This window comes from Borostomias antarcticus (assembly GCF_949987555.1).
Source record: "Borostomias antarcticus genome assembly, chromosome: 19".
NCBI lineage: Eukaryota > Metazoa > Chordata > Actinopteri > Stomiiformes > Stomiidae > Borostomias > Borostomias antarcticus.
The window spans coordinates 1,545,651-1,617,301 of NC_140252.1; the positions used below are offsets into that span (position 1 = coordinate 1,545,651).

Below are 71,651 nucleotides of genomic sequence, written 5' to 3' on the forward strand. Positions count from 1 at the left end.
CAATCGTTCAGATCAGATGGGCAGTGCTGCATGCATGTTACAACATCATTGTTACCTTTATTAACATAACCATAGCCTACATTTATCTCTCTAACGTTAGGCTATCCATCTTACACCAGTCGGCCATTCGATAGCTGGAAGCGGTGAACGCCAACGTTGACTGAAAACACCCAAACTCAGTGTATCGTTTCATCTTCATGCTACACATCAACTCCTTTACATTGTATGTGAATAAATTCCTGTTATTCTAAAAATATCCCATTTCTGTCCATTCCTGGAAAAGGCTAATAATTGCTGTCAAATGATCACTCCAGTTTATCACCGTATCCCACTACCATTTCAGCTATGCACAGGAGGTTGTCTTGTGGTCATTTTCATTAAAAAATGATTAGCCTGATCAGTTTGTTGTATGTATTAAGCCCTTTTGAAGCCCTTTTTCCTAGCAAACAAAACATGTTCAATTATATTTAACCTGTTAAAACTAAGATGCCAGGATCAAAAAATAATTTCTCCAATTGATATATTTGACAAAAACAGGTTAATATGCAAGCCGGTTTTCATTGCTAAATCAAAGCGGGGAGAGCCGAGAGAGCCGGGAACGCGCGTCTACATTTCAGATAAATGTGAACTTTTTCGTGGACGCGCGTCGGCCAGAGAAGCTCAACTGCGCAAGTACAAAAGTCACCGGAAATAGCCAAGTGACTACAAATCTAGCCAAGATGGCGCGGTTCAATAGGCCTTCACTTTAGATTTCGAATCCTGGGGGCTTGGTTCATTCAGACGGCTGTGTCCCGGATGTTTGGGTTCATTCAGACGGCTGTGTCCCGGATGTTTGGGTTCATTCAGACGGCTGTGTCCCGGATGTTTGGGTTCATTCAGACGGCTGTGTCCCGGGCAGCAGCGGCTCTGGCCCATGGAGGTATAATATAACTGGAGACGGCATTGAAAATGGCTGCCTATTCATTTCAATGAAAGTTGCTCACCGGCGCATGAAGCCATTTGACGTAGTGGCCAAAGCCCGGTATTGCAAGTCATGTCACGGCATGCGGCCCAAGAACCTTATTTCCCATGTTAGTGGATGATGATAGATAGGGCTAGAAAAGGAAAACAAAATTTTTCTGGGTATCATTCAGCATCAGAGACCAATCTTATCAATATAAACTTTTAATTCAATGGGGTTTTGGGGTTTTTGAAGCCACCAATACCTGTATCGAGCCATTTAAACATGTGCTGTGCACGAGCCTCGGGGACGCGCTGGTCGCGCGTTCGTGAGTCCTGCGAACTCGGGAAAGCACGTGACCATAGGAAGACCCGCCCTACTCTGCCTCTGATTGGATAGGAAGTCATGTAATGACGTCGCTAACATTTGCTATGCTTTAGCAATGAAGCTTATGATCATGCTAATCAGAACGTATGTCTATGATGCAAATGATCATGACGTGGTTACTTTAGGACATCGTTGGAAAAGATCTAGAGGGTAAGTGGGTCAATGTTGAATAACTTAGCTAACATTATCTAATGTTACATTTCTTTATATTAACATCAACTATATTGATAGGCTAGGGAGCTATGCTAACGGTAGCTAATGCTAACGGCTTAGGGTTAACGTTAGTTAATGCTAACGTTACGTTCGGAGGTCTCAGATGTATTTCAATTTTAACATAATGTTGAGCATGATCAATGTGACATTGTTCATACATTGATTACAGTCTGTAATCTTGTCTGGCATTATTTAGCTATAGTGGGCTGATGCTACTATAGCATTTGCCACATTATACATCAAATTAATCAAGCATAGTGTTATTACCTGAAGGCATTATTACCATTGCAAGTAAGCATGCCATGTATATGCCATGCCTGGAAATCAAATTAATAGTGTAATTATTCCCCATCATAGCTCATTGTACACTGATATAATCATTCTCCTTGCCTTTGCTAATACTCATCTCTTTTATCAAACTTTGTGCTAGGAAAGAAATCTGGCTGTGATTCGTCGCTAGTGCTCATCCAGGCTGTTGTCATCTCCCGCCTGGACTCCTGCAACTCCCTACTTGCTGCCATCCTGCAGCGTTGGCCATCAGACTCCTGGAGAAAGCTGCTGCTGACCTGGTGTTCAACAGCCCCATGCTCTTCCACAAAACTTCCCTACTCTGTTCTCTGCACTGGCTCCCTGCGCTGTCCCATCCAGTTTAGGACTGTGGTTCAAGCCTACAGGGCAAATGAACAGCTCCCTCCGACCTCCAGGCTGTGGTCAAGCTCTGCTGCCTTGAGGTGATTGGTTCCCCAGTTGCTCCAAGCCCCCCTACGGCAGATTGTAACGGCCATGGCTTTTTTCTGTCCTGGCCTCACAGTGGTGGAATGAACTGTGCACTGATGTCAGAACAGAGCCAATAATACACACTGTTCATAGTGAGCCTAGTTATTATTGATTAACTTGGACTGTTTCCTCTCTCCTTGTCAGTCATTAAAATATGTTCAGTGTTTCACAATACTGATGTATAACATTTCATTATTTTGTCTCAGACCATTTCTGAAACAATCATCAGTGTCAGTATACATTTCCCTCCAATGTTATTGCTTGCCCATTTTTAACCATTTAACTACTAGACTGTACAAACGAATTGCACAACTATAGTATTTTCTAGGTATAGCCTACTTCTCCACTTTCTCTTAATGTTGGTATGAAATGGCAGTCAAACTATGCAATGATGTTCCACACTGTTTCCACCCAAATTCCCAACAAATGTGGCCACCACACTGTTCAGGACATTCACAGGTCTTGCTCTCAGGGATCGGTAAAAGAAAGGGACATGGTTCCTCCATAATGTGCTAAGGCTCTGCTTAGATCAAAGGCTTGGTCATCAGAAAATATCACAAAGACAGTGATCACAAAACAATTAAAAACATGTCACCAGTGTATGCCTTAACCCTAGTCAAATTTCTAGTATGTGTGAACCATATACATGGCAGTAAACAGATCTTGAGTCATACAAACTGGAGGATGCTTGACCCATACAAACTACTTTAACTCAATTTCAATAAACAACTCCAAAATATGGCAGACAGAAGAGCTGAGCAGACTTGGTAGATGACTGGATGATCTTACAGAGAACCAAGGGAAATTGACTGGTATTAATGCTAAGAGTAATGAGGGATGAGGTGCAGCTGGGCAGAGTGGAGACAGGTGGCAGGTGATGCAGGAGATGGGAAGGTGAGTAGGCAACAACCAAGCATGAACAGGAACTGGACCACTGGCTCCCCTTGACTGTCCAACCCATCCATCAGCGCCAGCAGAGTGGACACGATAGAGCCAGAGAGAGAGAGACAAATGCAACGCAAGGTTAGTTTAGTTCCAATCGCCCATGTGCAACATCAATCAAGTACGCAGCCAAGCTGAAGAACCGAGTTACATCAGAGGCGGAGCGAGGCGGTGGCTCCGTGACAGACAGGCCTCACCTGTGTATCTGGTCCTGTCTGCTGGAGCATACTGGGGCCAGCCGGTCTATCTTGTGGAAGAAGATGAAGGAGGGTCTCATTAGGTTGACCTTGGGAGAGACCAACAAACAGCCATCACAAGCTCTCAGTCAACACTGAGGATGATGGTCAGGTGTCCTGTCCAATAATTATACCCCCCTCCCCCCACCGCCACAGTTGCCCCATTGGCTAACCTGGTCAAAGAGAAGGCAGAGCTGATTATGTGTTCTGATTCACCAACCCACTTGCTAAGGCAGTCAGCTCCTTTCCTTATAGACACCTTTGTGTTTCCCTGCCTACACTCGTTAGTCTGCACCCGCGCCACTGGGGTCTTGCCTGTACTTGGGGGACTGTAGATCAGAGCACTACACATCTGTAGGTGGGGGGGGGGTTGGGGGGAGTATGTGAAAAACAGGGACTTCACAAGACAGCTCAAATTAGACAAGACAGCTTAAATACGGCTGGGTCTTCATATGTTTACTGGAGCAACGTACTGTAGTGTGGTCTCACCTAGGAGGTTCTTCTATCAGGTGATCGAACACAGAGGGGTTGCTCTGCTTCCTGTTCACTGACTGAAAAAGCAATCACAGTGGGATTTAGTGACATCATTATGCACATCAGGAATTCATTATCTCATCTAGTCAGTCAAAAAATGATTTTGTCCTCACCAATAGGTGGCGCCTCATATCACTGCATTTATCTTTTAAAACAGCAAACACTATGTGTAAATAAGGTTTTAAACTTCATCAACATCATTATAAATAATCAGCCCCTATGGCTGGATACAGGCGCAGCAGAAGTGGAGGGTGACAGTACTAGGTTTTTTAGCTGGCAGGTGCCCGTCAGGCTCAGTGAATATCTGGTTGAACTGGTTTAAACTCTGTCCTCAGTATTAGTACTGCCCATGTGCACAATTGATTCGCTAGCTTTTCATTCAGGGCTGGACTGGGACAAAAAATCGGCCCTGGCATTTTTGGCCCAGACCGGCCCACCACAATCGGCCGGCCCCAGGGCTGGGGGGGGGGTGCTGCTGCGCGATTTGTTGACGGGGGGGGGGGGGGGGGGGGTGCTGCTGCGCGATTTGTTGACGGGGGGACAGGCCATTCACTGCGGGCCTGGCCAGCTGGCTCTCTAACGGCCCACGCAAATGACACCTGAAACTAACAGAGGGAGGGGTGGGGCCTACATATGATTGGGCCAGCCCAGTGTCAGTATAGAAAATGGACCAATGGGCCGCTGTCCCTGCTCTATGGGCCGTTCGTTAGCTCTTTTTTTTTTTAGATCGGCCCACAAGTAGGTCCGGCCCACCGGGCATTTGCCCGGTACGCCACATGGCCAGTCCGGCCCTGTTTTCATTGGGATAGCTGGTGGCAGTGTTCTAGAAAGGTGGTCATGTGCGTTCCTAAGTCAGAGGACCCGGGTTTGAACCCAGTGTGGGCAAGTGTGGTGGAATCAATACACCTGTTACAATCGCAGGAATTTTATGGGAAGGAAGGGGCTTCTTTTTTCTTTCTTTTTTTAAAGGTTTTGTACCTTCAATATTAGACACTTAAGCAAACAGAAAAACACAAAACACAACTATAAAAGGCCTGGCTTGGTTTAAAGCCCACTCACCACGTCAAGGTGCAGGCCAAGAGTGGGGACACGACAATCACTAACAGACAAACCCTGACAAATACACATGTAAAGACATGTAAAGAAACACGTAAAAACATATAGACTATACATATAGGAGTAGGGAAGTTGTGTGGAAGAGCATGGGGCCGTTGAACACGGGATTAGCAGCAGCTTTCTCCAGGAGTCTGATGGCCAACGCTGCAGGATGGCAGCAAGTAGGGAGTTGCAGGAGTCCAGGCGGGAGATGACAACAGCCTGGATGAGCACTAGCGATGAATGACAGCCAGATTTCTTTCCTAGCACAAAGTTTGATAAAAGAGATGAGTATTAGCAAAGGCAAGGAGAATGATTATATCAGTGTACAATGAGCTATGATGGGGAATAATTACACTATTAATTTGATTTCCAGGCATGGCATATACATGGCATGCTTACTTGCAATGGTAATAATGCCTTCAGGTAATAACACTAACTATGCTTGATTAATTTGATGTATAATGTGGCAAATGCTATAGTAGCAGCAGCAAGCATCAGCCCACTATAGCTAAATAATGCCAGACAAGATTACAGACTGTAATCAATGTATGAACAATGTCACATTGATCATGCTCAACATTGTTAAAATTGAAATACATCTGAGACCTCCGAACGTAACGTTAGCATTAACTAACGTTAACCCTAAGCCGTTAGCATTAGCTACCGTTAGCATAGCTCCCTAGCCTATCAATATAGTTGATGTTAATATAAAGAAATGTAACATTAGATAATGTTAGCTAAGTTATTCAACATTGACCCACTTACCCTCTAGATCTTTTCCAACGATGTCCTAAAGTAACCACATGTCATGATCATTTGCATCATAGACATACGTTCTGATTAGCATGATCATAAGCTTCATTGCTAAAGCATAGCAAATGTTAGCGACGTCATTACATGACTTCCTATCCAATCAGAGGCAGAGTAGGGCGGGTCTTCCTATGGTCACGTGCTTTCCCGAGTTCGCAGGACTCACGAACGCGCGACCAGCGCGTCCCCGAGGCTCGTGCACAGCACATGTTTAAATGGCTCGATACAGGTATTGGTGGCTTCAAAAACCCCAAAACCCCATTGAATTAAAAGTTTATATTGATAAGATTGGTCTCTGATGCTGAATGATACCCAGAAAAATTTTGTTTTCCTTTTCTAGCCCTATCTATCATCATCCACTAACATGGGAAATAAGGGTTCTTGGGCCGCATGCCGTGACATGACTTGCAATACCGGGCTTGGCCTGAAAGCCCATGGTGGCTTCAATGCGCCAAGCTGATCCTGGGGGCTTGCTCTGGCCGCGTCATTTTTTTTCCCAACCAACTTCTGCCATAACCACGCCCCCGCGAGTTTTCATTGGACAACCCTAACCCTAACCCTAACCCTAACCCAATGAAAACTCGCGGGGGCGTGGTTATGGCAGAAGTTGGTTGGGAAAAAAAATCACGCGCTCTGGCCGGGCACTGTTTCTGAACAGCCACGCAATTGACGCTCTGAGCGTCACTGAACTGCTGGAAAATTTTACACAGATATTATCCTGCAAATCACTATCTTGTCAAATTTAAGAAAGATATCAATGTTAATTGTTCATTTTGTAATAGTACTCCCAGAAACACTTCTTCATTTATTTTGGCATTGCACTCATACAAAAAAACTATGGAAGGATCTAAGTAGATTTATTATTGATAATATTGACCCTGATTTCACTCTATGTCTAGAGAATGTTTTGTTTGGTTTCATTAAAGATATTGGCAGTAAAACCAAAGAATATTATATTATTAACCTAAAAGTTCTTTTAGCAAAATTTCACATTCACAAATCCAAATTTACTAACTCTAAACCCCTGTTCAAAATTCTAGAAAATGAAACCAAACAATACATAAAGCCTATTTTTCCCTCCAATAATAAGAAGGCTACGAAGACAGTGAGTTTGTTCTCCTTCTTTGATTTGTTTGTGTGAAAGGCTTGATATATGTACCCTGGCTCTTGTATTATTTTTAAATTTGTTTTATTTCATTCTTTGTATTGATTGATTGTTGCTAATTTATATTGTTTTGTACTGTACATGATTTGATTAATAAAAAATAAAAAAAATAAAAAAAAAGATTTGGCGCAACTACCGCAGCTCGTCTTTCTGGAGGCAAGTGAGTGATATTGGCAGAAGGACAGATACGTGTTACAAGTGGAGAGAGGTCCCCCTGCTGCACAAGCACATTCCCAACACGGATGGCACTGACTGGTCTTTTCTTTCACCTTGCCTCATGGCACAATCACATTCCACACTCTGATGAAATACTTGTCACATGAATGTAAATCACCTATCCTACAAATGCATACGCCTACAGATAAATGCACTGTAAACTATATCAAACATAGGCTACAGTGAAATGATCACAAAACTGACCATACATTGTGTGTGCGTCACATGCATATGATTCCCAATGACTGATAATTCAGTTGCAACTTCCACTGTCAAACATAATATTAAATAGTAATAATATAAAATAGTAACCTAAGTTACTGGTATATTTATATATTTGAGTACGATCAGATGTAGAACATTATGTTTTTGCTAGGATCATGGAGGTATTTTATATGAGTTTACCACCAACATTTACCAGTGGAGGGCTGTAGTGCTCCACATTTACAGCAAGCATGTGTCTGGCCCTGTTATTGCCCGAGCAAACAGGTTGAATGCTGTTGTTATAGCATATTAGCTAATGGCTTGGCTACCCTGCTCTTAACCCCACTTAACCTACTGAGTCTATTATCACCGTGTATTTCTGTCCCCTCATGCTGTCAACTCTCGCTGTGCAGCTCCAATGTTAGAATAGCTAACAGACCGCTGTACCAACCAATGGGTTTACACGGGTTGGCTTGAGCTAGTGAGGGAAATCACTACGGATATTGAGAGAGACAACCCGAATTTATGAGAGAGAGAGAGAGAGGGAGAGAGAGAGAGAGAGAGAGAGAGAGAGAGAGAGATTCATACATATCAATGTAGCACATCGGGCTTTACATAAAAGGAGATGGATAAAAAAAAATCATGTTAACACAGTGAGAACAGATTTAAAAGAAACAATACAATTAAAATAATTAAAAATGTAATATGATTTAAAAAAAAAAAAAAATATATATATATATATATATATATATATATATAAAACATAATACAAATTAAAGGTGCTCGATCTGTTCGATGTACTGCACTTTTTGTAAAATAAAACAAAAAACAACAACAACAAAAATCCAATATATGTATTAAATAGGTCCAGGGGAGTCATAACTATCTGTACAGAAAATATAGCCAACTGTGTAGTGCCTGTGGAGCAAATGCAGAATTTATTTATTATTTTTCTTATTTAGCGGAGAGCGCCGAATCGCCAGTAGAAGAAGACAGTCGATGCGCTGTGGATATTAGACATTTAAGTGTACAAATGTGCCTTTTATTTGAAAGGTGGGGGACTACAAACTGTAGCGACCTCTGAGAAAAGGCTTTCATCTTTCAAACGATGTGTTTACTTTGGTGAGTAACGAAACGGTTTTGTCTGTAGAGTCGGACGACCGGGCCGATGAAGCGCATTCATAGGTAAATTGCATTGAGAGTAACAGGGCGTTATCTGTAGGATATCGCCCTGGACCAGGTCTATATATAGCCTTGCTAACGTTAGCTGAACATGGCTGAGAGAAGTTATAGTCCGGGAGCAAAGACACCACAGTCTCAGGCTAAAAAAGAGTCTATTTACTTGAAAGACTAGAAAGTACATTTCCTGGAGAAAATGTGAGGTGGGCTAGCTGCTGCAGCTGTATGTAACAGCTACTGCTAGAACTACTACAGACCAGGCAATCTCCATGCACCCACCGGTGAAGACCGTGCATCTCTAGCCCACTCAGGGGCTGAGTTGTGGGGTCTGTGGCGTGGACAGTGGCATGGTGGTGAGACTCCGCCCCCTCAGGTCAGAGCTGGTCGAGGACAGTGCACCCCTCTCCGGGCCACCTACCCGCCCGCACCGGTGAAGACCATGTGTCTCTAGCCCACTCAGGGGCTGAGTTGTGGGGCCATGGCGTGGATAGTGGCGTGGGGGTGAGACTCCGCCCCCTCAGGTCAGAGCCAGTCAGGGACAATGTAGCCCTCTCCGGGCCACCTACCTGACTCAACCGGTGAAGACCGTGTGTCTCTAGCCCACTCAGGGGCTGAGTTGTGGGGCCCGTGGCGTGGATAGTGGTGTGCTGGTTAGGCCCCGCCCCCTTGGGTCACAGCTAGTCGGGGACAGTACAGTGACCTCTGGGCAATTTCAATGCATCCACCAATGAAGACTGTGGCTGCGTTCCGAATCGCATACTTCTACTTCTTACTACCAGTACCTACTACAGCTGCCCTTAGAAAGTACGTACTTTGCAAGCAGTAGGCATCCAATTGGGACATACTACCTTGTCATAACATTGCGCCTTGAAATTAGCCCACATCCGTCGCTGTCCATAACGCGACATTCGTCTACAGCTGTCAACTCGCACATGTGACGCACATTACCGCTGCGCAAAGGATTGTGGGTCAGAATAGCCAGAAAAGCCTGCTGGCGTGCATACTGCAAAATACGACCGGATGTAGTAGGTCATCCTGGTATTTTTGCCAAGGAAGGAATGGAAGGAAGGAAGGAAGGATGGAAGGAAGGGAAGGAAGGAAGGATGGAAGGATGGAAGGAAGGATGGAAGGAATGAAAGGAAGGAAAGATGGAAGGAAGGAAGGAAAGGAAGGAAGGAAGGATGGAAGGAAAGAAAGAAGGAAGGATGGAAGGACGGGAGGGAAGGAAGGATGGAAGGGAGGATGGAAGGAAGGAAGGAAGGATGGAAGGAAGAAAGGAAAGGAAGGAAAGATGGAAAGAAAGAAAGAAGGAAGGATGGAAGGACGGGAGGGAAGGAAGGATGGAAGGGAGGATGGAAGGAAGGAAGGAAGGATGGAAGGAAGAAAGTAAAGGAAGGATGGAAGGAAGAAAGGAAAGGAAGGAAGGAAGGATGGAAGGAAGGAAGGAAAGGAAGGAAAGGAAGGAAAGGAAGGAAAGGAAGGAAGGAAGGATGAAAGGAAGGAAAGAAAGAAGGAAAGAAAGAAGGAAGGAAGGATGGAAGTAAGGGAAGGAAGGAAGGATGGAAGGAAGGAAGAAAAGGAAATGAATGAAGGATCGAAGGAAAGAAAGAAAGAAGGAAGGGAAGGAAGGATGGAAGGAAGGAAGGATGGAAGGAAGGAAAGAAAGGAGGAAGGAAGGAAGGATGGAAGGAAGGAAGGAAAGAAAGAAGGAAGGAAGGAAGGATGGAAGGAAGGAAGGATGGAAGGAAGGAAGGAAGGAAAGAAAGAAGGAAGGAAGGATGGAAGGAAGGATGGAAGGAAAGAAGGATGGAAGGAAGGGATGGAAGGAAGGAACGATGGAAGGAAGGAAGGAAGGAAGGAAGGAAGGAAGGAAGGAAGGAAGGAAGGAAGGAAGGAAGGAAGGAAAGAAAGAAAGAAAGAAAGAAAGAAGGAAGGGAAGGATGGAAGGAAGGAAAGCAAGTAAAGAAAGAAAGAAAGCAAGATGGAAGGAATGGAAGGAAGGAAGGAAGGAAGGAAGGAAGGAAGGAAGGAAGGAAGGAAGGAAAGGAAGGATGGAAGGAAGGAAAGATGGAAGGAAGGAAGGAAGGAACGGAAGGAAGGAAGGATGGAAGGAAGGAAGGAAGGAAAGAAAGAAAGAAAGAAGGAAGGAAGGAAGGAAGGAAGGGAAGGAAGGAAGGAAGGAAGGATGAAGGAAGGAAGGAAGGAAGGAAGGATGGAAGGAAGGAAAGGAAGGAAGGAAGGAAGGAAGGAAGGAAGGAAGGAAGGAAGGAAGGAAGGAAGGAAAGAAAGAAAGAAAGAAAGAAAGAAAGAAAGAAAGAAAGAAAGAAAGAAAGAAAGAAAGAAAGAAGGAAGGAAGGATGGAAGTAAGGGAAGGAAGGATGGAAGGAAGGATGGAAGGAAGGAAAGGAAAGAAATGAAGGATCGAAGGTAAGGAAGAAAGAAGGAAGGGAAGGAAGGAAGGATGGATGGAAGGAAGGAAAGAAAGGAGGAAGGAATGAAAGAAAGGAGGAAGGAAGGATGGAAGGAAGGAAAAAAGGATGGAAGGAAGGAAGGGAAGGAAGGATGGAAGGAAGGAAGGAAGGAAGGAAGGAAGGAAGGAAGGAAGGATGGAAGGAAGGAAGGAAGGAAGGATGGAAGGAAGGGAAGGATGGAAGGAAGGATGGAAGAAAGGATGGAAGGAAGGAAGGAAGGAAGGAAGGAAAGAAGGAAGGATGGAAGGAAGGGAAGGATGGAAGGAAGGAAGGAAGGAAGGAAGGAAGGATGGAAGGAAGGAAGGAAGGAAAGAAAGAAGGAAGGGAAGGAAGGAAGGATGGAATGAAGGAAGGAAGGAAAGCAAGAAGGAAGGAAGGGAAGGAAGGAAGGAAGGATGGAAGGAAGGATGGAAGGGAAGGAAGGAAGGAAGGATGGAAGGAAGGAAGGAAGGAAGGAAAGAAAGAAAGAAGGAAGGAAGGATGGAAGTAAGGGAAGGAAGGAAGGATGGAAGGAAGGATGGAAGGAAGGAAAGGAAAGGAATGAAGGATCGAAGGAAAGGAAGAAAGAAGGAAGGGAAGGAAGGAAGGAAGGATGGATGGAAGGATGGATGGAAGGAAGGAAAGAAAGGAGGAAGGAATGAAAGAAAGGAGGAAGGAAGGATGGAAGGAAGGAAAGAAAGAAGGATGGAAGGAAGGGAAGGAAGGAAGGAAGGAAGGATGGATGGATGGATGGATGGATGGAAGGAAGGAAGGATGGAAGGAAGGAAGGAAGGAAAGAAAGAAAGAAAGAAAGAAAGAAAGAAGGAAGGAAGGATGGAAGGAAGGGAAGGATGGAAGGAAGGATGGAAGGAAGGAAGGAAAGAAGGAAGGATGGAAGGAAGGAAGGAAGGAAGGATGGAAGGAAGGGAAGGATGGAAGGAAGGATGGATGGAAGGAAGGAAGGAAGGAAGGAAGGAAGGAAGGAAGGAAGGAAGGAAGGAAGGAAGGAAGGAAGGAAGGAAGGATGGAAGGAAGGAAAGAAGGATGGAAGGAAGGGAAGGAAGGAAGGATGGATGGAAGGAAGGAAGGAAGGAAGGAAGGAAGGAAGGAAGGAAGGAAGGATGGAAGGAAGGAAGGAAAGAAAGAAGGAAGGAAGGATGGAAGGAAGGGAAGGATGGAAGGAAGGATGGAAGGAAGGAATGAAAGAAGGATGGAAGGAAGGGAAGGATGGATGGAAGGAAGGATGGAAGGAAGGGAAGGATGGATGGAAGGAAGGAAGGAAGGAAGGAAGGATGGAAGGAAGGAAGGAAGGAAAGAAAGAAAGAAAGAAAGAAGGAAGGAAGGAAGGAAGGAAGGAAGGATGGAAGGAAGGAAAGAAAGAAGGAAGGAAGGATGGAAGGAAGGAAAGAAAGGAGGAAGGAAGGAAGGAAGGAAGGAAAGAAAGAAGGATGGAAGGAAGGAAGGAAGGAAGGAAGGATGGAAGGAAGGAAGAAAGGAAAGGAAAGGAAAGGAAAGGAAAGGAAGGATGGAAGGAAGAAAGGAAAGGAAGGATGGGAGGAAGGAAGGAAATGAAGGAAGGAAGGATGAAAGGAAGGAAAGAAAGAAGGAAGGATGGAAGGAAGGAATGAAAGAAGGATGGAAGGAAGGGAAGGATGGATGGAAGGAAGGAAGGAAGGAAGGAAGGAAGGAAGGAAGGAAGGAAGGAAGGAAGGAAAGAAATAAAGAAAGAAAGAAGGAAGGAAGGAAGGAAGGAAAGAAAGAAAGAAGGAAGGAAGGATGGAAGGAAGGGAAGGATGGAAGGAAGGAATGGAAGGAAGGAACGATGGAAGGAAGGAAGGAAGGAAGGGAAGGAAGGAAGGAAGGAAGGAAGGAAGGAAGGAAGGAAAGAAAGAAGGAAGGGAAGGATGGAAGGAAGGAAAGCAAGGAAAGAAAGAAAGAAAGCAAGACGGAAGGAAGGAAGGAAGGAATGGAAGGAAGGAAGGATGGAAGGAAGGAAAGAAGGAAGGAAGGAAGGAAGGAAGGAAGGAAGGAAGGAAGGAAGGAAGGAAGGAAGGAAAGGAAGGAAGGAAAGGAAGGAAAGATGGAAGTAAGGAAGGAAAGGAAAGGAAGGAAGGATGGAAGGAAGGAAGGAAAGAAAGAAGGAAGGGAAGGAAGGAGGGATGGAAGGAAGGATGGAAGGAAGGAAAGGAAGGAAAGGAAGGAAGGAAGGAAGGAAGGAAGGAAGGAAGGAAGGAAGGAAGGAAGGAAGGAAGGAAGGAAAGAAAGAAAGAAGGAAGGAAGGATGGAAGTAAGGGAAGGAAGGATGGAAGGAAGGAAGGAAAGGAAAGGAATGAAGGATCGAAGGAAAGGAAGAAAGAAGGAAGGGAAGGAAGGAAGGAAGGAAGGATGGATGGAAGGAAGGGAAGGAAGGAAGGATGGATGGATGGAAGGATGGAAGGAAGGAAGAAAAGAAGGAAGGAAGGAAGGAAGGATGGAAGGAAGGAAGGGAAGGATGGAAGGAAGGAAGGAAGGAAGGAAGGATGGATGGAAGGAAGGAAGGAAGGAAGGAAGGAAGGAAAGAAGGAAGGATGGAAGGATGGAAGGATGAAAGGAAGGAAGGATGGAAGGAAGGAAGGAAGGAAGGAAGGAAGGAAGGAAGGAAGGAAGGAAGGAAGGAAAGAAGGAAGGATGGAAGGATGGAAGGATGAAAGGAAGGAAGGATGGAAGGAAGGAAGGATGGAAGGAAGGAAGGAAGAAAGAAGGAAGGGAACGAAGTATGGAAGGAAGGAAAGAAAGCAAGAAGGAAGGAAGGAAAGGAAGGATGGAAGGATCGAAGGAAGGAAGGATGGAAGGATGGAAGGAAGGAAAGAAGGAAGGAAGTAACGAAGGAAAGGAAGGAAGGAAGGAAGGAAGGAAGGATGGATGGATGGATGGATGGAAGGAAGGAAGGAAGGAAGAAATGAATATGAATGCTACCACAGTAGTCATTAAAGGGTGCCTGTACAGAGAGCATGCACGTGTCCCCAAATTCAAATCCCAACTGACACTGTGAGCATCCTCTCATTCACTTCAATGGAAAGGCATGTTGGATTCAGACAGCTCTCTCTCAAAAAGTATAAAGGTCACAGCCTAGATATTGACACCGTAGGAATCCTGAGAAAATGCTGAACATTTTAGGCTATGATATGTCTGTGTGAAGAAAGGAAGGAAGGATGGAAGGAAGGAAGGAAGGAAGGATGGAAGGAAGGAAGGAAGGAAGGATGGAAGGAAGGATGGAAGGAAGGAAGGAATGAATGGAAGGAAGGAAGGAAGGATGGAAGGAAGTAAGGAAGGAATGGAAGGAAGGAAGGAAGGAAAGAAAGAAGGAAGGAAGGGAAGGAAGGAAGGATGGAAGGAAGGAAAGGAAGGAAAGGAAGGAAAGGAAGGAAGGAAGGAAGGAAAGAAAGAAAGAAAGAAGGAAGGAAGGGAAGGAAGGATGGAAGGAAGGAAAGGAAGGAAGGAAGGAAGGATGAAAGGAAGGAAGGATGGAAGGATGAAAGGAAGGAAAGAAAGAAAGAAGGAAGGAAGGAAGGAAAGATGTACAGAGAGCATGCACGTGTCCCCAAATTCAAATCCCAACTGACACTGTGAGCATCCTCTCATTCACTTCAATGGAAAGGCATGTTGGATTCAGACAGCTCTCTCTCAAAAAGTATAAAGGTCACAGCCTAGATATTGACACCGTAGGAATCCTGAGAAAATGCTGAACATTTTAGGCTATGATATGTCTGTGTGAAGAAAGGAAGGAAGGATGGAAGGAAGGAAGGAAGGATGGAAGGAAGGAAGGAAGGATGGAAGGAAGGAAGGAAGGAATAGAAGGAAGGAAGGATGGAAGGAAGTAAGGAAGGAATGGAAGGAAGGAAGGAAAGAAGGAAGGAAGGGAAGGAAGGAAGGATGGAAGGAAGGAAAGGAAGGAAAGGAAGGAAGGAAGGAAGGAAAGAAAGAAAGAAGGAAGGAAGGGAAGGAAGGATGGAAGGAAGGAAAGGAAGGAAAGGAAGGAAAGGAAGGAAAGGAAGGAAGGATGAAAGGATGGAAGGAAGGAAAGGAAGGAAAGGAAGGAAGGATGAAAGGAAGGAAAGAAAGAAGGAAGGAAGGATGGAAGGAAGGAAGGAAGGAAGGAAGGAAGGAAGGATGAAAGGATGGAAGGATGGAAGGAAAGGAAGGAAAGGAAGGAAGGATGGAAGGAAGGATGGAAGGAAGGAAGGAAAGGACGGAAAGGAAGGAAAGGAAGGATGAAAGGAAGGAAAGAAAGAAGGAAGGAATGATGGAAGGAAGGAAGGATGGAAGGATGGAAGGATGGAAGGAAAGGAAGGAAAGGAAGGAAAGAAAGAAGGAAGGAAGGATGGAAGGAAGGATGTAAGGAAGGATGGAATGATGGAAGGAAAGGAAGGAAAGAAAGGATGGAAGGAAGGATGGAAGGAAGGAAGGAAGGAAGGAAGGAAGGAAGGAAGGAAGGAAAGGAACGAAGGAAGGATGGAAGGAAGGAAGGAAGGAAGGAAGGATGGAAGGAAGGAAGGATGGAAGGAAGGAAGGAATGGAAGGAAGGAAGGAAGGAAGGAATGGAAGGAAGGAAGGAAGGAAAGAAAGAAAGAAGGAAGGGAAGGAAGGATGGAAGGAAAGGAAGGGAGGAAGGATGAAAGGAAGGAAGGATGGAAGGAAAGAAAGGAAGGAAAGGAAGGAAGGAAGAATGAAAGGAAGGAAAGAAAGAAAGAAGGATGGAAGGAAGGAAAGAAAGGAGGAAGGATGGAAGGAAGGAAGGAAAGAAGGATGGAAGGAAGGGAAGGAAGGATGGATGGAAGGAAGGAAAGGATGGAAGGAAGGAAGAAAGGAAAGGAAAGGAAAGGAAGGAAGGATGGAAGGAAGGAAAGGAAGGAAAGGAAGGAAGGATGAAAGGAAGGAAAGAAAGAAGGAAGGATGGAAGGAAGGAAAGAAAGAAAGGAGGAAGGAAGGATGGAAGGAAAGAAAGAAGGAAGGATGGAAGGAAGGAAAGAAAGGAGGAAGGAAGGATGGAAGGAAGGAAGGAAGGAAAGCAGGATGGAAGGAAGGGAAGGAAGGATGGATGGAAGGAAGAATGGAAGGAAGGAAAGGAAGGAAAGGAAGGAAGGAAGGATGAAGGGAAGGAAAGAAAGAAGGAAGGAAGGATGGAAGGAAGGAAAGAAAGGAGGAAGGAAGGATGGAAGGAAGGAAGGAAGGAAAGAAAGAAGGATGGAAGGAAGGAAGGATGGAAGGATGGAAGGAAGAAAGGAAAGGAAGGATGGAAGGAAGAAAGGAAAGGAAGGAAGGATGGAAGGAAGGAAATGAAGGAAGGAAGGATGAAAGGAAGGAAAGAAAGAAGGAAGGATGGAAGGAAGGAAGGAAAGAAGAATGGAAGGAAGGGAAGGATGGATGGAAGGAAGGATGGAAGGAAGGAAGGAAGGAAAGAAAGAAAGAAGGAAGGATGGAAGGAAGGATGGAAGGATGGAAGGATGGAAGGATGGAAGGAAAGAAGGATGGAAGGAAGGGATGGAAGGAAGGAACGATGGAAGGAAGGAAGGGAAGGAAGGAAGGAAGGAAGGAAGGAAGGAAGGAAGGAAGGAAAGAAAGAAAGAAAGAAGGAAGGGAAGGATGGAAGGAAGGAAAGCAAGGAAAGAAAGAAAGCAAGAAGGAAGGAAGGAATGGAAGGAAGGAAGGAAGGAAGGATGGAAGAAAGGAAGGAAGGAAGGAAGGAAGGAAGGAAGGAAGGAAGGAAGGAAGGAAGGAAGGAAGGAAAGGAAGGAAAGGAAGGGAAGATGGAAGTAAGGAAGGAAAGGAAGGAAGGATGAAAGGAAGGAAAGAAAGAAGGAAGGGAAGGAAGGATGGAAGGAAGGATGGAAGGAAGGAAAGGAAGGAAAGGAAGGAAGGATGGAAGAAAGGAAGGAAAGAAAGAAAGAAGGAAGGAAGGATGGAAGTAAGGGAAGGAAGGATGGAAGGAAGGAAGGAAAAAAATGAATGAAGGATCGAAGGAAAGGAAGAAAGAAGGAAGGGAAGGAAGGATGGATGGATGGATGGAAGGAAGGAAGGGAAGGATGGAAGGATGGAAGGATGGAAGGAAGGATGGAAGAAAGGAAGGAAGGAAGGAAGGAAGGAAGGATGGAAGGAAGGGAAGGATGGAAGGAAGGAAGGAAGGAAGGAAGGAAGGAAGGAAGGAAGGAAGGAAGGAAGGAAAGGAAGGAAAGGAAGGAAAGATGGAAGTAAGGAAGGAAAGGAAGGAAGGATGAAAGGAAGGAAAGAAAGAAGGAAGGGAAGGAAGGAAAGGAAAGGAAAGGAAAGGAAAGGAAAGGAAAGGAAAGGAAAGGAAGGAAGGATGGAAGGAAGGAAGGAAAGAAAGAAAGAAAGAAAGAAGGAAGGAAGGATGGAAGTAAGGGAAGGAAGGATGGAAGGAAGGAAGGAAAGGAAAGGAATGAAGGATTGAAGGAAAGGAAGAAAGAAGGAAGGGAAGGAAGGAAGGATGGATGGAAGGAAGGAAGGAAGGGAAGGAAGGAAGGATGGATGGAAGGATGGAAGGAAGGAAGAAAAGAAGGAAGGAAGGAAGGAAGGAAGGATGGAAGGAAGGGAAGGATGGAAGGAAGGAAGGAAGGAAGGAAGGAAGGAAGGAAGGAAGGAAGGAAGGAAGGATGGATGGAAGGAAGGAAGGAAGGAAGGAAAGAAGGAAGGAAGGATGGAAGGATGGAAGGAAGAAAGGAAGGAAGGATGGAAGGAAGGAAGGAAGGATGGAAGGAAGGAAGGAAGGAAGAAAGAAAGAAGGAAGGGAAGGAAGTATGGAAGGAAAGAAAGCAAGAAGGAAGGAAGGAAAGGAAGGATGGAAGGATCGAAGGAAGGAAGGATGGAAGGATGGAAGGATGGAAGGATGGAAGGAAGGAAGGAAAGAAGGAAGGAAGTAAGGAAGGAAAGGAAGGAAGGATGGATGGATGGATGGATGGATGGATGGATGGATGGATGGATGGATGGAAGGAAGGAAGGAAGAAATGAATATGAATGCTACCACAGTAGTCATTAAAGGGTGCCTGTACAGAGAGCATGCACGTGTCCCCAAATTCAAATCCCAACTGACACTGTGAGCATCCTCTCATTCACTTCAATGGAAAGGCATGTTGGATTCAGACAGCTCTCTCTCAAAAAGTATAAAGGTCACAGCCTAGATATTGACACCGTAGGAATCCTGAGAAAATGCTGAACATTTTAGGCTATTATATGTCTGTGTAGCTTAAAAACTGTAGGCATGGCGACGAGTTAGAAAAAGGGTAAAAATGCAAAATTAGCAGCTCAAAAGGTAGAGTGTGGGCCCATATGTTTCAATGGAGAGCGCAGTTGCCAAACAAATCGTCATACAGCGAAAATTATAAGTCACATGGCTAAGATACTTACATTGTACGAATCAGCACAGTTGTGTGAAAGTTTTGATGTATAATAAGTGTGTGAGCTTTCAAAACTGTAGGAGTGCCAGCAGTTTACAAAATGTGTAAATATTTTAAAAGCAACAGCTGCCACCACAAAAACATAATGATACTGAACATTCCACCAGCAGTTTCAATGGCACAAAAATAACTATTAAAAGTTAAATTACTAAAAAACTATAAAAAATATCAAAAATCTGAATACATCCGTTAAAGAGCTAAACATCGTGAACATTTTAAAGTTTGAATGAAGTTTCTAGCACAAAGTATGTAGAAGTTATAAAGGAGACAAAAAAACAGGGAGAATAATAAAGAAAGAAAGAAAGAAATAGTGGGAATATCACAAGTTGGGCTAGCTTCTGCAAGCTAGCCCACCTAATAAATAAATAGTGGGAATATCACAAGTTGGGCTAGCTTTTGCAAGCTAGCCCACCTAATGACAATTGTAATGACAATTGTACCCACACACACACACACACGCACATTGATAACGAGAATCCTAACATTTTCAATGAGCGCCAAAAGAGCAATAACCTCCTCAATCTCTGTAGTCTGTGGATTTAGAAAGTAGACGGGTGCCCGAGTAGCATAGACGACACTTTTACTGAAACACAAAGCAGTTTTTATCTAGTCTACAAACCAAAATGTTATTGCCAATGGCAGAAAAAAATTTACCTCCAAGTAGTGGGCCACCTACATTGCCATTGTAGGCTACAGACTAACGAATGAACCAACGTAGCCTACACATGTTGATCTAAAGTCAACTATCAGAACTAGGGCCTACTAGCTATTCAGGTAGGCTAGAACATTTTAACAGTGTTACTAGAGGGGCAATACAACAAACAAACAACAAAGCAGTGACACCTGTAAAAACAAAAACAGTCCAAAACATATTCCCCAAAGACTTTTTTTTATTCATTCACTACTTTTACTCTACACTTTTTTTTTTTTTTTAAGTAATTCAAGTATTTGTCGGGAACAGCAGTCAAAATCCTTTGCTAAAACATACAAAAAATAAAAATAAAATAAATCAAAAACAGCAGTATTCAACATTGGTTTTATATTCATAACACAAATACGTTTTTTTTTCTTCATATCTGAAATTAATCTACTGTCTAGATTAGCAGGTGAACAGTTATGACCCCCATGCTCATCTTGCTCATGAGCACTTTTATAATTGCTTTCATCACATCTACTTACAAACCAAACGAGGGAAACATGAAGGATTGACATTCGATACAAACCAACATTACCCCATATATCTAATATTCAGAGAGTGCATTGGACAGATGGAGAGACCAACCCTCTAAGATTCAGCCAACTAAGCTCTCTACTAACACAATAGCAGAATTGTGAAACCAACAAAGGACAAGAATATCAATCTAAAACGGGTCATGAACTAAAAAAGAAAAAATGTAACAATTGACAAACATTAAGTTAAATAAAATCAGGACTGTCTTCTCCCACTGCACAGCATTCAAATCCACTTCCTCCCGGATCATAAACATGCACAGATATGCACATGCAGATACTGTACAATGCACATTCTGACGGGCCTCATTACCCACAGGTACATTAGCACCATCTAGTGGTAGAATGGTGCAGGTAGAAGTTCCCTCTAAACATAGCTATGAGTCAGGTTAATTTAACAATAAGGTTTGAAGGTCAAATCATTTGAACGTATTGCTGTAGCTTAAGAAAACTTCTACCTTCAGCCAGAAGGAAACAGTCATGGTCACTGTTCATGATAGAAAAAACATCTAGTGGAGAACAGACTGCTTGGCTAAGATCCACAACCCAGTTTTACGACCATCTCCCTCGTCTTCTTGGTGTTCAGGAGAAGGCCGTTCCTCTCACACCAGATCCCACAAGGTTCCTGTACTCCGCCTCCTGTCCCTTCCTCACACACGCCACAATAGCTGTGTCATCAGAGTACTTCTGGATCTGGTAGGACTCTGAGTTGTACTTGTGGTCCGATGTGTACAAGGTGAACAGGTAAGGAGCCAGCACAGTCCACTGCGGAGCACCAGTGCTACTCACCACCGTTCCAGAGACGCAGCTCCCCAACCTGACGAACTCCCACTGAGCAAAGACACGTCTAAAAGACGTCTTTTAGACGTCTTTTTTGTCTTTTTCGGACGTCCAAAGACATCCAATTAGGAGCCAGAATGAATGTTTTTTTTTTACGTTCAGATATTGGACCCGTTTTGCACGTCCACAGACGTCTTAGAGGGGTCCAAGCCAGACGTTTGAATATTGAGGGGTCCAGCAGACGTACAAATGGGGTTATGGACCGACGGACGTTATTAAGACATGAAGTGAACGTCTCCCTGACGTTGCGTGTTTGCTGGGCTGTGGTCTTCCCGTCAGGTAGGCCGTGATACGCAGGCGGGATCCACTCCCATCTGTCCAAGCTTCTCTCTGAGTAGCAGAGGCTGGATGGTGTTGAAAGCGCTCGAGAAGTCAAAGAACATAATCCTCACTTGACTCCCCGGCCCATCAAGGCAAGTAATAGCAAAATAATCAACCATCTCGATTTAGCAACGTATAGTCAAGACGACTATCATTCACAACACCTACACTACTAGCCCTAAGTCAATAGATGATTTCATATAACCACAACGCTGCTTTGATGTGTGTTTGGTTGGTATTGTTACTTTTCAAAGGTCTGGTAGTGGTGGCAGTCCATGTTTACCTGTCCAAGCGGCAGGGTGGCAGGTAAGACAACATTGACACTACTGATGATTTACAGTAGATTACATTGAAGCATTCTTAGTCAGGACAACATTCAGAATGTCACTCTGAACTGGTTCTTCCACAGTGATCACGTGCGTGTCTGTAACAGTATTGAAGGCTCCCATAATTCTTCCCAAAACTCATTAAACATTTGAGCCTGGAGACCCTGCGCACACTGAGACATTCCTCAGCCACCTGATCAGATCTGAGAGCTGAAACTTCAACACTTCAGAATGATAACTCTGGCCTTCACAGTTCTGCTGTTGGCGACATCAGTCCACTCTGTACCTCGCTGTGACGTCTCTTTGGTCAGGAACTGTGATGAAATCTACAAGACCGTCTCAAAAGCCAGTGCTGTGTTCACCATCTACCCTGCGCTTGCTCCAGTCCAGGTCTATTGTGACATGGACACAGATGGAGGAAGGTGGACCGTCATCCAGAGGAGAATGGACGGTAGCGTCAACTTCTACAGACCCTGGGAGCAGTACAAAGCTGGCTTTGGAGATGCAAATGGAGAGTACTGGCTCGGACTGGATGCCATGCACCTCCTCACCGTGAACAGATCTCACGAGCTGAGGGTGGACATGGAGGACTTTGAGGGAAACAAGGTGTCTGCTCAGTACTCCCACTTCTCTGTGGGCTCAGAGGCAGACGGCTACAAGCTGAACGTCATGGGATTCACCAACGGGGGAGCGGGAGACTCCCTCAGTTACCATAACGGACAGAAATTTAGCACCTTCGACAAAGACCAGGAGTCTTTCAGCAAGAATTGTGCAACTGTGTTTTATGGGGCCTTTTGGTATTTAAAATGCCATCTTGCTAACATCAATGGGCTGTATCTGTGGGGTCACACTGATAGATTTGGAACTGGTATAATCTGGGATACTTGGAAGGGTATGCATTACTCTCTGAAAGCCGTCAACATGAAGATCAGACTAGTGCATATACACTAGTGCCTACCTACATGGATGCTGGGTCTCCTTCCCTGCGAACCAGTGTCAAACACTTGATTATTATCACACCATCTCTGTAAGTCATTTGATTCTAGATGTTTGACACCAAGAGAGAACTCAACAAGCCATTTATTGTAAAGCCACTGGGTGACGGTGCTTTTTTTTAGAGGAAGGAATGTATTTCTCAGTGTTGTGATTCTATGAAAGCATCTAGTGACTAAGGGCTAGTACTGTAGATGTTGTGAATAATATAGAGTGGTCTTGACTAATATATTCTAATTTGATAAGTGATTTGGTGTTAACCCTGCTCTTAAGTTATGTAATATCAGTACTATCTTACTAATCATCCATTTATACCCATTATATACCAGTCTATAGGGTTAAATTGAAATGTGTAATTCCAAGGGCTGTTCTGCAGATATAATCTGATCATATATACTGCAAGTTATCAAAGGCTGATCCAACTTTATATGTACATTGATTTTCTCTCAAATAAAAATCAGTCAGCAAAGAATGCATTCTCATGCGTGATACGTTGTCAGTTTGTATTTTGTGAGATTCACAACTCATTTGCATAAGTGTATAGAATAGACATTTACATTCAACTGAACATGAGGCGTCAGTCACTCGCTGTGGAGGCACCTTGATGACAGATATGCACACGCACACACACACAGCTATTTGTATTCCTTGCACTTCTTTATATTTTAGGAAACAAATGTTCACAGTACCTAATGTCCCCCCTAAATTCGGTGGGCATATGTAGTTCATCGAGACACTAAAATGTCTCTTGGAACTATACCCAACATCCATCAGGAAGTCAGCCATTTTGCTTTTAATGTGCCATTTTGTCCTTGTTTTTACCATTTCCATGCCTCATACTTCAACGAACTCCTCCTACAGATTTCATCCGATCAACTTCATATTCGGTCAGCTTCATCTTAAGACCTTTGTGATCAAAAGTTCTCAAAAAATTTTAGTTTTCACCAAACACCTCGCACTGCCAGTGCTCGGGCCCTAATAATAATCCTTACAATTTCAATAGGGCCTCGCGCTGCTAGTGCTCGGGCCCTAACTAGTAGGCCTGCTGTATTTTACATTTGAACTATCCTGCCTCTGCACCGTCTTGTCCGTGCACCCTGTATGTTGTCCCCATCTGCACCATCGACCTAAACAAATTCCTGTGAAAACTACCATGGCAAATGAGATGATTGATTCAAATGCTGCGTTCCAGTTGCATCGGAGGTCGGAATTTCGCTGATCAGTGTTGTGAAATATGACTATACTAATGACAATTGTACCCACACAAAACACATTGATAACGAGAATCCTAACATTTTCAATGAGCGCCAAAAGAGCAATAACCTCCTCAATCTCTGTAGTCTGTGGATTTAGAAAGTAGATGGCTGCCCGAGTAGCATAGACGACACTTTTACTGAAACACAAAGCAGTTTTTATCTAGCCTACAAACCAAAATGTTATTGCCAATGGTGGAAAAAAATTAACTGTGGCGAGCGCCTCCAAGTAGTGGGCCACCTACATTGCCATTGTAGGCTACAGACTAACGAATGAACCAACGTAGCCTACACATGTTGATCTAAAGTCAACTATCAGAACTAGGGCCTACTAGCTATTCAGGTAGGCTAGAACATTTTAACAGTGTTACTAGAGGGGCAATACAACAAACAAACAACAAAGCAGTGACACCTGTAAAAACCAAAACAGTCCAAAACATATTCCCCAAAGACTTTTTTTTATTCATTCACTACTTTTACTCTACACTTTTTTTTTTTTTTTTTTTTAAGAAATTCAAGTATTTGTCGGGAACAGCAGTCAAAATCCTTTGCTAAAACATACAAAAAATAAAAATAAAATAAATCAAAAACAGCAGTATTCAACATTGGTTTTATATTCATAACACAAATACGTTTTTTTTTCTTCATATCTGAAATTAATCTACTGTCTAGATTAGCAGGTGAACAGTTATGACCCCCATGCTCATCTTGCTCATGAGCACTTTTATAATTGCTTTCATCACATCTACTTACAAACCAAACGAGGGAAACATGAAGGATTGACATTCGATACAAACCAACATTACCCCATATATCTAATATTCAGAGAGTGCATTGGACAGATGGAGAGACCAACCCTCTAAGATTCAGCCAACTAAGCTCTCTACTAACACAATAGCAGAATTGTGAAACCAACAAAGGACAAGAATATCAATCTAAAACGGGTCATGAACTAAAAAAGAAAAAATGTAACAATTGACAAACATTAAGTTAAATAAAATCAGGACTGTCTTCTCCCACTGCACAGCATTCAAATCCACTTCCTCCCGGATCATAAACATGCACAGATATGCACATGCAGATACTGTACAATGCACATTCTGACGGGCCTCATTACCCACAGGTACATTAGCACCATCTAGTGGTAGAATGGTGCAGGTAGAAGTTCCCTCTAAACATAGCTATGAGTCAGGTTAATTTAACAATAAGGTTTGAAGGTCAAATCATTTGAACGTATTGCTGTAGCTTAAGAAAACTTCTACCTTCAGCCAGAAGGAAACAGTCATGGTCACTGTTCATGATAGAAAAACCATCTAGTGGAGAACAGACTGCTTGGCTAAGATCCACAACCCAGTTTTACGACCATCTCCCTCGTCTTCTTGGTGTTCAGGAGAAGGCCGTTCCTCTCACACCAGATCCCACAAGGTTCCTGTACTCCGCCTCCTGTCCCTTCCTCACACACGCCACAATAGCTGTGTCATCAGAGTACTTCTGGATCTGGTAGGACTCTGAGTTGTACTTGTGGTCCGATGTGTACAAGGTGAACAGGTAAGGAGCCAGCACAGTCCACTGCGGAGCACCAGTGCTACTCGCCACCGTTCCAGAGACGCAGCTCCCCAACCTGACGAACTCCCACTGAGCAAAGACACGTCTAAAAGACGTCTTTTAGACGTCTTTTTTGTCTTTTTCGGACGTCCAAAGACATCCAATTAGGAGCCAGAATGAATGTTTTTTTTTAACGTTCAGATATTGGACCCGTTTTGCACGTCCACAGACGTCTTAGAGGGGTCCAAGCCAGACGTTTGAATATTGAGGGGTCCAGCAGACGTACAAATGGGGTTATGGACCGACGGACGTTATTAAGACATGAAGTGAACGTCTCCCTGACGTTGCGTGTTTGCTGGGCTGTGGTCTTCCCGTCAGGTAGGCCGTGATACGCAGGCGGGATCCACTCCCATCTGTCCAAGCTTCTCTCTGAGTAGCAGAGGCTGGATGGTGTTGAAAGCGCTCGAGAAGTCAAAGAACATAATCCTCACTTGACTCCCCGGCCCATCAAGGCAAGTAATAGCAAAATAATCAACCATCTCGATTTAGCAACGTATAGTCAAGACGACTATCATTCACAACACCTACACTACTAGCCCTAAGTCAATAGATAATTTCATATAACCACAACACTGTTTTGATGTGTGTTTGGTTGGTATTGTTACTTTTCAAAGGTCTGGTAGTGGTGGCAGTCCATGTTTACCTGTCCAAGCGGCAGGGTGGCAGGTAAGACAACATATTTCAGATGACACTACTGATGATTAACAGTAGATTCCATTGAAGCATTCTTAGTCAGGACAACATTCAGAATGTCACTCTGAACTGGTTCTTCCACAGTGATCACGTGCGTGTCTGCAACAATATTGAAGGCTCCCATAAGTCTTTATAACTCATAAAACATTTGAGCCTGGATACCCTGCGCACACTGAGACATTCCTCAGCCACCTGATCAGATCTGAGAGCTGAAACTTCAACACTTCAGAATGATAACTCTGGCCTTCACAGTTCTGCTGTTGGCGGCATCAGTCCACTCTGAACCTCGCTGTGACGTCTCTTTGGTCAGGAACTGTGATGAAATCTACAAGACCGTCTCAAAAGCCAGTGCTGTGTTCACCATCTACCCTGCGCTTGCTCCAGTCCAGGTCTACTGTGACATGGACACAGATGGAGGAAGGTGGACCGTCATCCAGAGGAGAATGGACGGTAGCGTCAACTTCTACAGACCCTGGGAGCAGTACAAAGCTGGCTTTGGAGATGCAAATGGAGAGTACTGGCTCGGACTGGATGCCATGCACCTCCTCACCGTGAACAGATCTCACGAGCTGAGGGTGGACATGGAGGACTTTGAGGGAAACAAGGTGTCTGCTCAGTACTCCCACTTCTCTGTGGGCTCAGAGGCAGACGGCTACAAGCTGAACGTCATGGGATTCACCAACGGGGGAGCGGGAGACTCCCTCAGTTACCATAACGGACAGAAATTTAGCACCTTCGACAAAGACCAGGAGTCTTTCAGCAAGAATTGTGCAACTGTGTTTTATGGGGCCTTTTGGTATTTAAAATGCCATCTTGCTAACATCAATGGGCTGTATCTGTGGGGTCACACTGATAGATTTGGAACTGGTATAATCTGGGATACTTGGAAGGGTATGCATTACTCTCTGAAAGCCGTCAACATGAAGATCAGACTAGTGCATATACACTAGTGCCTACCTACATGGATGCTGGGTCTCCTTCCCTGCGAACCAGTGTCAAACACTTGATTATTATCACACCATCTCTGTAAGTCATTTGATTCTAGATGTTTGACACCAAGAGAGAACTCAACAAGCCATTTATTGTAAAGCCACTGGGTGACGGTGCTTTTTTTTAGAGGAAGGAATGTATTTCTCAGTGTTGTGATTCTATGAAAGCATCTAGTGACTAAGGGCTAGTACTGTAGATGTTGTGAATAATATAGAGTGGTCTTGACTAATATATTCTAATTTGATAAGTGATTTGGTGTTAACCCTGCTCTTAAGTTATGTAATATCAGTACTATCTTACTAATCATCCATTTATACCCATTATATACCAGTCTATAGGGTTAAATTGAAATGTGTAATTCCAAGGGCTGTTCTGCAGATATAATCTGATCATATATACTGCAAGTTATCAAAGGCTGATCCAACTTTATATGTACATTGATTTTCTCTCAAATAAAAATCAGTCAGCAAAGAATGCATTCTCATGCGTGATACGTTGTCAGTTTGTATTTTGTGAGATTCACAACTCATTTGCATAAGTGTATAGAATAGACATTTACATTCAACTGAACATGAGGCGTCGGTCACTCGCTGTGGAGGCACCTTGATGACAGATATGCACACGCACACACACACAGCTATTTGTATTCCTTGCACTTCTTTATATTTTAGGAAACAAATGTTCACAGTACCTAATGTCCCCCCTAAATTCGGTGGGCATATGTAGTTCATCGAGACACTAAAATGTCTCTTGGAACTATACCCAACATCCATCAGGAAGTCAGCCATTTTGCTTTTAATGTGCCATTTTGTCCTTGTTTTTACCATTTCCATGCCTCATACTTCAACGAACTCCTCCTACAGATTTCATCCGATCAACTTCATATTCGGTCAGCTTCATCTTAAGACCTTTGTGATCAAAAGTTCTCAAAAAATTTTAGTTTTCACCAAACACCTCGCACTGCCAGTGCTCGGGCCCTAATAATAATCCTTACAATTTCAATAGGGCCTCGCGCTGCTAGTGCTCGGGCCCTAACTAGTAGGCCTGCTGTATTTTACATTTGAACTATCCTGCCTCTGCACCGTCTTGTCCGTGCACCCTGTATGTTGTCCCCATCTGCACCATTGACCTAAACAAATTCCTGTGAAAACTACCATGGCAAATGAGATGATTGATTCAAATGCTGCGTTCCAGTTGCATCGGAGGTCGGAATTTCGCTGATCAGTGTTGTGAAATATGACTATACTAATGACAATTGTACCCACACAAAACACATTGATAACGAGAATCCTAACATTTTCAATGAGCGCCAAAAGAGCAATAACCTCCTCAATCTCTGTAGTCTGTGGATTTAGAAAGTAGATGGCTGCCCGAGTAGCATAGACGACACTTTTACTGAAACACAAAGCAGTTTTTATCTAGCCTACAAACCAAAATGTTATTGCCAATGGCGGAAAAAAATTAACTGTGGCGAGCGCCTCCAAGTAGTGGGCCACCTACATTGCCATTGTAGGCTACAGACTAACGAATGAACCAACGTAGCCTACACATGTTGATCTAAAGTCAACTATCAGAACTAGGGCCTACTAGCTATTCAGGTAGGCTAGAACATTTTAACAGTGTTACTAGAGGGGCAATACAACAAACAAACAACAAAGCAGTGACACCTGTAAAAACCAAAACAGTCCAAAACATATTCCCCAAAGACTTTTTTTTATTCATTCACTACTTTTACTCTACACTTTTTTTTTTTCTTTTTTTTTAAGAAATTCAAGTATTTGTCGGGAACAGCAGTCAAAATCCTTTGCTAAAACATACAAAAAATAAAAATAAAATAAATCAAAAACAGCAGTATTCAACATTGGTTTTATATTCATAACACAAATACGTTTTTTTTTCTTCATATCTGAAATTAATCTACTGTCTAGATTAGCAGGTGAACAGTTATGACCCCCATGCTCATCTTGCTCATGAGCACTTTTATAATTGCTTTCATCACATCTACTTACAAACCAAACGAGGGAAACATGAAGGATTGACATTCGATACAAACCAACATTACCCCATATATCTAATATTCAGAGAGTGCATTGGACAGATGGAGAGACCAACCCTCTAAGATTCAGCCAACTAAGCTCTCTACTAACACAATAGCAGAATTGTGAAACCAACAAAGGACAAGAATATCAATCTAAAACGGGTCATGAACTAAAAAAGAAAAAATGTAACAATTGACAAACATTAAGTTAAATAAAATCAGGACTGTCTTCTCCCACTGCACAGCATTCAAATCCACTTCCTCCCGGATCATAAACATGCACAGATATGCACATGCAGATACTGTACAATGCACATTCTGACGGGCCTCATTACCCACAGGTACATTAGCACCATCTAGTGGTAGAATGGTGCAGGTAGAAGTTCCCTCTAAACATAGCTATGAGTCAGGTTAATTTAACAATAAGGTTTGAAGGTCAAATCATTTGAACGTATTGCTGTAGCTTAAGAAAACTTCTACCTTCAGCCAGAAGGAAACAGTCATGGTCACTGTTCATGATAGAAAAACCATCTAGTGGAGAACAGACTGCTTGGCTAAGATCCACAACCCAGTTTTACGACCATCTCCCTCGTCTTCTTGGTGTTCAGGAGAAGGCCGTTCCTCTCACACCAGATCCCACAAGGTTCCTGTACTCCGCCTCCTGTCCCTTCCTCACACACGCCACAATAGCTGTGTCATCAGAGTACTTCTGGATCTGGTAGGACTCTGAGTTGTACTTGTGGTCCGATGTGTACAAGGTGAACAGGTAAGGAGCCAGCACAGTCCACTGCGGAGCACCAGTGCTACTCGCCACCGTTCCAGAGACGCAGCTCCCCAACCTGACGAACTCCCACTGAGCAAAGACACGTCTAAAAGACGTCTTTTAGACGTCTTTTTTGTCTTTTTCGGACGTCCAAAGACATCCAATTAGGAGCCAGAATGAATGTTTTTTTTTAACGTTCAGATATTGGACCCGTTTTGCACGTCCACAGACGTCTTAGAGGGGTCCAAGCCAGACGTTTGAATATTGAGGGGTCCAGCAGACGTACAAATGGGGTTATGGACCGACGGACGTTATTAAGACATGAAGTGAACGTCTCCCTGACGTTGCGTGTTTGCTGGGCTGTGGTCTTCCCGTCAGGTAGGCCGTGATACGCAGGCGGGATCCACTCCCATCTGTCCAAGCTTCTCTCTGAGTAGCAGAGGCTGGATGGTGTTGAAAGCGCTCGAGAAGTCAAAGAACATAATCCTCACTTGACTCCCCGGCCCATCAAGGCAAGTAATAGCAAAATAATCAACCATCTCGATTTAGCAACGTATAGTCAAGACGACTATCATTCACAACACCTACACTACTAGCCCTAAGTCAATAGATAATTTCATATAACCACAACACTGTTTTGATGTGTGTTTGGTTGGTATTGTTACTTTTCAAAGGTCTGGTAGTGGTGGCAGTCCATGTTTACCTGTCCAAGCGGCAGGGTGGCAGGTAAGACAACATATTTCAGATGACACTACTGATGATTAACAGTAGATTCCATTGAAGCATTCTTAGTCAGGACAACATTCAGAATGTCACTCTGAACTGGTTCTTCCACAGTGATCACGTGCGTGTCTGCAACAATATTGAAGGCTCCCATAAGTCTTTATAACTCATAAAACATTTGAGCCTGGATACCCTGCGCACACTGAGACATTCCTCAGCCACCTGATCAGATCTGAGAGCTGAAACTTCAACACTTCAGAATGATAACTCTGGCCTTCACAGTTCTGCTGTTGGCGGCATCAGTCCACTCTGAACCTCGCTGTGACGTCTCTTTGGTCAGGAACTGTGATGAAATCTACAAGACCGTCTCAAAAGCCAGTGCTGTGTTCACCATCTACCCTGCGCTTGCTCCAGTCCAGGTCTACTGTGACATGGACACAGATGGAGGAAGGTGGACCGTCATCCAGAGGAGAATGGACGGTAGCGTCAACTTCTACAGACCCTGGGAGCAGTACAAAGCTGGCTTTGGAGATGCAAATGGAGAGTACTGGCTCGGACTGGATGCCATGCACCTCCTCACCGTGAACAGATCTCACGAGCTGAGGGTGGACATGGAGGACTTTGAGGGAAACAAGGTGTCTGCTCAGTACTCCCACTTCTCTGTGGGCTCAGAGGCAGACGGCTACAAGCTGAACGTCATGGGATTCACCAACGGGGGAGCGGGAGACTCCCTCAGTTACCATAACGGACAGAAATTTAGCACCTTCGACAAAGACCAGGAGTCTTTCAGCAAGAATTGTGCAACTGTGTTTTATGGGGCCTTTTGGTATTTAAAATGCCATCTTGCTAACATCAATGGGCTGTATCTGTGGGGTCACACTGATAGATTTGGAACTGGTATAATCTGGGATACTTGGAAGGGTATGCATTACTCTCTGAAAGCCGTCAACATGAAGATCAGACTAGTGCATATACACTAGTGCCTACCTACATGGATGCTGGGTCTCCTTCCCTGCGAACCAGTGTCAAACACTTGATTATTATCACACCATCTCTGTAAGTCATTTGATTCTAGATGTTTGACACCAAGAGAGAACTCAACAAGCCATTTATTGTAAAGCCACTGGGTGACGGTGCTTTTTTTTAGAGGAAGGAATGTATTTCTCAGTGTTGTGATTCTATGAAAGCATCTAGTGACTAAGGGCTAGTACTGTAGATGTTGTGAATAATATAGAGTGGTCTTGACTAATATATTCTAATTTGATAAGTGATTTGGTGTTGTAGTGGCTGGGTGCTCGGTTGATCTGGGATGTTTGGGCTCAAAACAGACTCTCGTCACACATCAGATTGAATTCACCGATAGCCTACCACAGGGTTCTCAAAGTAGGAGCCAGCACAACCACACAACCTTGTTAAAATGAGGACGAGTGATACAACAGAATAGAATAAAAGAACTTACATTTATTTCAATCGCAGCGAAAGGGACAGTTATACAGACACGCACAAAGAGTATCTGGATAAGCGCACTCCCCTTTGTCGGGAGAGGATATTTATACTGGCTAAGAATGCTAGGCTTGTTCCACACCTCGTGACTACATATCTGAATACCTGATTGGTTGAAACTACTGTCTATCATGTTGGTCATATGCGCTCATTCCTGTCTAGCCGGGATAGATAAGGATGTTCGGTTAATACATTTTTGCTGCAACCTGGACAGACGTTTCTTTGTTAGTTGGCCTTGGCCGTCAACATTATCTGCTACTATCAGAGATAATAACACTTTTCCTGCATACTGCATTCTGGAAAACTACAGAAGTGCACAGCAGTATGAAGCTTAACTTTAGGCCTACATACAATCAGGCCTGGCATTTCAACAACCATAATAACACTTTATCAAGAATAGCTTTCACATTCCCCCCTTTGATCCATACAATGGATCATTCTACTGTTAACATTACTGGTGAATGATGCTAAGCTAAGCTATCAGAATGGGGAACAACAGAGTACTTAAAAACATCTGAATAGCCCAGTGACTTTAAAACAGAGTATAGAACATAATAGAACCTAGTTACTGTACTGTAACTAGTACAATCATAAAACAGTTCAAAATGTCAGTTATGGCATGAGCCTTTAATAGTGAAATTTAGAACAGTATTATTGCTTTTTAGGTTGACCCTATTGGTCAGTTTTACTCAGCTTCTTGGTGATTTGGTCTTCAGGACTTCAAAAGTCCTCTCCGGTGCTCAACCTTTAAGTGACTGCCAGCTGGTCTGTCACGGTAGGGAGGTGGTTGTAGCTCTACTAAGCAAGGGCCACGGCTCTCGTGTCTACCCGAGTTAGGAGGTTCCCGTGTGGGGTGTGTTTGTTATCAGTGCCATACTGCATTGAAATTTAGAATTTGAAATTTGGAATTGAAATTTGAAATTTGAAATTGAAATTTGAAATTTGAAATTTGAAATTTGAACTTTGAACTTTGAAATTTGAAATTTGAAATTTGAAATTTGAAATTTGAAATTTGAAATTTGAAATTTGAAATTTCGAATTGAAATTTGAAATTGAAATTTGGAATTTTGAAATTTTGAAAGAGGGGGTCTGAGAATGTGTGTAGGTGCTCTGTAGCTCGACTTTAGCTCGGGCCACGGCTCTCGTGTCTACCCGAGCTAGGAGGTTCCTGGGTATGTTTGTTATCAGTGTCTGAGAATGTGTGTAGTATGCTCAGATCTTGCCTGTTTGCTGGTGAATCACTCTGGGGTTAGCCTCATGATATCTCTGGATGTCCCACGCATTCTGCTGTGCTGGAGACAGCGAGGCTTCTTCATCCTGCAGCAGTACCATTTCGGTGGCGTCTCCTCCCAGGGTGGCTCTGGTTGCTTTGGTGATGAAACACTTGCAGATAGGAATGCCACAGAACACTAGTATTCCAATTAGAAGCAGGAAACTCACGATCATGTAGACTGCTTTCCCCGCCCAGCCAGAGAAGAACTCGGTCAGCCAATGCAGATCTCCTCCGGTGGGGGCAACCTGGCTCAAAACTTGTTCAATCATGGTGGCACTGTGTTTGAGGTAGTTAGTGACATTGTCTTTGGCGTCTGGGATAAAAAAGCAACAACTTATGCCTAACATTTTGCATACTCCACCTTCCTTGGCGGTGATTAGATCGAGGGCTTCACGGTTCTCCAGGAGAGCTTCCCTCATGGCGGATACTTCAGCTGTCAGTTGGGACATGGCTGTATTGATATCTCGGGTGGCATTGGCTAGACACTCGTCATTCCAGGCGAGGCGGTTGATTTTCTCGAGGCTCCAAACGGCCGGGATGGCTGCAGTGAAACCAAATGACGCAGCGACCCCTAGACCCGCCTCTTCGGCTTGAGAGGTCCAGGGATTGCGAAAATTAAGATTGGGGTGTTGAGATTGTGGGCCTACCTCACGTTTGTCTCGGTGTCCGACGGCAGTGGTGGAGAGTTCTGGGCCAGTTGGATTGGCTGGATGGATATTACTTTCGGGCGTCAGGAGTCCTGGGTAGCAGCATCCCCTCCAGGTTCCTGCTGGTCCTAGGGTGTATCTGTGTCTTTCTCCACAAAGCCACCCATACGCCAGCATGCTTTTAGGAGTGGATATAAGTCCCCAAGGACAGGTTACATTGTGTGTGACATTTCGATAGGTTACCGTGCAGTTGGGATTGTGGGCGTCCACATGGACGTTTGTGACGCACTGAGACCATCCCAACAGTGGTGCTTTGGGGTCATGTTGGCAGAGACATACTGGTGCGTTTTTCCGGATCACTCGGCGGCGTCTCCGGACGTCGGATGTTGGCTCGTTCTGGTGCTGACAGGTTACTGGGGGCGGGCTGGTTGCGTTGTTCCTGATCATTTGGTCAATTGAGAGAAAACTTAGAATGTCAAATGGTGTAGTGCAATTACCAGTGTTATTGAAGTCCACATCTTTGCTGCTGATGCCCTCGAAGGAGTCCGTCCTGACTCCCTCGTGGCACACCCAACAGGGTCCGTTGTGGACTTGACTGATGAGGACAGCTCGGGCGCAGGCCATGTTTCCTCCGCAGCGGCGAAGGGCGCTCCGGGCCTCTTGTGTGGGTCCGTGATGATCTGTACCTACTAGGGGGTCATGATTACTGGAGAGAAATTCGGCCTCCTCCTCTCCGTTTGTCACCTGTATGTTTACACTGTTTAACCCTGCTTGTGCGGCCTGATTGATTTTACCGATGGCAGTGGTGGGTCGAGGTTTTACTATGAGTTGGAATGGCTCCAAGGGATCTTCTCCCCATACATCCACCCCCGCCTGATAAGCCCCTCCATCGCCCAGTCTTGGGGTCAGGGTCCAGGTAACGCAATTATCCGTCTGGCTGATCTTTCCTCTCGTAGACCCGCTTCGGAATTTTATCTGTGGAGCATTTGCATAATGCATGCCTCTCCGGTAGGATTGGCTACATTGTCGGGTCCCTAATCCGTCGATCGTCCCTGTTGACCGGAACACATCACACTTAAAGTTGCATGGTTCCATACAGAGGTACACGGGGTACGCCTTCCCATAGTACGAGTACCAGTATCCGCAAATGTTCATTTCACACTCCCTCCCCTCCTCACAATGGAATGTTTGTCCGGCCTTAGCACCGGTGTTGCGGAATGACAGAGCGGTAAATAGTATGGCAGTGGCACTGGCCTTAGCACTGGTGTCGATGAATGACAGAGCAGTAAATAGTATGGCGGTGGCAACGATAAGCTTACTTTCGTTCATATTGGGCTAGGTGAGCGGGTGGCTTTCGCGCTCTCTGGGGTCTCCTAGGTGCTGGGGTCGTCTCCTCCTCCTCTTCTGGGATCTCCTGAGGGTCCGCGGGCTTTGCGACTGGTTGTTTTTCCTTGACAGGGGATAGACTGGGAACAGAAGGAATGTCAGTTTGTGGGGTGTCGGGTCCCCCCTTTGTGGGTGACTCTGGCTCACACGATGGGAAGTCTCTGGTGGTTTCCTCTGGGATGTCGTCCCCTCTCCAACGCTTCACATGTGCTGTGTGTACCCAGGTTGGTCTCTCCTTCACTCGGACGGCTGTCGGGGTGGCCAGGATGACCTCGTACGGACCTTTCCACCGTGGGTCGGTCCACTTAGTGCGGCCGAACGCTCGGATGAGCACAAAGGATCCTGGGCTGATGGGGTTGTTTGGTTCTGGTGCTGGGTCGTATGCCTGGGCTGTGAGAGTGGATCTAATGACAGAAAATTGTTTAGACAGACATACAGCGAATTCACATGCATTGGGTGGTGGTACCAGGTCTGCTGGTGGGTCCGCCCCTGTGTATGGGGGACGGCCAAACATGCATTCAAAAGGTGTCAGAGGTGTCCCTGACCTTGGCGTGGTTCTCATGGACAGCAGAGCGAGGGGCAGGCACTTGACCCAATTCTGACCGGTTTCAGACATGAGTTTGGCGAGTCTGCTCTTGAGGGTCCCATTGGATCTTTCTACCTGTCCTGCCGACTGTGGGTGATAGCTACAGTGTGTTTTGAGCTCTATTCCCAACAGTTCTGTGGCGTGTGCCAGTATCTCACTGACGAACGGGCTGCCGTTGTCTGAGGAGATTTTCTTGGGTAAGCCAAATGTGGGGAACCAACCTCTGCACAGTGCCTCAGCCACTCCTCGTGCTGTCTCCCGTTTCATTGGGTAAGCCTCCACCCACTTACTATACATGTCCACGACCACCAACGCCACGTTCTTGCCGGCTGCAGGAGTAAGGTGCACAAAATCAAGCATTAGATGAGCTCCTACACCCTGGGCTAAACCCCCATGGTGTCCTGGTGTGTTTTTGAGGCCCCTGGATACATTGTATCGGGCACATGTGATGCAACATTGACAAATTTTCTCTGCTGTTTGTGTGATGCTTGGGCAGTACCATGCTCGGGTAAGGATCTGACTGATCCCCCCTTTGCTCACGTGACCGCGTCCGTGAGCAACGTGACAGTAATATGTGTAATGTTTTCTCGGCATGCATGGTCTACCGTCTGCTGCCCTCCAGATACCGTCTGTTTTGGTGCAGCCCTCCTCCTCCCATAGGGAGGCTTCCACAGGGCCCAGATCAGTCCTATACATTCTCCTAAGCACACTTGATCCTGCAACCCCCAAACAGTCCTGTCCCTCAACTGGATCCTCCTCCGTCAGCTCCTCTGGTTCCTGTGAGAGAAAGCAAGTGTCACAATTGGAGAGAGAGTTAGGATTAGCTGTCAGGTGGTAACCAGCCGCTCGCTTGGCCTCCTCATCGGCCCGCTGGTTGCCTTTTGATGCTGTGTCTGTTGCATTGGTGTGTGCTATGACCTTGACTACCGCCAGCTGTGAGGGTAGCAGCATAGCTGCGAGTAGGCCGTCAATCAGTTCCCTATTCTTGATGTTGGTGCCCGCTGATGTTTTGTAACCCCTTCTGGCCCATAGGGCGCCGAAACTGTGACCCACGCCCCACGCATACTTGCTATCAGTAAAAATGGTGACCTTGTTACCACGTGATGCCTCACACGCCTGGGTGAGGGCCCACAACTCTGCCTGTTGTGCCGACCACGTGTCCTGTAGCCTGCCACTGGTCACTACCTCTGTGTCGGAGACAACTGCAAAACCCACATGTTTGTGACCTGTATTGGGATCAATGGAAGCAGAACCATCACAGTAAAGTGCACGTGCGCCCTCCAGGGGCACGTCCTTCAAATCTGCCCTTGGTTTGCACTCCTCGTCGACTCGTCCCACGCAGTCGTGCTCCACCTCCGCCAAGTCGACATCTGGGAGAAGGGTTGCAGGGTTAAGTGTGGTACAGCGGACAACTGACACGTTGGACTGACTCAAGAGAGAACTTTCGTACCGCTGAACACGGGCAGTACTAAGACAGCCTTGCTCTGAAGAGTTAAGGATCGCCGCCACCGCGTGTGAGGCCTGAATGACAACTTTACAGTATCCTACAATCGGAGCACACTTTACCAGAGCGATGTCACACGCCACGACGGCCCGCGTGCACCCAGGGAGCCCCAGCTCGACAGCAGAGAACGCCTGTGAGAAGTAAGCGAGTGGTCGGTGTCTTCCCCCATACCTCTGGGTCAGCACACACCTCACATACTTACCGCTCCCATCAACGAACAGGTCGTACTGTTTGGTGGGGTCCTGGTACCCAAGACACGGTGCGGTGGTGAGCGCGGACCTTAGCTCCTCCCACGCCGACTCCATCTCCGGGCTCCAAATCACCTTTTCTCCTGGTTTAAGGGAGAGAAACGGGGTGCGCAGTGTTTTGTCTAACCTGCTGCATTCAGGAATGAAGGTACGACAATAACCAACCATTCCAAGAAAAGAGAGAATTTCCTTCTTGGTCCCTGGTCTTTTCATGGCCAGGATTGCTGTGACCCGGCTTGGTGTGATGCGTTTACCTTCTGCCGTGAGTGTGTGGCCTAAGAACGTGACCTGTTGTGTCACAAGCTGGGCTTTCTTCCTGGATGCCTTGTGGCCTCCTGCCGCCAGCAGGCGTAGGAGCCTCTCGGTCCCTTCCAGACAGCCTTCTCTGGTGGGACAAGCAAGAAGTATGTCATCAACATACTGAATGAGCACCCCACCAGCCGGTGGGACATACTCACGAAGGTCGTTGGATAGAGCAGCGTTGTAGATTGTAGGCGAATTCGTCCATCCCTGGGGACAGCGTGTCCAGGTGTAGCATCGACCGTCGAAAGTGAATGCGAACCAGTGCTGTGATTTGGGGTCGACGGGTACAGAAAAGAAGGCATTCGCCAGATCAATGACAGTGTACCACGTGCAGTCAGGTGTCAAAGGCTCAAATATTGTGTTAGGGTCTGGTACCAAAGGAGCGAGCTTCAAACATACCTCATTCACGGCCCTGAGATCCTGCACAAACCTCCACTCTGGTGGCTGACCTGCTTCCTGGTGCTTTTTTACTGGGAAGATGGGTGTGTTAACAGGGCTTCCTTGTGGTAGATCTCTAATCACCCCCGCTTTTAACAACTCTTCCAGCACCGGCCTTACCCCCTTTTCTGCCTCCTTTGAGATGGGGTATTGCTTTACCCGCACGTTGGGCGCCTGGGCCCCTCCGTCTCTGTTGGATACCACCACTGGGGTGGCTGACCTGACTTTCCCTACATCATATTTCCCTGATGCCCAGATACAGTGGGGTAACTTAGCTAACATGTCCCCTACATCGGCTGATTCTTCTTCGGTCTTCAGGTACTGTGGATCAAAAATTGCCATTACATCTCGGGTCATTATCAACATCATGGGGTCAAACAGTTTCAATCTATATACAAGTTCACCATACATCAAGAGGGAGGTTACCTCACCGAACTGAGTATAACCCTCCTTCTTGTGTTTACCCCCTCTCCACAGCCAATCACAGGCCCCAGTGAAACCTCCGAGGCTAACCCATGCATCCATCCGCCCTTTGGTGAGAGAAACATGGGGCACCCCCTCCTGGACGGCGGCCACAAAGTCGTGTGCCTCGGCGTCTCCTAGGGTGACTCCTGCTGTGGTGATAGAGTCGCAGAAATAGATGCTGTTAACCCTGCCTGTGCCTAGCTTGGGACCTGCTCCATCTACATCCCTTACCCATTCTTCAACTTCCTCCTTGCTTGCTGTAACCTGCATAGTGACATGTGGTGTTTGCACTGTGCAAATAGGTGTGTCTGCGGTCATGTCCTCCCTAAAATTATTAGCCATAAGTGCCAGTAGGTCCCCATCCTCCTCTGCTAACTCCAGGACAAGGGCAAACCGGTCCTGTTCATCTAGCATTAGCCTGAACTCAGTGTCTGTGTCTGGATGTGGTATGTGTGCTTTGACTCCGGCATCTGTAACTACTAAATTTAGGTTGAGTTTACACATGATGTCCCTGGCCAGCAAATTCATGGGACACCCTTTGCTAAAGATAAATGAATGCTCAAAATCAATTGATGCTGGATCAGTGTGAAACGTGCATTTTATTGGCAGAGTGAGTGGTTCAGTCATGGAGGCCCCAGACGCGTTTCTAGTGGTTCTGGTCTCTCCCGACAGTGTAGGTCTGAAATTACAGTGGTTAGCACATAACACAGACGTGGTAGCACCGGAATCAACAAGAAACATTATGTCCTGATCTTCGATTGTCAAAAGAACAGTGGGCAATCGTCTGTGTGCTCCCTCAATCATAGTGTATACTCCCTCGGTGTGCGTATCAGTGCTAAGTGTACCTTCAGCCTTGTCGGAAAAGGGAGGGACGGTCGAGTCGTGCCAATCATCAAAGACTCCCTCCCTGGCCTCCTCGCCCCGTCATGCGACGTCATTGCGGTTGGCTGGTTTCCAGGTGCCTCCGGATCCTCCGGTTCCTTGGTTCTGCCTTGGACGGTCCTGTTTGTATTGTGAAACATCGTTATGAACCTGGAAGGGCCCTCTCCCTGCTCTACCTGTGTCTCCTTCGCGGTTCTGATGCCTCCTCCTCCACTCTCTCTGCTGCTCCGTCTCTGGATTTGGACAGTCCCGAATCATGTGGCCCTCCTCCTTACAGTTGAAGCACCTCATTGGTCCGTACGGGCCTCTCGGTGGCCCGCTCCTGGTCCGCTCCTTCCCCTGCACCGTTGGCTGCTGGCGTGGCCCCCTGGGCGGGTCGTGGAGCCTGGCGTGAGCATCAGACATAACCATAGTTAGTGCAGTGTTCAGACTTGCCTTGCTTTTGGCCTCCTTCTTTTTCTCCTGCTCGACAGCCTCGGCATCCTTCACGTTCTGCTGCTTCTCGGCGTGTCTGGCGTGGATGATGAGGTCGTGTGCCGTGGGATTGTCATCATAGCCAATCCAGGTCTGGGTCACCCGCTGTGAGAGGGCGGGCTTCATCCCCTTTAGGGCCATGCCCACGAGCGTGGATCCATACCCCTCCATTTGGTCGTTCATACGGAAGTGATCAGCGATACTTTTCTTCAGCCGGTCTATGTAGGTCGTCACCGGCTCCTCTGCTCCCTGTACGCAGTTGGTTACTTTTGTGGGGTCTCGGCTGACGGGCCAGATGAGAACCAGGTTCCGGCGGAGGTCTCTCAGGAACTGCTGCATCTGGTGGTTTGCCAGACTGCCTCCTGGTGCTTCGACCCAATTCGTGCCTGGCGGTACGACCCGGAACACCCGGAGATTCAGCCGGTCCCACAGCGCCCCTGGTCCAGCGGTTTTGTAGATGATACGCACGAGGTCCTGGACAGTGAGGAGGCAATCACTAGAAAGTTTGGTTAATTGTCTAGCGTTACCTTCAGAATCTGTCTTTAGTGGGGGTAGTTGCAATATCATTTCATGAATGTCAGTGGGAGACATAGCCCGATGGACTAAACTCATTGTTCCGTTTGCATTAGGGAGCTCAATCATCGGGTACTGTCCCTCCTCTGCCTCCTCCTCTTCTGACACGGATGCTCCGAACCCGGTGTCGGAGTCTTCAGGGCCGCCGCAGGCACCCCCTGAGTGGGGTGTAGACGCGGCCTGTGGAGTCCTTGGGGCGGGTGTCTGTGGTGCTGGAGAGAAGTTATGAGATGTCATTAATTTGTTAAAATTGTCCTCAGATAGTTTACTTTTTTGTATGTAGTTGGTGATGAGTTTTATGGCCGCCTCCGCGGTGGACATTGAGGGTGGCCCTGATTGTAGCGGTTCCCTGGCCTGGTACGACCCCTGCTGGTAGGCGGGTGGAGATGACTGTTGCTGAGCTGCTGGCTGCAGCGGGCCTTGTGCCTGGACAGAGAGAGAGAGATTGGGGTAGAGAGAGGGCACTGATGCCGGTTGGGCGCTCGCTGACGGAGGTGGAGGTGGAGCTGGAGCTGCTTGCTGCAGCGGGACTGGGGTGGCGAACGGACTATATTCATCATCTCTGCGAGCCTGATCAGCTTGAAACGATCCGATCGTGTCTCCCCCCTGACTGGAAAACAAGGTAATCTCACATCCCCCCTGACGGTTCTTAGCCTCTTTTTCCCAGAGACCGAGAACCGTACAAACATCACTCTCTAACTTAAACCTTCTCCTTTCCTTCTCTGTCATCTCTTCCACTTTCTCCTTCACACCTTGTATCACACTTATTGCAAACGTACCGTTAGCGGGCCAGCCTATTTTATCGAGGTTGCGGAGGCCGACCACGCTACGGACGCCTTGCGTCTCTTTCATATAATCGTAACATGTACTCTGAGAGCAGAGGTCAGCGAGTGTCTTGCCTGCTTGTGCGCCCATATTTCAAGCACCTCCGGTCTCTTAATGCACACAACACAACAATCGCTTCAATCACACGTCTTAACAAGTGCTAAGTAATAGTAGTCTAACAGTAGTAGTACAATAATGACAGAAGTAACAGAAGTAACAGAATGGTACCTTAGTCAGAACAGGAACGTACTCTATGTGGAACAAGCAACACTGTTTAATATCAGAGTCGTAATGGTTCTATTTCACACCGCTCCGATATTAAACCTTCACACAGTCAATGAAATCGAAAACCCAACCAAAAGAATAATTCTTCAACAACTAAGATGTTAAACACAGGCGCAGCACTTCTCTGTGAGCGTAACCGGTGTTTTGGGTGCGGGAATTCTTGGTCTATGGACGGACAGCACTTCTCTGTGAGCTATATGGTTATAATGTAGCGAGCATTATAACTTCACCGTTTGCAACCAATGTGTATGTGCGGACCTCTTTAATCTCTCTATATTCTATGCTTACGTCATTAAGCGCAGCCCTAGACATATACTCTCATTAAAAAGGAATTTTTAACTCTGTGGACAATAGATGTACGTTTCGGAACTTACTTGAATGACAGAAAAGCAAAAGTCCTCCAGTTATGTTAGTTGGCTCTCCTATCGATGGTTTCCGGGCTTCCCTGGCCGTCTGAGCCACCTGCGTTCGCCGTCAACCTCGTCCGACGACGGCTTGGCTATTAGAGTTGATGCGTGAAGGGTGATCAGTCCAACGAAGGTGCACTCAGACGGGCAGATCAGAGATTGTGGGCCTACCTCACGTTTGTCTCGGTGTCCGACGGCAGTGGTGGAGAGTTCTGGGCCAGTTGGATTGGCTGGATGGATATTACTTTCGGGCGTCAGGAGTCCTGGGTAGCAGCATCCCCTCCAGGTTCCTGCTGGTCCTAGGGTGTATCTGTGTCTTTCTCCACAAAGCCACCCATACGCCAGCATGCTTTTAGGAGTGGATATAAGTCCCCAAGGACAGGTTACATTGTGTGTGACATTTCGATAGGTTACCGTGCAGTTGGGATTGTGGGCGTCCACATGGACGTTTGTGACGCACTGAGACCATCCCAACAGTGGTGCTTTGGGGTCATGTTGGCAGAGACATACTGGTGCGTTTTTCCGGATCACTCGGCGGCGTCTCCGGACGTCGGATGTTGGCTCGTTCTGGTGCTGACAGGTTACTGGGGGCGGGCTGGTTGCGTTGTTCCTGATCATTTGGTCAATTGAGAGAAAACTTAGAATGTCAAATGGTGTAGTGCAATTACCAGTGTTATTGAAGTCCACATCTTTGCTGCTGATGCCCTCGAAGGAGTCCGTCCTGACTCCCTCGTGGCACACCCAACAGGGTCCGTTGTGGACTTGACTGATGAGGACAGCTCGGGCGCAGGCCATGTTTCCTCCGCAGCGGCGAAGGGCGCTCCGGGCCTCTTGTGTGGGTCCGTGATGATCTGTACCTACTAGGGGGTCATGATTACTGGAGAGAAATTCGGCCTCCTCCTCTCCGTTTGTCACCTGTATGTTTACACTGTTTAACCCTGCTTGTGCGGCCTGATTGATTTTACCGATGGCAGTGGTGGGTCGAGGTTTTACTATGAGTTGGAATGGCTCCAAGGGATCTTCTCCCCATACATCCACCCCCGCCTGATAAGCCCCTCCATCGCCCAGTCTTGGGGTCAGGGTCCAGGTAACGCAATTATCCGTCTGGCTGATCTTTCCTCTCGTAGACCCGCTTCGGAATTTTATCTGTGGAGCATTTGCATAATGCATGCCTCTCCGGTAGGATTGGCTACATTGTCGGGTCCCTAATCCGTCGATCGTCCCTGTTGACCGGAACACATCACACTTAAAGTTGCATGGTTCCATACAGAGGTACACGGGGTACGCCTTCCCATAGTACGAGTACCAGTATCCGCAAATGTTCATTTCACACTCCCTCCCCTCCTCACAATGGAATGTTTGTCCGGCCTTAGCACCGGTGTTGCGGAATGACAGAGCGGTAAATAGTATGGCAGTGGCACTGGCCTTAGCACTGGTGTCGATGAATGACAGAGCAGTAAATAGTATGGCGGTGGCAACGATAAGCTTACTTTCGTTCATATTGGGCTAGGTGAGCGGGTGGCTTTCGCGCTCTCTGGGGTCTCCTAGGTGCTGGGGTCGGCTCCTCCTCCTCTTCTGGGATCTCCTGAGGGTCCGCGGGCTTTGCGACTGGTTGTTTTTCCTTGACAGGGGATAGACTGGGAACAGAAGGAATGTCAGTTTGTGGGGTGTCGGGTCCCCCCTTTGTGGGTGACTCTGGCTCACACGATGGGAAGTCTCTGGTGGTTTCCTCTGGGATGTCGTCCCCTCTCCAACGCTTCACATGTGCTGTGTGTACCCAGGTTGGTCTCTCCTTCACTCGGACGGCTGTCGGGGTGGCCAGGATGACCTCGTACGGACCTTTCCACCGTGGGTCGGTCCACTTAGTGCGGCCGAACGCTCGGATGAGCACAAAGGATCCTGGGCTGATGGGGTTGTTTGGTTCTGGTGCTGGGTCGTATGCCTGGGCTGTGAGAGTGGATCTGATGACAGAAAATTGTTTAGACAGACATACAGCGAATTCACATGCATTGGGTGGTGGTACCAGGTCTGCTGGTGGGTCCGCCCCTGTGTATGGGGGACGGCCAAACATGCATTCAAAAGGTGTCAGAGGTGTCCCTGACCTTGGCGTGGTTCTCATGGACAGCAGAGCGAGGGGCAGGCACTTGACCCAATTCTGACCGGTTTCAGACATGAGTTTGGCGAGTCTGCTCTTGAGGGTCCCATTGGATCTTTCTACCTGTCCTGCCGACTGTGGGTGATAGCTACAGTGTGTTTTGAGCTCTATTCCCAACAGTTCTGTGGCGTGTGCCAGTATCTCACTGACGAACGGGCTGCCGTTGTCTGAGGAGATTTTCTTGGGTAAGCCAAATGTGGGGAACCAACCTCTGCACAGTGCCTCAGCCACTCCTCGTGCTGTCTCCCGTTTCATTGGGTAAGCCTCCACCCACTTACTATACATGTCCACGACCACCAACGCCACGTTCTTGCCGGCTGCAGGAGTAAGGTGCACAAAATCAAGCATTAGATGAGCTCCTACACCCTGGGCTAAACCCCCATGGTGTCCTGGTGTGTTTTTGAGGCCCCTGGATACATTGTATCGGGCACATGTGATGCAACATTGACAAATTTTCTCTGCTGTTTGTGTGATGCTTGGGCAGTACCATGCTCGGGTAAGGATCTGACTGATCCCCCCTTTGCTCACGTGACCGCGTCCGTGAGCAACGTGACAGTAATATGTGTAATGTTTTCTCGGCATGCATGGTCTACCGTCTGCTGCCCTCCAGATACCGTCTGTTTTGGTGCAGCCCTCCTCCTCCCATAGGGAGGCTTCCACAGGGCACAGATCAGTCCTATACATTCTCCTAAGCACACTTGATCCTGCAACCCCCAAACAGTCCTGTCCCTCAACTGGATCCTCCTCCGTCAGCTCCTCTGGTTCCTGTGAGAGAAAGCAAGTGTCACAATTGGAGAGAGAGTTAGGATTAGCTGTCAGGTGGTAACCAGCCGCTCGCTTGGCCTCCTCATCGGCCCGCTGGTTGCCTTTTGATGCTGTGTCTGTTGCATTGGTGTGTGCTATGACCTTGACTACCGCCAGCTGTGAGGGTAGCAGCATAGCTGCGAGTAGGCCGTCAATCAGTTCCCTATTCTTGATGTTGGTGCCCGCTGATGTTTTGTAACCCCTTCTGGCCCATAGGGCGCCGAAACTGTGACCCACGCCCCACGCATACTTGCTATCAGTAAAAATGGTGACCTTGTTACCACGTGATGCCTCACACGCCTGGGTGAGGGCCCACAACTCTGCCTGTTGTGCCGACCACGTGTCCTGTAGCCTGCCACTGGTCACTACCTCTGTGTCGGAGACAACTGCAAAACCCACATGTTTGTGACCTGTATTGGGATCAATGGAAGCAGAACCATCACAGTAAAGTGCACGTGCGCCCTCCAGGGGCACGTCCTTCAAATCTGCCCTTGGTTTGCACTCCTCGTCGACTCGTCCCACGCAGTCGTGCTCCACCTCCGCCAAGTCGACATCTGGGAGAAGGGTTGCAGGGTTAAGTGTGGTACAGCGGACAACTGACACGTTGGACTGACTCAAGAGAGAACTTTCGTACCGCTGAACACGGGCAGTACTAAGACAGCCTTGCTCTGAAGAGTTAAGGATCGCCGCCACCGCGTGTGAGGCCTGAATGACAACTTTACAGTATCCTACAATCGGAGCACACTTTACCAGAGCGATGTCACACGCCACGACGGCCCGCGTGCACCCAGGGAGCCCCAGCTCGACAGCAGAGAACGCCTGTGAGAAGTAAGCGAGTGGTCGGTGTCTTCCCCCATACCTCTGGGTCAGCACACACCTCACATACTTACCGCTCCCATCAACGAACAGGTCGTACTGTTTGGTGGGGTCCTGGTACCCAAGACACGGTGCGGTGGTGAGCGCGGACCTTAGCTCCTCCCACGCCGACTCCATCTCCGGGCTCCAAATCACCTTTTCTCCTGGTTTAAGGGAGAGAAACGGGGTGCGCAGTGTTTTGTCTAACCTGCTGCATTCAGGAATGAAGGTACGACAATAACCAACCATTCCAAGAAAAGAGAGAATTTCCTTCTTGGTCCCTGGTCTTTTCATGGCCAGGATTGCTGTGACCCGGCTTGGTGTGATGCGTTTACCTTCTGCCGTGAGTGTGTGGCCTAAGAACGTGACCTGTTGTGTCACAAGCTGGGCTTTCTTCCTGGATGCCTTGTGGCCTCCTGCCGCCAGCAGGCGTAGGAGCCTCTCGGTCCCTTCCAGACAGCCTTCTCTGGTGGGACAAGCAAGAAGTATGTCATCAACATACTGAATGAGCACCCCACCAGCCGGTGGGACATACTCACGAAGGTCGTTGGATAGAGCAGCGTTGTAGATTGTAGGCGAATTCGTCCATCCCTGGGGACAGCGTGTCCAGGTGTAGCATCGACCGTCGAAAGTGAATGCGAACCAGTGCTGTGATTTGGGGTCGACGGGTACAGAAAAGAAGGCATTCGCCAGATCAATGACAGTGTACCACGTGCAGTCAGGTGTCAAAGGCTCAAATATTGTGTTAGGGTCTGGTACCAAAGGAGCGAGCTTCAAACATACCTCATTCACGGCCCTGAGATCCTGCACAAACCTCCACTCTGGTGGCTGACCTGCTTCCTGGTGCTTTTTTACTGGGAAGATGGGTGTGTTAACAGGGCTTCCTTGTGGTAGATCTCTAATCACCCCCGCTTTTAACAACTCTTCCAGCACCGGCCTTACCCCCTTTTCTGCCTCCTTTGAGATGGGGTATTGCTTTACCCGCACGTTGGGCGCCTGGGCCCCTCCGTCTCTGTTGGATACCACCACTGGGGTGGCTGACCTGACTTTCCCTACATCATATTTCCCTGATGCCCAGATACAGTGGGGTAACTTAGCTAACATGTCCCCTACATCGGCTGATTCTTCTTCGGTCTTCAGGTACTGTGGATCAAAAATTGCCATTACATCTCGGGTCATTATCAACATCATGGGGTCAAACAGTTTCAATCTATATACAAGTTCACCATACATCAAGAGGGAGGTTACCTCACCGAACTGAGTATAACCCTCCTTCTTGTGTTTACCCCCTCTCCACAGCCAATCACAGGCCCCAGTGAAACCTCCGAGGCTAACCCATGCATCCATCCGCCCTTTGGTGAGAGAAACATGGGGCACCCCCTCCTGGACGGCGGCCACAAAGTCGTGTGCCTCGGCGTCTCCTAGGGTGACTCCTGCTGTGGTGATAGAGTCGCAGAAATAGATGCTGTTAACCCTGCCTGTGCCTAGCTTGGGACCTGCTCCATCTACATCCCTTACCCATTCTTCAACTTCCTCCTTGCTTGCTGTAACCTGCATAGTGACATGTGGTGTTTGCACTGTGCAAATAGGTGTGTCTGCGGTCATGTCCTCCCTAAAATTATTAGCCATAAGTGCCAGTAGGTCCCCATCCTCCTCTGCTAACTCCAGGACAAGGGCAAACCGGTCCTGTTCATCTAGCATTAGCCTGAACTCAGTGTCTGTGTCTGGATGTGGTATGTGTGCTTTGACTCCGGCATCTGTAACTACTAAATTTAGGTTGAGTTTACACATGATGTCCCTGGCCAGCAAATTCATGGGACACCCTTTGCTAAAGATAAATGAATGCTCAAAATCAATTGATGCTGGATCAGTGTGAAACGTGCATTTTATTGGCAGAGTGAGTGGTTCAGTCATGGAGGCCCCAGACGCGTTTCTAGTGGTTCTGGTCTCTCCCGACAGTGTAGGTCTGAAATTACAGTGGTTAGCACATAACACAGACGTGGTAGCACCGGAATCAACAAGAAACATTATGTCCTGATCTTCGATTGTCAAAAGAACAGTGGGCAATCGTCTGTGTGCTCCCTCAATCATAGTGTATACTCCCTCGGTGTGCGTATCAGTGCTAAGTGTACCTTCAGCCTTGTCGGAAAAGGGAGGGACGGTCGAGTCGTGCCAATCATCAAAGACTCCCTCCCTGGCCTCCTCGCCCCGTCATGCGACGTCATTGCGGTTGGCTGGTTTCCAGGTGCCTCCGGATCCTCCGGTTCCTTGGTTCTGCCTTGGACGGTCCTGTTTGTATTGTGAAACATCGTTATGAACCTGGAAGGGCCCTCTCCCTGCTCTACCTGTGTCTCCTTCGCGGTTCTGATGCCTCCTCCTCCACTCTCTCTGCTGCTCCGTCTCTGGATTTGGACAGTCCCGAATCATGTGGCCCTCCTCCTTACAGTTGAAGCACCTCATTGGTCCGTACGGGCCTCTCGGTGGCCCGCTCCTGGTCCGCTCCTTCCCCTGCACCGTTGGCTGCTGGCGTGGCCCCCTGGGCGGGTCGTGGAGCCTGGCGTGAGCATCAGACATAACCATAGTTAGTGCAGTGTTCAGACTTGCCTTGCTTTTGGCCTCCTTCTTTTTCTCCTGCTCGACAGCCTCGGCATCCTTCACGTTCTGCTGCTTCTCGGCGTGTCTGGCGTGGATGATGAGGTCGTGTGCCGTGGGATTGTCATCATAGCCAATCCAGGTCTGGGTCACCCGCTGTGAGAGGGCGGGCTTCATCCCCTTTAGGGCCATGCCCACGAGCGTGGATCCATACCCCTCCATTTGGTCGTTCATACGGAAGTGATCAGCGATACTTTTCTTCAGCCGGTCTATGTAGGTCGTCACCGGCTCCTCTGCTCCCTGTACGCAGTTGGTTACTTTTGTGGGGTCTCGGCTGACGGGCCAGATGAGAACCAGGTTCCGGCGGAGGTCTCTCAGGAACTGCTGCATCTGGTGGTTTGCCAGACTGCCTCCTGGTGCTTCGACCCAATTCGTGCCTGGCGGTACGACCCGGAACACCCGGAGATTCAGCCGGTCCCACAGCGCCCCTGGTCCAGCGGTTTTGTAGATGATACGCACGAGGTCCTGGACAGTGAGGAGGCAATCACTAGAAAGTTTGGTTAATTGTCTAGCGTTACCTTCAGAATCTGTCTTTAGTGGGGGTAGTTGCAATATCATTTCATGAATGTCAGTGGGAGACATAGCCCGATGGACTAAACTCATTGTTCCGTTTGCATTAGGGAGCTCAATCATCGGGTACTGTCCCTCCTCTGCCTCCTCCTCTTCTGACACGGATGCTCCGAACCCGGTGTCGGAGTCTTCAGGGCCGCCGCAGGCACCCCCTGAGTGGGGTGTAGACGCGGCCTGTGGAGTCCTTGGGGCGGGTGTCTGTGGTGCTGGAGAGAAGTTATGAGATGTCATTAATTTGTTAAAATTGTCCTCAGATAGTTTACTTTTTTGTATGTAGTTGGTGATGAGTTTTATGGCCGCCTCCGCGGTGGACATTGAGGGTGGCCCTGATTGTAGCGGTTCCCTGGCCTGGTACGACCCCTGCTGGTAGGCGGGTGGAGATGACTGTTGCTGAGCTGCTGGCTGCAGCGGGCCTTGTGCCTGGACAGAGAGAGAGAGATTGGGGTAGAGAGAGGGCACTGATGCCGGTTGGGCGCTCGCTGACGGAGGTGGAGGTGGAGCTGGAGCTGCTTGCTGCAGCGGGACTGGGGTGGCGAACGGACTATATTCATCATCTCTGCGAGCCTGATCAGCTTGAAACGATCCGATCGTGTCTCCCCCCTGACTGGAAAACAAGGTAATCTCACATCCCCCCTGACGGTTCTTAGCCTCTTTTTCCCAGAGACCGAGAACCGTACAAACATCACTCTCTAACTTAAACCTTCTCCTTTCCTTCTCTGTCATCTCTTCCACTTTCTCCTTCACACCTTGTATCACACTTATTGCAAACGTACCGTTAGCGGGCCAGCCTATTTTATCGAGGTTGCGGAGGCCGACCACGCTACGGACGCCTTGCGTCTCTTTCATATAATCGTAACATGTACTCTGAGAGCAGAGGTCAGCGAGTGTCTTGCCTGCTTGTGCGCCCATATTTCAAGCACCTCCGGTCTCTTAATGCACACAACACAACAATCGCTTCAATCACACGTCTTAACAAGTGCTAAGTAATAGTAGTCTAACAGTAGTAGTACAATAATGACAGAAGTAACAGAAGTAACAGAATGGTACCTTAGTCAGAACAGGCACGTACTCTATGTGGAACAAGCAACACTGTTTAATATCAGAGTCGTAATGGTTCTATTTCACACCGCTCCGATATTAAACCTTCACACAGTCAATGAAATCGAAAACCCAACCAAAAGAATAATTCTTCAACAACTAAGATGTTAAACACAGGCGCAGCACTTCTCTGTGAGCGTAACCGGTGTTTTGGGTGCGGGAATTCTTGGTCTATGGACGGACAGCACTTCTCTGTGAGCTATATGGTTATAATGTAGCGAGCATTATAACTTCACCGTTTGCAACCAATGTGTATGTGCGGACCTCTTTAATCTCTCTATATTCTATGCTTACGTCATTAAGCGCAGCCCTAGACATATACTCTCATTAAAAAGGAATTTTTAACTCTGTGGACAATAGATGTACGTTTCGGAACTTACTTGAATGACAGAAAAGCAAAAGTCCTCCAGTTATGTTAGTTGGCTCTCCTATCGATGGTTTCCGGGCTTCCCTGGCCGTCTGAGCCACCTGCGTTCGCCGTCAACCTCGTCCGACGACGGCTTGGCTATTAGAGTTGATGCGTGAAGGGTGATCAGTCCAACGAAGGTGCACTCAGACGGGCAGATCAGCTGGAATCCACACTTCTGACACCAGTAATGTAGTGGCTGGGTGCTCGGTTGATCTGGGATGTTTGGGCTCAAAACAGACTCTCGTCACACATCAGATTGAATTCACCGATAGCCTACCACAGGGTTCTCAAAGTAGGAGCCAGCACAACCACACAACCTTGTTAAAATGAGGACGAGTGATACAACAGAATAGAATAAAAGAACTTACATTTATTTCAATCGCAGCGAAAGGGACAGTTATACAGACACGCACAAAGAGTATCTGGATAAGCGCACTCCCCTTTGTCGGGAGAGGATATTTATACTGGCTAAGAATGCTAGGCTTGTTCCACACCTCGTGACTACATATCTGAATACCTGATTGGTTGAAACTACTGTCTATCATGTTGGTCATATGCGCTCATTCCTGTCTAGCCGGGATAGATAAGGATGTTCGGTTAATACATTTTTGCTGCAACCTGGACAGACGTTTCTTTGTTAGTTGGCCTTGGCCGTCAACATTATCTGCTACTATCAGAGATAATAACACTTTTCCTGCATACTGCATTCTGGAAAACTACAGAAGTGCACAGCAGTATGAAGCTTAACTTTAGGCCTACATACAATCAGGCCTGGCATTTCAACAACCATAATAACACTTTATCAAGAATAGCTTTCACAGTGTTAACCCTGCTCTTAAGTTATGTAATATCAGTACTATCTTACTAATCATCCATTTATACCCATTATATACCAGTCTATAGGGTTAAATTGAAATGTGTAATTCCAAGGGCTGTTCTGCAGATATAATCTGATCATATATACTGCAAGTTATCAAAGGCTGATCCAACTTTATATGTACATTGATTTTCTCTCAAATAAAAATCAGTCAGCAAAGAATGCATTCTCATGCGTGATACGTTGTCAGTTTGTATTTTGTGAGATTCACAACTCATTTGCATAAGTGTATAGAATAGACATTTACATTCAACTGAACATGAGGCGTCAGTCACTCGCTGTGGAGGCACCTTGATGACAGATATGCACACGCACACACACACAGCTATTTGTATTCCTTGCACTTCTTTATATTTTAGGAAACAAATGTTCACAGTACCTAATGTCCCCCCTAAATTCGGTGGGCATATGTAGTTCATCGAGACACTAAAATGTCTCTTGGAACTATACCCAACATCCATCAGGAAGTCAGCCATTTTGCTTTTAATGTGCCATTTTGTCCTTGTTTTTACCATTTCCATGCCTCATACTTCAACGAACTCCTCCTACAGATTTCATCCGATCAACTTCATATTCGGTCAGCTTCATCTTAAGACCTTTGTGATCAAAAGTTCTCAAAAAATTTTAGTTTTCACCAAACACCTCGCACTGCCAGTGCTCGGGCCCTAATAATAATCCTTACAATTTCAATAGGGCCTCGCGCTGCTAGTGCTCGGGCCCTAACTAGTAGGCCTGCTGTATTTTACATTTGAACTATCCTGCCTCTGCACCGTCTTGTCCGTGCACCCTGTATGTTGTCCCCATCTGCACCATCGACCTAAACAAATTCCTGTGAAAACTACCATGGCAAATGAGATGATTGATTCAAATGCTGCGTTCCAGTTGCATCGGAGGTCGGAATTTCGCTGATCAGTGTTGTGAAATATGACTATACTAATGACAATTGTACCCACACAAAACACATTGATAACGAGAATCCTAACATTTTCAATGAGCGCCAAAAGAGCAATAACCTCCTCAATCTCTGTAGTCTGTGGATTTAGAAAGTAGATGGCTGCCCGAGTAGCATAGACGACACTTTTACTGAAACACAAAGCAGTTTTTATCTAGCCTACAAACCAAAATGTTATTGCCAATGGCGGAAAAAAATTAACTGTGGCGAGCGCCTCCAAGTAGTGGGCCACCTACATTGCCATTGTAGGCTACAGACTAACGAATGAACCAACGTAGCCTACACATGTTGATCTAAAGTCAACTATCAGAACTAGGGCCTACTAGCTATTCAGGTAGGCTAGAACATTTTAACAGTGTTACTAGAGGGGCAATACAACAAACAAACAACAAAGCAGTGACACCTGTAAAAACCAAAACAGTCCAAAACATATTCCCCAAAGACTTTTTTTTATTCATTCACTACTTTTACTCTACACTTTTTTTTTTTTTTTTTTTTTAAGAAATTCAAGTATTTGTCGGGAACAGCAGTCAAAATCCTTTGCTAAAACATACAAAAAATAAAAATAAAATAAATCAAAAACAGCAGTATTCAACATTGGTTTTATATTCATAACACAAATACGTTTTTTTTTCTTCATATCTGAAATTAATCTACTGTCTAGATTAGCAGGTGAACAGTTATGACCCCCATGCTCATCTTGCTCATGAGCACTTTTATAATTGCTTTCATCACATCTACTTACAAACCAAACGAGGGAAACATGAAGGATTGACATTCGATACAAACCAACATTACCCCATATATCTAATATTCAGAGAGTGCATTGGACAGATGGAGAGACCAACCCTCTAAGATTCAGCCAACTAAGCTCTCTACTAACACAATAGCAGAATTGTGAAACCAACAAAGGACAAGAATATCAATCTAAAACGGGTCATGAACTAAAAAAGAAAAAATGTAACAATTGACAAACATTAAGTTAAATAAAATCAGGACTGTCTTCTCCCACTGCACAGCATTCAAATCCACTTCCTCCCGGGTCATAAACATGCACAGATATGCACATGCAGATACTGTACAATGCACATTCTGACGGGCCTCATTACCCACAGGTACATTAGCACCATCTAGTGGTAGAATGGTGCAGGTAGAAGTTCCCTCTAAACATAGCTATGAGTCAGGTTAATTTAACAATAAGGTTTGAAGGTCAAATCATTTGAACGTATTGCTGTAGCTTAAGAAAACTTCTACCTTCAGCCAGAAGGAAACAGTCATGGTCACTGTTCATGATAGAAAAACCATCTAGTGGAGAACAGACTGCTTGGCTAAGATCCACAACCCAGTTTTACGACCATCTCCCTCGTCTTCTTGGTGTTCAGGAGAAGGCCGTTCCTCTCACACCAGATCCCACAAGGTTCCTGTACTCCGCCTCCTGTCCCTTCCTCACACACGCCACAATAGCTGTGTCATCAGAGTACTTCTGGATCTGGTAGGACTCTGAGTTGTACTTGTGGTCCGATGTGTACAAGGTGAACAGGTAAGGAGCCAGCACAGTCCACTGCGGAGCACCAGTGCTACTCGCCACCGTTCCAGAGACGCAGCTCCCCAACCTGACGAACTCCCACTGAGCAAAGACACGTCTAAAAGACGTCTTTTAGACGTCTTTTTTGTCTTTTTCGGACGTCCAAAGACATCCAATTAGGAGCCAGAATGAATGTTTTTTTTTAACGTTCAGATATTGGACCCGTTTTGCACGTCCACAGACGTCTTAGAGGGGTCCAAGCCAGACGTTTGAATATTGAGGGGTCCAGCAGACGTACAAATGGGGTTATGGACCGACGGACGTTATTAAGACATGAAGTGAACGTCTCCCTGACGTTGCGTGTTTGCTGGGCTGTGGTCTTCCCGTCAGGTAGGCCGTGATACGCAGGCGGGATCCACTCCCATCTGTCCAAGCTTCTCTCTGAGTAGCAGAGGCTGGATGGTGTTGAAAGCGCTCGAGAAGTCAAAGAACATAATCCTCACTTGACTCCCCGGCCCATCAAGGCAAGTAATAGCAAAATAATCAACCATCTCGATTTAGCAACGTATAGTCAAGACGACTATCATTCACAACACCTACACTACTAGCCCTAAGTCAATAGATAATTTCATATAACCACAACACTGTTTTGATGTGTGTTTGGTTGGTATTGTTACTTTTCAAAGGTCTGGTAGTGGTGGCAGTCCATGTTTACCTGTCCAAGCGGCAGGGTGGCAGGTAAGACAACATATTTCAGATGACACTACTGATGATTAACAGTAGATTCCATTGAAGCATTCTTAGTCAGGACAACATTCAGAATGTCACTCTGAACTGGTTCTTCCACAGTGATCACGTGCGTGTCTGCAACAATATTGAAGGCTCCCATAAGTCTTTATAACTCATAAAACATTTGAGCCTGGATACCCTGCGCACACTGAGACATTCCTCAGCCACCTGATCAGATCTGAGAGCTGAAACTTCAACACTTCAGAATGATAACTCTGGCCTTCACAGTTCTGCTGTTGGCGGCATCAGTCCACTCTGAACCTCGCTGTGACGTCTCTTTGGTCAGGAACTGTGATGAAATCTACAAGACCGTCTCAAAAGCCAGTGCTGTGTTCACCATCTACCCTGCGCTTGCTCCAGTCCAGGTCTACTGTGACATGGACACAGATGGAGGAAGGTGGACCGTCATCCAGAGGAGAATGGACGGTAGCGTCAACTTCTACAGACCCTGGGAGCAGTACAAAGCTGGCTTTGGAGATGCAAATGGAGAGTACTGGCTCGGACTGGATGCCATGCACCTCCTCACCGTGAACAGATCTCACGAGCTGAGGGTGGACATGGAGGACTTTGAGGGAAACAAGGTGTCTGCTCAGTACTCCCACTTCTCTGTGGGCTCAGAGGCAGACGGCTACAAGCTGAACGTCATGGGATTCACCAACGGGGGAGCGGGAGACTCCCTCAGTTACCATAACGGACAGAAATTTAGCACCTTCGACAAAGACCAGGAGTCTTTCAGCAAGAATTGTGCAACTGTGTTTTATGGGGCCTTTTGGTATTTAAAATGCCATCTTGCTAACATCAATGGGCTGTATCTGTGGGGTCACACTGATAGATTTGGAACTGGTATAATCTGGGATACTTGGAAGGGTATGCATTACTCTCTGAAAGCCGTCAACATGAAGATCAGACTAGTGCATATACACTAGTGCCTACCTACATGGATGCTGGGTCTCCTTCCCTGCGAACCAGTGTCAAACACTTGATTATTATCACACCATCTCTGTAAGTCATTTGATTCTAGATGTTTGACACCAAGAGAGAACTCAACAAGCCATTTATTGTAAAGCCACTGGGTGACGGTGCTTTTTTTTAGAGGAAGGAATGTATTTCTCAGTGTTGTGATTCTATGAAAGCATCTAGTGACTAAGGGCTAGTACTGTAGATGTTGTGAATAATATAGAGTGGTCTTGACTAATATATTCTAATTTGATAAGTGATTTGGTGTTAACCCTGCTCTTAAGTTATGTAATATCAGTACTATCTTACTAATCATCCATTTATACCCATTATATACCAGTCTATAGGGTTAAATTGAAATGTGTAATTCCAAGGGCTGTTCTGCAGATATAATCTGATCATATATACTGCAAGTTATCAAAGGCTGATCCAACTTTATATGTACATTGATTTTCTCTCAAATAAAAATCAGTCAGCAAAGAATGCATTCTCATGCGTGATACGTTGTCAGTTTGTATTTTGTGAGATTCACAACTCATTTGCATAAGTGTATAGAATAGACATTTACATTCAACTGAACATGAGGTGTCGGTCACTCGCTGTGGAGGCACCTTGATGACAGATATGCACACGCACACACACACAGCTATTTGTATTCCTTGCACTTCTTTATATTTTAGGAAACAAATGTTCACAGTACCTAATGTCCCCCCTAAATTCGGTGGGCATATGTAGTTCATCGAGACACTAAAATGTCTCTTGGAACTATACCCAACATCCATCAGGAAGTCAGCCATTTTGCTTTTAATGTGCCATTTTGTCCTTGTTTTTACCATTTCCATGCCTCATACTTCAACGAACTCCTCCTACAGATTTCATCTGATCAACTTCATATTCGGTCAGCTTCATCTTAAGACCTTTGTGATCAAAAGTTCTCAAAAAATTTTAGTTTTCACCAAACACCTCGCACTGCCAGTGCTCGGGCCCTAATAATAATCCTTACAATTTCAATAGGGCCTCGCGCTGCTAGTGCTCGGGCCCTAACTAGTAGGCCTGCTGTATTTTACATTTGAACTATCCTGCCTCTGCACCGTCTTGTCCGTGCACCCTGTATGTTGTCCCCATCTGCACCATTGACCTAAACAAATTCCTGTGAAAACTACCATGGCAAATGAGATGATTGATTCAAATGCTGCGTTCCAGTTGCATCGGAGGTCGGAATTTCGCTGATCAGTGTTGTGAAATATGACTATACTAATGACAATTGTACCCACACAAAACACATTGATAACGAGAATCCTAACATTTTCAATGAGCGCCAAAAGAGCAATAACCTCCTCAATCTCTGTAGTCTGTGGATTTAGAAAGTAGATGGCTGCCCGAGTAGCATAGACGACACTTTTACTGAAACACAAAGCAGTTTTTATCTAGCCTACAAACCAAAATGTTATTGCCAATGGCGGAAAAAAATTAACTGTGGCGAGCGCCTCCAAGTAGTGGGCCACCTACATTGCCATTGTAGGCTACAGACTAACGAATGAACCAACATAGCCTACACATGTTGATCTAAAGTCAACTATCAGAACTAGGGCCTACTAGCTATTCAGGTAGGCTAGAACATTTTAACAGTGTTACTAGAGGGGCAATACAACAAACAAACAACAAAGCAGTGACACCTGTAAAAACAAAAACAGTCCAAAACATATTCCCCAAAGACTTTTTTTTATTCATTCACTACTTTTACTCTACACTTTTTTTTTTTTTTTAAGTAATTCAAGTATTTGTCGGGAACAGCAGTCAAAATCCTTTGCTAAAACATACAAAAAATAAAAATAAAATAAATCAAAAACAGCAGTATTCAACATTGGTTTTATATTCATAACACAAATACGTTTTTTTTTCTTCATATCTGAAATTAATCTACTGTCTAGATTAGCAGGTGAACAGTTATGACCCCCATGCTCATCTTGCTCATGAGCACTTTTATAATTGCTTTCATCACATCTACTTACAAACCAAACGAGGGAAACATGAAGGATTGACATTCGATACAAACCAACATTACCCCATATATCTAATATTCAGAGAGTGCATTGGACAGATGGAGAGACCAACCCTCTAAGATTCAGCCAACTAAGCTCTCTACTAACACAATAGCAGAATTGTGAAACCAACAAAGGACAAGAATATCAATCTAAAACGGGTCATGAACTAAAAAAGAAAAAATGTAACAATTGACAAACATTAAGTTAAATAAAATCAGGACTGTCTTCTCCCACTGCACAGCATTCAAATCCACTTCCTCCCGGATCATAAACATGCACAGATATGCACATGCAGATACTGTACAATGCACATTCTGACGGGCCTCATTACCCACAGGTACATTAGCACCATCTAGTGGTAGAATGGTGCAGGTAGAAGTTCCCTCTAAACATAGCTATGAGTCAGGTTAATTTAACAATAAGGTTTCAAGGTCAAATCATTTGAACGTATTGCTGGAGCTGAAGAAAACTTCTACCTTCAGCCAGAAGGAAACAGTCATGGTCACTGTTCATGATAGAAAAACCATCTAGTGGAGAACAGACTGCTTGGCTAAGATCCACAACCCAGTTTTACGACCATCTCCCTCGTCTTCTTGGTGTTCAGGAGAAGGCCGTTCCTCTCACACCAGATCCCACAAGGTTCCTGTACTCCGCCTCCTGTCCCTTCCTCACACACGCCACAATAGCTGTGTCATCAGAGTACTTCTGGATCTGGTAGGACTCTGAGTTGTACTTGTGGTCCGATGTGTACAAGGTGAACAGGTAAGGAGCCAGCACAGTCCACTGCGGAGCACCAGTGCTACTCGCCACCGTTCCAGAGACGCAGCTCCCCAACCTGACGAACTCCCACTGAGCAAAGACACGTCTAAAAGACGTCTTTTAGACGTCTTTTTTGTCTTTTTCGGACGTCCAAAGACATCCAATTAGGAGCCAGAATGAATGTTTTTTTTTAACGTTCAGATATTGGACCCGTTTTGCACGTCCACAGACATCTTAGAGGGGTCCAAGCCAGACGTTTGAATATTGAGGGGTCCAGCAGACGTACAAATGGGGTTATGGACCGACGGACGTTATTAAGACATGATCTGAACGTCTCCCTGACGTTGCGTGTTTGCTGGGCTGTGGTCTTCCCGTCAGGTAGGCCGTGATACGCAGGCGGGATCCACTCCCATCTGTCCAAGCTTCTCTCTGAGTAGCAGAGGCTGGATGGTGTTGAAAGCGCTCGAGAAGTCAAAGAACATAATCCTCACTTGACTCCCCGGCCCCATCAAGGCAAGTAATAGCAAAATAATCAACCATCTCGATTTAGCAACATATAGTCAAGACGACTATCATTCACAACACCTACACTACTAGCCCTAAGTCAATAGATGATTTCATATAACCACAACACTGTTTTTATGTGTGTTTGGTTGGTATTGTTACTTTTCAAAGGTCTGGTAGTGGTGGCAGTCCATGTTTACCTTTCCAAGCGGCAGGGTGGCAGGTAAGACAACATTGACACTACTGATGATTTACAGTAGATTACATTGAAGCATTCTTAGTCAGGACAACATTCAGAATGTCACTCTGAACTGGTTCTTCCACAGTGATCACGTGCGTGTCTGTAACAGTATTGAAGGCTACCATAAGTCTTCCCAAAACTCATTAAACATTTGAGCCTGGAGACCCTGCGCACACTGAGACATTCCTCAGCCACCTGATTAGATCTGAGAGCTGAAACTTCAACACTTCAGAATGATAACTCTGGCCTTCACAGTTCTGCTGTTGGCGACATCAGTCCACTCTGTACCTCGCTGTGACGTCTCTTTGGTCAGGGACTGTGTAGAAATCTACAAGACCGTCTCAAAAGCCAGTGCTGTGTTCACCATCTACCCTGCGCTTGCTCCAGTCCAGGTCTATTGTGACATGGACACAGATGGAGGAAGGTGGACCGTCATCCAGAAGAGAATGGACGGTAGCGTCAACTTCTACAGACCCTGGGAGCAGTACAAAGCTGGCTTTGGAGATGCAAATGGAGAGTACTGGCTCGGACTGGATGCCATGCACCTCCTCACCGTGAACAGAGCTCACGAGCTGAGGGTGGACATGGAGGACTTTGAGGGACACAAGGTGTCTGCTCAGTACTCCCACTTCTCTGTGGGCTCAGAGGCAGACGGCTACAAGCTGAACGTCACGGGATTCACCAACGGGGGAGCGGGAGACTCACTCAGTTACCATAACGGACAGAGATTTACCACCTTTGACAAAGACCAGGACGGTGACCCGACCAAGAATTGTGCAACTTCGTGTTATGGGGCCTTTTGGTATTCAACGTGCCATAATGCTAACATTAATGCGCTGTATCTGTGGGGTCACACTCCTGATATTTATGGAACTGGTATGATCTGGTATACCTGGAGGGGTATGTATTACTCGCTGAAAGCTGTCTCCATGAAGATCAGACCATTGTCTTAGACCTGAGATGGATGCTGGGTCTCCTTCCCTGCGAACCAGTGTCAAACACTTGATTATTATCACACCATCTCTGTACGCCATTTGATTCTAGATGTTTGACACCAAGAGAGAACTCAACAAGCCATTTATTGTAAAGCCACTGGGTGACGGTGTTTTTTTAAAGGAAGGAATGTGTTTCTCACTGTTGTGATTCTATGAAAGCATCTAGTGACTTAGGGCTGTAGATGTGAATAATATAGAGTGGTCTTGACTAATATATTCTAACTTGATAAGTGATTTGGTATTAACCCTGCTCTGATGTTATGTAATATCAGTACTATCTTACTAATCATCCATTTATACCCATTATATACCAGTCTATAGGGTTAAATTGAAATGTGTAATTCCAAGGGCTGTTCTGCAGATATAATCTGATCATATATACTGCAAGTTATCAAAGGCTAATCCAACTTTATATGTACATTGATTTTCTCTCAAATAAAAATCAGTCAGCAAAGAATGCATTCTCATGCGTGATATGTTGTCAGTTTGTATTTTGTGAGATTCACAATTCATTTGCATAAGTGTATAGAATAGACATTTACATTCAACTGAACATGAGGCGTCAGTCACTCGCTGTGGAGGCACCTTGATGACAGATATGCACACGCACACACACACAGCTATTTGTATTCCTTGCACTTCTTTATATTTTAGGAAACAAATGTTCACAGTACCTAATGTCCCCCCTAAATTCGGTGGGCATATGTAGTTCATCGAGACACTAAAATGTCTCTTGGAACTATACCCAACATCCATCAGGAAGTCAGCCATTTTGCTTTTAATGTGCCATTTTGTCCTTGTTTTTACCATTTCCATGCCTCATACTTCAACGAACTCCTCCTACAGATTTCATCCGATCAACTTCATATTCGGTCAGCTTCATCTTAAGACCTTTGTGATCAAAAGTTCTCAAAAAATTTTAGTTTTCACCAAACACCTCGCACTGCCAGTGCTCGGGCCCTAATAATAATCCTTACAATTTCAATAGGGCCTCGCGCTGCTAGTGCTCGGGCCCTAACTAGTAGGCCTGCTGTATTTTACATTTGAACTATCCTGCCTCTGCACCGTCTTGTCCGTGCACCCTGTATGTTGTCCCCATCTGCACCATCGACCTAAACAAATTCCTGTGAAAACTACCATGGCAAATGAGATGATTGATTCAAATGCTGCGTTCCAGTTGCATCGGAGGTCGGAATTTCGCTGATCAGTGTTGTGAAATATGACTATACTAATGACAATTGTACCCACACAAAACACATTGATAACGAGAATCCTAACATTTTCAATGAGCGCCAAAAGAGCAATAACCTCCTCAATCTCTGTAGTCTGTGGATTTAGAAAGTAGATGGCTGCCCGAGTAGCATAGACGACACTTTTACTGAAACACAAAGCAGTTTTTATCTAGCCTACAAACCAAAATGTTATTGCCAATGGCGGAAAAAAATTAACTGTGGCGAGCGCCTCCAAGTAGTGGGCCACCTACATTGCCATTGTAGGCTACAGACTAACGAATGAACCAACGTAGCCTACACACGTTGATCTAAAGTCAACTATCAGAACTAGGGCCTACTAGCTATTCAGGTAGGCTAGAACATTTTAACAGTGTTACTAGAGGGGCAATACAACAAACAAACAACAAAGCAGTGACACCTGTAAAAACCAAAACAGTCCAAAACATATTCCCCAAAGACTTTTTTTTATTCATTCACTACTTTTACTCTACACTTTTTTTTTCTTTTTTTTTTTTAAGTAATTCAAGTATTTGTCGGGAACAGCAGTCAAAATCCTTTCCTAAAACAAAAAATAAATAAATAAATAAATAAATAAAAAACAGCAGTATTCAACATTGGTTTTATATTCATACACAAATACGTTTTTTTTTCTTCATATCTGAAATTAATCTACTGTCTAGATTAGCAGGTGAACAGTTATAACCCCCATGCTCATCTTGCTCATGAGCACTTTTATAATTGCTTTCATCACATCTACTTACAAACCAAACGAGGGAAACATGAAGGATTGACATTCGATACAAACCAACATTACCCCATATATCTAATATTCAGAGAGTGCATTGGACAGATGGAGAGACCAACCCTCTAAGATTCAGCCAACTAAGCTCTCTACTAACACAATAGCAGAATTGTGAAACCAACAAAGGACAAGGATATCAATCTAAAACGGGTCATGAACAAAAAACAAAAAAAAGTAACAATTGACAAACATTAAGTTAAACTAGAAAGCACATTTCCTGGAGAAAATGTGAGGTGGGCTAGCTGCTGCAGCTGTATGTAACAGCTACTGCTAGAACTACTACGGACCAGGCAATCTCCATGCACCCACCGGCGAAGACCGTGCGTCTCTAGCCCAATCAGGGGCTGAGTTTTGGGGTCTGTGGTGTGGACAGTGGCATGGTGGTGAGACTCCGCCCCCTCAGGTCAGAGCTGGTCGAGGACAGTGTACCCCTTTCCGGACCACCTACCCGCCCGCACCGGTGAAGACCATGTGTCTCTAGCCCAATCAGGGGCTGAGTTGTGGGGCCCGTGGCATAGATAGTGGCGTGGTGGTGAGACTCCGCCCCCTCAGGTCAGAGCTGGTCGGGGACAGTGTACCCCAGTGTATCTGGGCCACCTACCCGCTCGCACTGGTGAAGACCATGTGTCTCTAGCCCACTCAGGGGCTGAGTTGTGGGGCCGTGGCGTGGATAGTGGCGTGGGGGTGAGACTCCGCCCCCTCAGGTCAGAGCCAGTCAGGGACAGTGTACCCCTCTCCGGGCCACCTACCTGACTCATCCGGTGAAGATCGTGTGTCTCTTGCCCACTCAGGGGCTGAGTTGTGGGGCCCGTGGCGTGGATAGTGGCGTGCTGGTTAGGCCCCGTCCCCTTGGGTCACAGCTAGTCGGGGACAGTACAGTGACCTCTGGGCAATTTCCATGCATCCACCAATGAAGACTGTGTCTCTAGCCCACTCAGGGGTTGAGTTGTGGGGCCCGTGGCGTAGATAGTGGCGTGGTGGTGAGACTCCGCCCCCTCAGGTCAGAGCTGGTCGAGGACAGTGTACCCCTCTCCGGGCCACCTATCCACCCGCACCGGTGAAGACCATGTGTCTCTAGCCCACTCAGGGGCTGAGTTGTGGGGCCGTGGCGTGGATAGTGGCGTGGGGGTGAGACTCCACCCCCTTGGGTCAGAGCCGGTCGTGGACAGTGTAGGCCATGCCAGGCTACCCACCTGCCTTCACCAGTGAAGACTGTGTGTCTCTAGCCACCTCAGAGGCTGTGTTGTGAGGTCCGTGGCGTGGATAGTGGCGTGATGACGAGACTCTGCCCCCTCCAGTCAGAGCAGGTCGGGAGCAGTGCCCTGACATCCGGGCAATCTCCATGCACCCACAGTGAAGACCGTGTGTCTGTAGCTCACTCAGGGGCTGAGATGTGGGGACAGTGGAGTGGATAATGGCGTTGTGACGAGACTCCGCCACCTCGGGTCAGAGCCGGTCTAGGACAGTGTACTGCTCCCCGGACCACCCACATGCACCCAACCGTGAAAACTGCGTCTTTAGCCAACTCAGGGGCAGAGATGTGGGGACGGTGGCGTGGATAGTGGCGTGGTGGCGAGACTCCGCCCCCTCAGGTCAGAGGTTGTGGGAGGCAGGTCAGTGATTGCCAGGCCATCCCCATGCACCCCTCATTGGAGACCATGTGTCTATAGCCCACTCCGGGGCGGAGCAGTAGCTGTGGAGGTGTTGTATGGAAGTTGAGGTTAGAAGCAGTAGCAGTGAAAAGCAGTAGGTGTTTGTTATAAGTACTGCTAGTACTACACTCAAAAATAGATTAGACCACTCATCATTACTCATAGTTTTATTCAGTTCAATAGCTGAAAGAGGAGAAAATATATTAATATGAGTTTGCAGCCTGAAAATATTCTGAATATTTCTAAGAAAGATGGATGGATGGATGGATGGATGGATGGATGGATGCAAGAAAGAAAGAAAGAAAGAAAGAAAGAGGGTTGATGGATGGATGGATGGATGGAAGAAAGAAAGAAAGAAAGAAAGAAAGAAAGAAAGAAAGAAAGAAAGAAAGAAAGAAAGAAAGAAAGAAACAAAGAAAGAAACAAAGAAAGAAACAAAGAAAGAAGGATGGATGGATGGATGGATGGATGGATGGATGGATGGATGGATGAAAGAAAGAAAGACGGATGGATGAAAGAAAGAAAGAAAGAAAGAAAGAAAGAAAGAAAGAAAGAAAGATGGATGGAAGAAAGAAAGAAAGAAAGAAAGAAAGAAAGATGGATGGATGGATGGATGGATGAAAGAAAGAAGGATGAAAGATGAAAGAAAGAAAGAAGGAAGGAAGGAAAGAAGGAAGGAAAGAAGGAAGGATGGAAGGAAGGATGGAACGATGGAAGGATGGAAGGAAGGATGGAAGGAAGGAAGGAAGGAAAGAAAGAAAGAAAGAAAGAAAGAAAGAAGGAAGGAAGGAAGGAAGGATGGAAGGAAGGAAGGAAAGAAAGAAAGAAACAAAGAAGGAAGGAAGGATGACAGGGAAGGAAGGAAGGAAGGAAGGAAGGATGGAAGGATGGAAGGAAGGATGGAAGTTAGGATGGAAGGAAGGAAGGAAAGGAAATGAATGAAGGATCGAAGGAAAAAAAGAAAGAAGGAAGGGAAGGAAGGATGGAAGGAAGGGAAGGATGGAAGGAAGGAAGGATGGAAGGAAGGAAGGAAGGAAAGAAGGAAGGATGGAAGGAAGGGAAGGAAGGAAGAAAGGAAGGATGGAAGGAAGGAAGGAAGGAAGAAAGAAGGAAGGGAAGGAAGGATGGAAGGAAGGAAAGAAAGCAAGAAGGAAGGATGGAAGGAAGGAAGGATGGAAGGATGGAAGGAAGGAAGGAAGGAAAGAAGGAAGGAAGGAAGGAAGGAAGGAAGGAAGGAAGGAAGGAAAGGAAGGAAGGAAGGAAGGAAGGAAGGAATGAATGCTACCACAGTAGTCAATAAAGGGTGCCTGTACAGAGAGCATGCACGTGTCCCCAAATTCAAATCCCAACTGACACTGAGCATCCTCTCATTCACTTCAATGGAAAGGCATGTTGGCTTCAGACAGCTCTCTCTCAAAAAGTATAAAGGTGCCAGCCTAGATTTTGACACCGTATGAATCCTGAGAAAATGCTGAACATTTAAGGCTATTATATGTCCGTGTAGCTTAAAAACTGTAGGCATGGCGACGAGTTAGAAAAAGGGTAAAAATGCAAAATTAGCAGCTCAAAAGGTAGTGTGGGCCCATACGTTTAAATGGGGAGCGCAGTTGCCAAACAAATCGTCATACAGCGAAAATTTTAAGTCACACGGCTTAAAAACGTACATTGTACGAATCAGCACAGTTGTGTGAAAGTTTTGATGTATAATATGTGTGTGAGCTTTCAAAACTGTAGGAGTGCCAGCAGTTTACAAAATGTGTAAATATTTTCAAAGCAACAGCTGCCACCACTCTAAAAACATAATGATACTGAACATTCCACTAGCAGTTTCAATGGCACAAAAATTACTATTAAAAGTTAAATTACTTAAAAAACTATAAAAAATATCAAAAATCTGAATACATCCGTTAAAGAGCTAAACATCGTGAACATTTTAAAATTTGAATGAAGTTTCTAGCACAAAGTAGGAAGAAGTTATAAAGGAGACAAAAAACGGGGAGAATAAGAATAAGAATAAAGAACTAGAAAGTACATTTCCTGGAGAAAATGTGAGGTGGGCTAGCTGCTGCAGCTGTATGTAACAGTTACTGCTAGAACTACTACGGACCAGGCAATCTCCATGCACCCACCGGTGAAGACCGTGCGTCTCTAGCCCACTCAGGGGCTGAGTTGTGGGGTCTGTGGCGTGGACAGTGGCATGGTGGTGAGACTCCGCCCCCTCAGGTCAGAGCTGGTCGAGGACAGTGTACCCCTCTCCGCGCCACCTACCCGCCTTCACCAGTGAAGACTGTGTGTCTCTAGCCACCTCAGAGGCTGTGTTGTAAGGTCAGTGGCATGGATAGTGGCGTGATGGCGAGACTCCGCCCCCTCCGGTCAGAGCAGGTCGGGGGCAGTGCACTGACATCCGGGCAATCTCCATGCACCCAACAGTGAAGACCGTGTGTCTGTAGCTCACTCAGGGGCTGAGATGTGGGGACACTGGCGTGGATAGTGGCGTTGTGACGAGACTCCGCCCCCTCGGGTCAGAGCCGGTCTAGGACAGCGTACTGCTCCCCGGACCACCCACATGCACCCAACTGTGAAAACTGTGTCTTTAGCCAACTCAGGGTCTGAGATATGGGGACGGTGGCGTGGATAGTGGCGTGGTGGCGAGACTCCGCCCCCTCAGGTCAGAGGTTGTGGGGGGCAGGTCAGTGATTGCCAGGCCATCCCCATGCACCCCTCATTGGAGACCATGTGTCTATAGCCCACCCCGGGCGGAGCAGTAGCTGTGGAGTTGTTGCAGTAGGTGTTTGTTATAAGTACTGCTAGTACTACACTCAAAAATAGATTAGACCACTCATCATAACTCATAGTTTTATTCAATTCAATAGCTGAAAGAGGAGAAAATATATTAATATGAGTTTGCAGCCTGAAAAAGATTGTCATTCTGAATATTTCTTTGAATATAAGGAAGGAAGAAAGAAAGAAAGAAAGAAAGAAAGAAAGAAAGAAAGAAAGAAAGAAAGAAAGAAAGAAAGAAAGAAAGGAAGAAAGAAAGAAAGGAAGGATGGAAGGAATGAAATAAGGATGGAAGGAAGGGAAGGAAGGATGGAAGGAAGGAAGGAAAGATGGAAGGAAGGAAAGGAAGGTAGGAAAGAAGGAAGGAAAGAAAGAAGGAAGGAAGGGAAGGGTGGAAGGATGGAAGGAAGAATGGAAGGATGGAAGGAAGGAAGGAAGGAAGGAAAGAAAGCAAGAAGGAAGGAAGGATGGAAGGAAGGAAGGAAGGATGGATGGATGGAAGGAAGGATGGAAGGAAGGATGGAAGAAAGGAAAGGAAGGTAGGAAGGAAGGAAGGAAGGAAGGAAGGATGGAAGGAAGGAAGGAAAGGAAAGGAAAGGAAAGGAAAGGAAAGGAAAGGAAAGGAAAGGAAAGGAAAGGAAGAAAGGAAGGAAGGAAAGATAGAAGGATGGATGGAAGTAAGGGAAGGAAGGAAGGATGGAAGGAAGGATGGAAGGAAGGAAAAGAATGAAGGATGGAAGGAAGGAAAGAAAGAAAGAAGGAAGGATGGAAGGAAGGATGGAAGAAAGGAAAGAAAGGAGGAAGGAAGGATGGAAGGAAGGAAAAAAGGAAGGATGGAAGGAAGGAAGGATGGAAGGAAGGAAGGAAAGAAAGAAAGAGGAAGGAAGGATGGAAGGAAGGATGGAAGGAAAGATGGAAGGAAGGAAGGAAAGGAAGGATGGAGGAAGGAAGGAAAGAAAGAAAGAAAGAAGAAAGGATGGAAGGAAGGGAAGGAAGGATGGAAGGAAGGGAGGATGGAAGGATGGAAGGAAGGAAGGAAGGAAAGGAAGGAAGGAAAGGAAAGGAAAGGAAAGGAAAGGAAAGGAAAGGAAAGGAAAGGAAAGGAAAGGAAAGGAAGGAAGGAAATAAAGAAAGAAGGAAGGATGGAAGTAAGGGAAGGAAGGAAGGATGGAAGGAAGGAAGGATGGAAGGAAGGACGGATGGAAGGAAAGGAAGGATGGAAGGAAGAAAGGAAAGAAGGAAGGAAAGGAAGGAAGGGTGGAAGGAAGGAAAGGAATGAAGGATGGAAGGAAAGAAAGAAGGATGGAAGGATGGAAGGATGGATGGAAGGAAGGAAAGAAAGGAGGAAGGAAGGATGGAAGGAAGGAAGGAAAGAAAGAAGGAAGGATGGAAGGGAAGGAAGGATGGAAGGAAGGATGGAAGGAAGGAAGGAAAGAGAGAAGGAAGGAAGGATGGAAGGAAGGAAGGGAAAGATGGAAGGAAGGATGGAAGGAAGGAAAGAAAGAAAGAAGGATGGAAGGGAAGGAAGGATGGAAGGAAGGATGGAAGGGAAGGGAAGGGAAGGGAAGGGAAGGGAAGGGAAGGGAAGGGAAGGGAAGGAAGGAAAGAAAGAAAGAAGGAAGGGAAGGAAGGATGGAAGGAAGGAGAGGAAGGAAAGAAAGAAAGAAGGAATGGAAGGAGGGAAGGAAGGATGGAAGGAAGGATGGAAGGAAGGATGGCGGAAGGATGGAAGGAAGGAAAGAAGGAAGGACAGAAGGAAGGAAGGAAAGGAAAGGAAGGATAGAAGGAAGGAAGGAAAGAAAGAAGGAAGGATGGAAGGAAGGGAAGGAAGGATGGAAGGAAGGAAGGAAGGATGGAAGGAAGGAAGGAAGGATGGAAGGAAGGAAGGAAGGAAAGGAAGGATGGAAGGCAGGAAAGGAAGGAAGGAAAGAAAGAAAGAAGGAAGGATGGAAGTAAGGGAAGGAAGGATGGAAGGAAGGAAGGAGGGAAGGAAGGACGGATGGAAGGAAAGGATGGATGGAAGGAAGAAAGGAAAGAAGGAAGGAAGGAAAGGAATGAAGGATGGAAGGAAAGAAAGAAAGAAGGAAGGAAGGATGGAAGGATGGAAGGAATTGAATTGAATTGAAAACCTTTATTGCCCCAGAGGGGAATTTGTTTTGCACACATCAAGCATACAGAAAACATTGAAATGTACGCCCCTCACCAACACCACAATGTCACCAACCACCATCATCGTCATCACCATCCTCACCAACATCATCGCATCAACATCATCATCACTGCAACAGGCATCAACAGCTGTTCAACAATTTAATGCTTCTTGGCACAAAAGAAGTGCTGGCTCGTTTTGTCCTTGTTTTGGGCGTTCTAAACCTGCGTCCAGAGGGGAGTAGGGGGAACTCTGAGAAGAGTGGATGGGAAGGATCGTCCAGTATTCGTCTGGCAAGGTTGATGGTATATTGATCAGAGAGCTGAGAGAAGGATGGATGGAAGGAAAGAAAGGAGGAAGGAAGGATGGAAGGAAGGAAAGAAAGAAAGAAAGAAAGAAGGAAGGAAGGATGGAAGGAAGGAAGGATGGAAGGAAGGAAGGAAAGAGAGAAGGAAGGAAGGATGGAAGGAAGGAAGGAAGGGAAGGATGGAAGGAAGGATGGAAGGAAGGAAAGAAAGAAAGAAAGAAAGAAGGAAGGATGGAAGGAAGGAAGGGAAGGAAGGGAAGGAAGGGAAGGAAGGGAAGGAAGGATGGAAGGAAGGGGAGGAAGGAAGGAAAGAAGGAAGGGATGGAAGGAAGGAAGGAAGGAAGGAAGGAAAGGAAGGAAAGAAAGAAGGAAGGAATGGAAGGAGGGAAGGAAGGATGGAAGGAAGGATGGAAGGAAGGAAGGATGGAAGGCAGAAGGATGGAAGGAAGGAAGGAAGGAAGGACAGAAGGAAGGACAGAAGGAAGGAAGAGAAGGGAAGGAAAGGAAAGGAAGGATGGATGGATGGATGGATGGATGGAAGGAAGGAAGGAAGAAAGGAAGGAAGGAAGGAATATGAATGCTACCACAGTAGTCATAAAAGGGTGCCTGTACAGGTTCAAATCCCAACTGACACTGTGAGCATCCTCTCATTCACTTCAATGGAAAGGCATGTTGGCTTCAGACAGCTCTCTTTTAAAAAGTATAAAGGTCACAGCCTAGATATTGACACCGTAGGAATCCTGAGAAAATGCTGAACATTTTAAACTATGATATGTCCGTGTAGCTTAAACACTGTAGGCATGGCGACGAGTTAGAAAAAGGGTAAAAAAGCAAAATTAGCAGCTCAAAAGGTAGAGTGTGGGCCCATACGTTTCAATGGAGAGCGCAGTTGCCGTACAAATCGTCATACAGCGAAAACTATAAGTCACACGGCTTAGATACTTACATTGTACGAATCAGCACAGTTATGGGAACGTTTTGATATATAATATGTGTATGAGCTGTTAAAACTGTAGGCATAGCGACAAGTTAGAAAAAGAGTAAAAATGCAAAATTAGCATTTCAAAAGCTAGAGTGCAGCGCCATACGTTTAAATGGGGAGCGCAGTTGCCGAACAAATCATCATACAGCGAAAAGTATAAGTCACACAGCTTAGATACTTACATTGTACGAATCAGCACAGTTGTGTGAAAGTTTTGATGTATAATATGTGTGTGAGCTTTCAAAACTGTAGTAGTGCCAGCAGTTTACAAAATGTGTAAATATTTTCAAAGCAACAGCTGCCACCACTCTAAAAACATAATGATACTGAACATTCCACCAGCAGTTTCAATGGCACAAAAAATACTATTAAAAGTTAAATTACTAAAAAACTATAAAAAATATCAAAAATCTGAATACATCCGTTAAAGAGCTAAACGTCGTGAACATTTTAAAGTTTGAATGAAGTTTCTAGCACAAAGTATGAAGAAGTTATAAAGGAGACAAAAAACGGGAAGAATAATAATAAAGAAAGAAATAGTGGGAATATCACAAGTTGGGCTAGCTTTTACAAGCTAGCCCACCTAACTAGAAAGTACATTTCCTGGAGAAAATGTGAGGTGGGCTAGCTGCTGCAGCTGTATGTAACAGCTACTGCTAGAACTACTACGGACCAGGCAATCTCCATGCACCCACCAGCGAAGACCGTGCATCTCTACCCCACTCAGGGGATGAGTTGTGGGGTCTGTGGTGTGGACAGTGGCATGGTGGTGAGACTCTGCCCCCTCAGGTCAGAGCTGGTCGAGGACAGTGTACCCCTCTCCGGGCCACCTACCCGCCCGCACCGGTGAAGACCATGTGTCTGTAGCCCACTCGAGGGCTGAGTTGTGGGGCCGTGGCATGGATAGTGGCGTGGGGGTGAGACTCCGCCCCCTCAGGTCAGAGCCAGTCAGGGACAGTGTACCCCTCTACGGGCCACCTACCTGACTCATCCGGTGAAGATCGTGTGCCTCTTGCCCACTCAGGGGCTGAGTTGTGGGGCCCGTGGCGTGGATAGTGGCGTGCTGGTTAGGCCCCGCCCCCTTGGGTCACAGCTAGTCGGGGACAGTACAGTGACCTCTGGGCAATTTCCATGCATCCACCAATGAAGACTGTGTCTCTAACCCACTCGGGGGTTGAGTTGTGGGGCCCGTGGCGTAGATAGTGGCGTGGTGGTGAGACTCCGCCCCCTCAGGTCAGAGCTGGTCGAGGACAGTGTACCCCTCTCCGGGCCACCTATCCACCCGCACCGGTGAAGACCATGTGTCTCTAGCCCACTCAGGGGCTGAGTTGTGGGGCCGTGGCGTGGATAGTGGCGTGGGGGTGAGACTCCACCCCCTTGGGT

General features: G+C 46.2%; 5 protein-coding genes across 5 annotated transcripts in view; all 5 read left to right on the top strand.

Annotated features, from left to right (window-relative positions):
- Positions 1–21,550: 21,550 nt before the first annotated feature.
- LOC311321549 (microfibril-associated glycoprotein 4-like) lies at positions 21,551–22,270 on the top strand (the record flags this gene model as incomplete). The annotated part of the gene is made up of 1 exon (XM_084453544.1): positions 21,551–22,270. One exon carries the CDS (start codon positions 21,551–21,553, stop codon positions 22,268–22,270), a length of 720 nt encoding a protein of 239 aa, XP_084309670.1.
- Positions 22,271–26,093: 3,823 nt separating this feature from the next.
- LOC311321550 (microfibril-associated glycoprotein 4-like) lies at positions 26,094–26,813 on the top strand (the record flags this gene model as incomplete). The annotated part of the gene is made up of 1 exon (XM_084453545.1): positions 26,094–26,813. The coding sequence occupies one exon, from the start codon at positions 26,094–26,096 to the stop codon at positions 26,811–26,813; it is 720 nt and encodes a 239-aa protein (XP_084309671.1).
- A 3,824-nt stretch (positions 26,814–30,637) lies between these two features.
- Positions 30,638–31,357, top strand: LOC311321551 (microfibril-associated glycoprotein 4-like; the record flags this gene model as incomplete). Its single annotated transcript, XM_084453546.1, has 1 exon — positions 30,638–31,357. The coding sequence occupies one exon, from the start codon at positions 30,638–30,640 to the stop codon at positions 31,355–31,357; it is 720 nt and encodes a 239-aa protein (XP_084309672.1).
- Positions 31,358–55,068: 23,711 nt separating this feature from the next.
- LOC311321553 (microfibril-associated glycoprotein 4-like) lies at positions 55,069–55,788 on the top strand (the record flags this gene model as incomplete). Its single annotated transcript, XM_084453548.1, has 1 exon — positions 55,069–55,788. One exon carries the CDS (start codon positions 55,069–55,071, stop codon positions 55,786–55,788), a length of 720 nt encoding a protein of 239 aa, XP_084309674.1.
- Positions 55,789–59,601: 3,813 nt separating this feature from the next.
- The window catches only part of LOC311321554 (microfibril-associated glycoprotein 4-like), a gene marked incomplete at both ends in the record, with an annotated part of 25,418 nt that continues 13,368 nt past the window's right edge, over positions 59,602–71,651 (top strand). Inside the window, one exon of the mRNA XM_084453549.1 lies at positions 59,602–60,144. Within this exon, the coding sequence (XP_084309675.1) occupies positions 59,602–60,144 (543 nt within the window). The remainder of the gene's footprint in view (positions 60,145–71,651) is intronic.